The sequence below is a fragment of the Lineus longissimus genome, chromosome 16 (genome assembly GCF_910592395.1).
Source record: "Lineus longissimus chromosome 16, tnLinLong1.2, whole genome shotgun sequence".
NCBI classification, from domain to species: Eukaryota; Metazoa; Nemertea; class Pilidiophora; order Heteronemertea; family Lineidae; genus Lineus; species Lineus longissimus.
Window position 1 is genome coordinate 10,091,767 of NC_088323.1, and position 72,089 is coordinate 10,163,855.

Here is a 72,089-nt window from a genome sequence, read left to right on the forward strand (position 1 = left end):
TGAGAATATGATTCCCTGCCTCCCGCATTTCAAGCAATTCCCTAACTTGGATGGCAACCCTATTATGCCCCAATCCCCAAAATTCCCTATTGATGTCCCTTAGCATTATACATTCATCAGGCAGCTGATCCCTATTCCAGTTGTACTTTTGTAACACCATAGTTAGACTTTTCCCCACTGATGAGACGCTCCCGGCAAATAATAATCCAACTGTAACCTTTACGAGTGTATTTCCTGATTTCCGCAGTCCTTTGATGAATTTTACGAACCTTTTCTCCAATTGAGTTTGAACGCTACAGTCCTTTATAATGGCTGGTAACAGGTCATTATGAGTGCGATATGGCAAACACAAAATCTGACGAATACATTTACGCCATGCAATATACAATTCTTCCATGTATGGTTTTGAACAATCTAGCAACTGGTAACATGGTAATCATGGCTGCCAGCAACTTGTAAGCACGTTTTCTGATGAAAAAAAACCCTGTTTTTGGCCGTATTTCTTCTGTTCGTTACCAAATATCCCTAAATGAAGTAGAACTAGAACAATAGAACAATTGAAAAGTCACGCAGGCCGAACATGGGCACAACATCTTCGCAGAATCCTTGGATCTTTGGGACTTTAGACCTTCGCATGCATAATGTCAGAGCAGCAGCGATCATGAACGATGTTTTGCCAAGGAATTGACCGTCTGGGGGCTGGAGTAACTCGTCAAATTGGAAAAAACTTATCACAAACTCACGATTTAAGTTCGGCGCCGCCATGATTATTCGCTACTCCATTCTCGCGGGCCGTTCGATTGTTCCCCTCACTCGACATGCGCAGAGCACGCATTACCTCATCGGTGACGTCACGCTCGGGCACTCGCACTCTACCCGAGAGTAAGCAATCGAAGTCGGCCTCTGTTCTCGACCGTTCCGGAACGGGCCGAGAACAGGCGGCTGTTATAAAACGCGGATTCCGCGGAAAAATCTAACTTGGCTACAGGGTGGCTACCTGAACCGCAGGTGAGAGTTTTTCATAGTAGTGTGCATTGTTGTGCGCATGAAGTACTCCTGGTGACAAGGTCTTTGGGAATCCCCGTTATATGGCGCGCTGTATGCGCCGTAAATCACAAGCACCTTGTAGTTTGAAATAAACTTATACTCTAGACGGGCCGCGAAGTAAGTTTTTGTGATTGCTTAAAATATACTCCAATGTGCAGTCGCATATGGTTGGTTAGGTTCGGTTGGTTAGGTTGATTGTCCTAAAAAAATTTCGTAGACCAGAATTCAGTTCATCATCGACTTATAATTGAAGGAGGCATATACCGTAACGTACATCAATCCGGGCAACAGTCACACTTGAAAGCAGCCTCGTAATGTGTTCCGTTAGGGAAGGAACCACGGTGGTGTCGAAGATAACATGCAAAGTTTATCAACACCAAGAAAAAAGCAAGAGGGAAGAGTCGGTCGGAAGGGCATGAATGGCGCTCCAGAGGATTAAAATCTGACCGATGAAATGTGCAGATAACTGGTAGTTCTTGCCTCCGATTTATGATTTATGTTGTTATTTGTATAATATAATTATCATTAAATATTATGCGCGTATTTACTGGCGGCTTTGTGATTTTTCCGCGGATTTCCCCGGAATCCGCGTTTTATAACAGCCGGAGAACAGGTGAACAAAGTTCCTGAGTCTCGAATGGTTTAGTACTGTTCAGTCATAGCTACCCTACCGGAACTAGCCTAGGGGAAAACCCCATATGAGGATGCATCCACTAGCAAACAGGGCCTACAACACGACTTCTCCTTACGCATTGAGGGAGTAACTTACACTAACTATGTATGGACTGAAATGGCCTGATGTTGTCAGGATGATGAGGATGAACACATAACATTTTAAGTTTGCTTAATTCTGGTGACCATATGAACATCTTCACGCAGCCTATCAGAATGCGACTAAGGGCCCGACCCACTTAAAGCCAATATTGTAGCCTCCATGTAGGCTGGTGCCCGATCTTAAGACTGATACTCTGTATTGATTATGAGCGCTCCGACAACAAGTTAAAAATCCAAAAATGTGTAATTTTTTACCATTTGTTTTAAGTGAATAATGCATCGAAACAGCAACTCAAGTACTTCATTTTACATCAGTACATTAAGGATATTCATGCGAACACGAAAATGTATAGAAACATGGTATTGATTGGAAAAAGCTGATTTTATTGAGATCATGGAGGTATTATCAAGATACCTCCATGTTGAGATTAATCGTGAGGCCGACCTAATTAGCGCATTTTTATTGCCTCGAATACCCCCTTACTAATTAACAATTTAGAGGAAGTACAATTAACTCTTCTTTTGGAAACTCATAAAGTGACAACTCTGCTATCTATTTCAATCATAAATTTGTCAAAAATAGGTTAAAAAAATATTTTTTAAGGGTGAACTTATAAAAAACAACGTTTTCCACGGACAATTCGGCTGAATAAAGCCATCATGTTGCAAAGATACTTTAGAAAATACAAAATCTGAAATAGGAATATGATCACTAAACTAGATAATGAACTGAAATATTATTGAATTATTTGAAGAATTAAAGGGTGTACACCACTTTGAAATTTAGCCGAAATCTGTTAAAAAATTACCTATTGCTCAGTGTATTTTTTTTCAATTCTCAAACGGTGGAGAAATTAGAAAATCGGCCAAAATGGTCTCTCATTTCATGCTATGGGCTATAACTGAAAAAAAGTTTCAATTAAAAATATTGATATTAAAGGTCCGAACAATAAACAACGAAGTTTTTGGCCTTTTTTTATTCAAGAGGTAATTTTTATCAAAGTACTCATTTGTATTTTTTCTTCAAAAGTGGGCTTAGTAATCCTTACATTTTTTTCCCAGTAAAGCACCAGTACTCTTCCACTATCTATATCTTTGTAAATCTCGTTTTTGGAGAAAAAAAATGTTTCACTCATTGAAACTGGTAAAAAGCAAAAAACAATGGTCCATTATGAGACCCGACAAACTAAATAACTAGGCAAAAAAACCCGGCTTATCTTTTGTTTCCATCGCGAACAGTCAACAACGACTTTTTGATACGTCAATTTTAATGAAACTTATGAGATTGATACAAATTATTGAAAGTAATGCAGATTCCTTAAAATATGAGTAAATTATTTTACTTTTGTGTTGAAGGGTACTATCTCTCTTCAAGTTGATAGGATTTTTTTGGAAAATGTCTTTAATGTTTTTTAATGGCCGGCTGCCATAGAAACCAATAAACAGTGTTATACAGCAAAAACAGTTAATTTGATGCTTTTAAAAAAATTCAGTTGCCTCTATTCACATGATTTTACCCCAGAAGAATGGTGACTGTTGCTATGATGGATCCAAAAATTGTTTCATGTTGTTCTAGTTTTATTTTCTAGACTTATATTGGCATTTATGAACGTTAAATTAGGGGTAAAGTCAGCAGAGTGTTTACAATTTGATATATTCTACAGTACCTTTTGATATATATCGGGTAGAGTAGATCATGCAGAAAGGAATGCTTTTCGTCGCGTTGAGTTAAGACTTATATTGCCGACGTTATTGCAGTTTTGGTAACATAGCCGCAAAACATTACTTTAACTGGGAAAACTAAGTCCCAACAACTATTGTGACGTCATATAGGTGGGGTATTTTTCGAGGAACAGCCGGTGTAGAAGTTTAAAATGTCCTCGGATAGAATGCCCGGGAAACAAAGGATTCTATTATGCGCTTCTATCTCTGAGCTATTGACGGTCATTGTCTCTATAGAACCATATTGCAGAATACAACAGGGCCGGACACTTTTTCCAGGGGGGGGGGGGGGCATTTGTTACTGTTACACCGGGTACGTTCTACCTCAACTGGTTCGGCAGATCGAACTTGAAGGTGCCCCCCCCGTACCAGGGGCTATAGTGCAGCCATTTTGAATTGCTAATCAAGTAGTTCCGGGCTTCCGGGTGAGAGAGGTTGGTATTTCAACTAGACTCCTTGGGCAGGCCATCATAATTGTGTCATCCTAATTTGGTTCCTTGAATGGACTGCCACAATAGCGGGAAGTCGTGCGGCTGGAAGATTAGTCAATCGGTATTGGTGTAACCCTGTCTTTCAAATAAAATTTCTTTGACAGACTCTGATGTAAGGGCATTTTCTGTCACCGAATCAGAATGCTCGATCACTTTTATAGCATACATAAATAGCGTAGCTAATATTTAAACTCTTCATTCCTACACTTCATTTATCCTGTAGTTTAATGAAAATAATAAACAAAACAATTAAATCAAAAATCTTTGTACGATAAAATCTCAGCAGGTACATAACCTATCTTGAAATACGACTGTTCAAAATAATGGTGCTAATTAGCGAAAATTATTGCAATGCAAAACCTCCAGAAAGATCATTCGTCGCAGTGGTTTAGGGTGAGATTCGAGGCCCCGTTCACTGCGTCCGGAGTGTAATTTCAACCTACCCGCATCACGGGTAATGATCATGGCAGGAGGCTGTTCTAAAAATAGCGCCTTTATTACGGAGAGGACTGGTTTTGGCAGGGAGCCAAACAAACATATCTGAGGCGGAGAGGGTGTTTACTCAGAGATGTTCGCACGGCCTGGTATACATTATCGGCCCTTGTAATTTCAAAAGTATTTAAAACATTATAGGGTAAAAAACGATTCGTTTGTGGTCATTTATTTAGGAAAAACACCCGGCGTAAATGTTTCTTACGTCATTATTCCAGGGGAATCCCGTCCTTCCAAAATCTAGGTCATCTCATTAAACCAATCAAGAGCCAGGAACGAGCTCACGTGACCGAGATGTTTGCGAGGTAGTCGCATAGCTGGGTTTGATGAAAGTTGTCGAAATACATGAAATATCGTGATAACAAATCGATTTGTAGATGATATATCGGGCGAGTTGTGACCTCTAAGTTGTGTAAATTCGTGCAACAGGTTCAGTTGAGGCGATCAAACTAAAAACATGTCGAATAATTCGACGCAAAGAGTCCGCAGAAATGCATCGCCGGCTTCATCATCGAAGCAAGGTCCAATGAAAGCAACCTTGCAATTTTCTCTAATGCAGGGAAGCCCCACTCGAACAAATGGCAAAAAAGGGAGCCCTTCTTCTTCGCCAACACCATCAAGAGGGACTGATCGAGTAAAACCAAGACGTTCCCCTGACAGCCGGGCATCTCCAGAGAGGCGTAGTCCAAGTTCACCTGGAATAAAAGGTTAGTTTCTTGGTGAATTTTCATCATTCATCCATGAAAAGGCGGCCATTTTTGTTCCAGACTTCAACCTAAAAAATGGCATACTGGTAATTTACTTCAGAATTCATGATAAACTTGACCATAACTTGGAAAATCCTGAAAGACCCTCTCTGAAAAATGATGTTTTCTACAGGATATTGTGTGCATGTGAAGCTGAAATGCAAAGATTGAGCAACTATAGGATAGGAGATGTTCATCATGGATCTCGGAGTCAACGGTCACTAGTCCTTGTTATCACTGACATCAGTCATCTGTCAATCCTAATTGCCTCGTTGATAGTCAAGAGCAGGTCTTAGAAGTACCTTGCATACAAGTCTTTGCAATCATGATCGCATGCACACAAAAATTGCTCATTTGCTGTCACAAATGGACAATCGAAAAAGTCAACCACTGAACCAGAGTTCAAACAAAACAAATGCACACACTTCAAATATCAGAAGGCCTTTAAAGCTGAACTGCATGCACAAAACCAGATCACCCCATGCGGCAATAGTAAGAAATTCAAACGACCGAAAGGCCCTTCTGAATACGGCCTGAAACATGATAGACCTCCAAAGAGTCCAATGCTTCGATGCGCTTGATTTCACAAACCAGCAAGCCGTGGGACGATGCGGACCTTCGCACTTGCAGGGAATTCTGGAAGGAAAAAAATTAAAAGGTCCTCTCATCGGGACTTAAACTCGAGACTTCTGGTTTTATTTGCCAACACTCTTATCCTCAAGGCCACTGGGCTGCTTGAAATGCCTGTCGTTTTATTACGCTTTTATAGAATGTGCAAACATTTGTGTACAATCTTTGTTCAACATCTTTGAGTTTGAGCGGCTTCCAGTGGGCAACTGCAGGAAGAGTCATTTTTTCTTTGCTATGCGTGATTATGTATGCGGAGTCTGTACGTTTTCTCTTAGCAATGTTCACCATTGTCTTGGTATCTTCTTCTATTACATGTACTTGAGAAAATTTCTGGTTCATCTCTCAAAAATAAAGCATAATCGCCATTCATATAAGATATATTTTCTGGCAGCAGTTCACAAGAAAGCCCCCCCCCTAGCTCAGATGGTTAGAGCTTTCGTATTCTGAGCCCGAGTTCCCGTGTTCGAATCCCTGGAGAAGATTTTGATTTTTTTCTCTTCCATAATTCTCCGAGACTGTCCGCATCGTCCTGTGGCTTGCTGGTTTGTGAAATCAAGCGCATCGAAGCATCGGAGGTCTATCATGTTTCAGGAAGTATTCAGAAGGGTCTTGCGGTCGTTTGAATTTCTTACTATTGCCACATGGGGTGCTCTGGTTTTGCAGACACTGTCTTTAAAAAATCCCAGATGTGCTGGTAAAAGCTCACCTTGAGAATCCTAGGCGTGCTTTTTTTCACCAGGTTTTCTGAGATGATTCTCTCAGGCGTCACGTCTGCTACGTCTGAACTACTTACAGTTGAGTTGCATTAGTCTTATCATTCAAAATGCATGATGTATTGCTAATCCAGTCCTGTCTTAGCTCACATTGTACATGTTGTAGATGTAGCCCACCATTCCTTTCTTTTAGCATGCACTTTGTAGATACACCTTCACTCCTTTCCTATCTTAACCATCTCAACATTTGATTTTTCTCATCAACTAAACATTTGATGTTGTCCATTTTATTTTATTTAGCTTGGTGTTGGTGTTCTGTTCTGTACATGCTTTAGATAGGAATGCCAGTCCCATATATTTGCGCCACAAAATATTGTACCAGTGCACTTTCCCTTTAAATTCTCGTTACACGTGGTTGTTATTTGCGTCGCCGTCCATGACCAAATTTGGCAAGCACTTGCTACGTCATCGCATATCATTTCATGAATAATTAACGAAAATCAATTCAATCTCACCCCCATACACTCTATCAACTTCAAAATGTACATCACGGCATGCAGGAGGAAGACGCGGAAAACCCGGTAAACGAGACTAGATTTAGCGCCTGCGCACCGGGTTCGGCGAGCAGACGAGATTTCTATTCTACTACTACGCAGATCGTCTAAATTTATCATTCAGATTACGGTTTGTTATTGACCTACCTCTGCCACCATTCGTTTACTCCCTTCTACTTTTATCTTGGGAACAATGACGCCTTCGGGCAGCCAATCCCAATTTAAGAACGTCTCTTCTTTGACGGATCTGCCCGGTTCCGCCATTGTTCTAAATCACGCTGCCGAAGTCAGAATGAAAAATTGTACTCCATTGGTCGTTTCCAGTGACGTGTGCACATTTGAACCAATGACAGACCAGGTACCTCAATGCATTGGGGGATGCTTACATCTGTTTACTGTACACATATCCACGTGCGAGCGTGTGGATGACGAAATAACAAGGCGCGCTTTTTCCTTATGTATTTCTATTGGCAGGCGCGCTATTGTTTGCGCGCCTCCGATTGATTTTAGGTGCGCTATGGTGTGCGCGCGCTATAGCGCGCCTTAAAAGGCAGTGTCTGGTTTTGTGCATGCAGTTCAGCTTTAAGCCAACTTCAGTCAATGCAGTAAGCCACTGTGACCCTTTGTGCCAGGTGAAACACATGACTGGTCAGAGCCCAAACAAACTTGTTGAAAGTGTCCGTCATTTGTCTATAGACAGCTTGCGAAAATATATTTCGGCCATTTTGAAAAGGAGTTTTCACAGGCAACATAAGTTTACCATCAGACACAGGGCCGCGTACCTGTACGGAAATCCCGTATTTTGTATGCCAAAAAAACCCATTTTATACGTTGTACGATTTTTGCTTCTCATTCAGTCATTGTACACAATTTTTCCTTTCAAAAATACGCTGAAGTTAATTGTAAAATACGAATAAAAAAGGTCTTAACTTGAATGTTTTCTCTGTGTTTTGTACGTTATTCATTCCCCAATAGAAGAAAAACTATACTATTATACAGCTCCAACCCCGGGGCGCACAATATGTGAAAACGGACCCGACATCCACATTATCTTGCGCACTTTAGATGGCACATATAGTAGTGACATCTCTGGATAGACAGACGAACCATAACTGTTGCAGACGATAGCCTCGCTCTCGCTATAGATCCTATCAATACACTAGTACAATACATTTTACACTGCGATTGAGCGAGACTTCTTCATTCATTGATAGTTTGCCAGTAATTTCCTTATTGTGAATACGGTTAGCACAGAAATTGAATAAAATGTCAAAAAGAAGAGAAATTTAGGCTACTTTTGAAAATTTGTACACATTTTAATGACAATCATACACATATTATTTGGGATTGCAGAAAATTGTACACAAAAATTTGGGGAAATACACATTTTTTTAAAGTTGACCCACTCAAAAAAAAAGTAAGGGTAAGCAGCCAATTCATGTTTTAAATCAAATCATCACCAAAATCATTCAAAGTATCATGAAAGTTGGAAGACATGGACAGCTTCTAGTAAATTGTTCGAATAAGCTTGATTTGTACTTTTAAAACTTCTAATTCAATGTTAATGTTGCCTGTGAAATGTGTCTTTTCAAAATGGTCGACTTTATTTACGCAGGTTGTCTATTGCAACCTGGAGTCAATATCAAACCCAGCAAGTTTTAGTTTTATCTCCACTTGAGACGGCTTTTTGGCTCACCGTAAGGGGAGTCTATACGATAGCGCTGTGTCCGTCGTCGTCGTCGTCGTCGTCGTCGTCGTCGTCGTCGTCGTCGTCGTCGTCGTATCCTAACAGTGGCACGTTTCTTAACTGCTAGGGCTATGAACTTGAAACTTTGTACACAGAATGCCCTAGGTCAGCTGACCTCTGACACTGATTTTCGGTCCGATCTGATTCTCTGTTTGGCCACCAGGGGGCCAAATGTCGATATCTAAAAAGTGTGATATCTCGCTTATTAGTGACTTGTTTTCGATAAAACTTTTGTTGTAGGTACTCATAGCAAATATACATTTTATATTATACGGGTTTTTAATTTGACCTTGTTTTCAAGGTCGCAGAGGTCATATGGCGTAAATTGGCCATTAGAGTGTAAACTATGGCACGTTTCTTAACCACTAAAGCTATGAACTTGAAACTTGGTACATATAACCCCCTATATCACATAGCCTCTGGTGCTGAATTTTGGTTCGATCTGATTCCTAACTTTGCCACCAGGGGGCCAAAAGTGGAAATCTAAAAAGTGTGATATCTCGCTTATAAGTGACTTGTTTTCGATAAAACTTTTGTTGTAGGTACTCATAGCAAATATACATTTTATATTATACGGGTTTTCAATTTGACCTACTTTTCAAGGTCACAGAGGTCATATGGCGTAAATTGGCCATTAGAGTGTAAACTATGGCACGTTTCTTAACCACTAAAGCTATGAACTTGAAACTTGGTACATATAACCCCCTATATCACATAGCCTCTGGCGCTGAATTTTGGTTCGATCTGATTCCTAACTTTGCCACCAGGGGCCAAAAGTGGAAATCTAAAAAGTGTGATATCTCGCTTATAAGTGACTTGTTTTCGATAAAATTCTTATGGTAGGTACTGTTTGGAAGAATACATCACATATTTTACGGGTTTTCAATTTGACCTACTTTTCAAGGTCACAGAAGTCATATGGCGTAAATTGGCTGTTAGAGTGTAAACTATGGCACGTTTCTTAACCAGTAAAGCTATGAACTTGAAACTTGGTGCATATAACCCCCTACATCAGATAACGTCTGATGTCGAATTTTGGCCTGATCTGATTCTTTATTCGGCCACCAGGGGGCCATAACGGAAAAAGGAAGAAGTGCAATATCTTGCCTATTTGAGTGAATTGTTTTCGATAAAATTTTATGGCAGGGACTCCTAGCAAGGATACATCACATTTCCTATGATTTTTAGCTCAGCTGACAAGCTGAGCTATTCATATGAGTAAATGGTAGAATGAATGTCCGTCTGTCTGTCTGTCTGTCTGTCCGTTAAACAGGCACGTTTCAAAACTATGGCGGATAGGCGATAGATTTTCCCTATAAGCCATTTAGACCCTTCAGGACTCCTGAATAGACCAAGTGTGGGTCCGGCAGGATTAACAGTTTGGCCACCAGGGGGCAAAAAGCCTAAATCACAAAACAATTTTTTGGGGCTTTATTCAAGCAGATAGAAGCTTGAAATAAAGTTGAAAAGGACCGCATGCATGTAGGTCTTGAAACTACTAAGAGTAGTTTTGATTGATACTACCAGTTGGCGTTACTGAGCCAAAATCTGTGTTGACCTAGTTTAAGCTTAATTTGAATTTCCCGCTCTTGTATGACTCTGAAGGTTGTGGGTTCCAATCCCACTTCGGGTCAATTTTTTTTTTTTTTAAATTTTTTCTTTTTTCACTTGTAAATACATTTTCTTTACTTTTTTGAATAATTTGGTGGGCGGCCATCTTGGTTTTTTTTTCTATTTTAAAGCCTTTGCTGTATCCAGAGTGACATGAATTTTATGGTTGGTGTACAATAAGTCTCCTTTACATGATATCACATGGGCTTTCTATTTGACCTACTTTTCAAGGTCAGCCTGGCTCAGGCACTTAGATTTGACTAATAAGTGGCATATTTGTCACCATTTAAAAGTCTTTTTACTTTGGTATGTTTGCCTGATATATTGACAAAACTGAGGTTGAAAGAGATCTATCGGGTACTTTCCATGTTCATATATTTCAGCTGAGCGCCAGGCCCTTGGGCCTCTTGTTGGATTTGACCTCCTTTTCTAGGTCACAGAGGTCAAATGGCGTAAATTGACCGTTCGAGTGTAACTATGGCACGTTTCTTAACTGCTAAAGCTATGAACTTGAAAGTTGGTACATGTAACCCCCTACATCAGATAATCTCTGACACGGAATTTTGGCTTGATCTGATTCTTGATTTGGCCACCAGGGGGTCAAAACTGAAAAAGTAGGACGTGCAATATCTCGCTTATTAATGACTTTTTTTCGATGAATTTTTTATTGCAGGGACTCTTAGCAATCACACGATATTGATCTTGTTGATGTCATAGACAATTATTGGTTGGATCATAAACTTATATATACTGCCCTGTCTTATTACTTGACATCAATACACATCTAAAAAAAGTCTTCATGCCTGATTGTGTTCACCATATTCACCTCTAAACTAAGCATTATCCTGCCTACTAAAAGATGTATACGGTGAGCACAATGGCCCCTGGCCGTTTCATTGTTGCACATATTGTCGTGGCCCCATAAAAAAATTGTTAGTTTATCATCCCCACCCGCATTGTTTTTCCACCCGCAATCAAAAATATTTTATTTTTTTATTTCCATTTTCAATCACTAAATTCGCGCCTCCACTCAGCAGGTTAGAATTGTTTCATTATCTATTCAGTTGCATTTCTGATGAAATTCCCTTTCCATCGACACCAAGCATGTCCACTTTGGTTCATTTTATCTGCTGTTATTCACTTTTGAATGAGGAAACTCGCCCCAGCGTAGATGCCGGCCGGCGTCATGCCAAACTGACAACGATTGATTTGGCGCCAAAAATGCTAACTGCTACACTAATCAAATTGCATGCCGAAACACCGTTGACACATCAGATTTTTCAGCGTAACAAACAAACACATGACTCCCTACGTCATATAACGGCTGACACCAAATTTCGGTCTGATCTGATTCTCGACTTGGCCACCAGGGGGCCAAAACTAAAAAAGGTGAAAAGGGCAATATCTCGCTTATTAGTGACTTGTTTTCGATGATATTTTGATGGTAGGTTCTCTTAGCAAGGATTCATCACATCTTATGGATTTTTGATTTGACCTAATTTTCAAGGTCACAAGAGGTCAAATGGTGTAAATTGGCCGTTTGAGTGCAACTATGGCACGTTTCTTAACCCATGTAACCGCTAAAGCTATGAGCTTGAAACTTGGTACACATGACTCCCTATCACATGTTACCTCTGACACCGAATTTTGATCTGATCTGATTCTCCGCTTGGCCACCAAGGTAAAAAATGCAATGTCTCGCTTGTGACTTGTTTTCGATGATTTTTTTATGTTAGGTAATCCAAGCAAGGATGCATCGCATGCCATACCGACTTTGGTTGGACCTATATACTATACATGTAGCATGTTTCTGTGACTCTTTTTGATGAAATTTTATGGTATGTTCTTCTAGCAAGGATACATCACATATCATACACAGGTTTTTGATTTGACCTAATTTTCAAGGTCACAGAGGTCAAATGGCGTAAATTGGCTGTTTGAGTGTAACTATCATTTTTATAGCACGTTTCTGAACCGCTAAAGCTGTGAACATGAAAGTTGGGACACATGACTCCCTACGTCTTATATCCGTTGACACCGAATTTCGATATATGAATGATTCTCGACTTGGCCATCAGGAAACCAAAACTAAAAAAGGTAAAAAGTGCAATATCTCGCTTATTAGTGACTTGTTTTCAATGTTATATTTTATGGTAGAGTCATAGCAAGGATACATCGCATGTCATACCGACTTTGGTTTGACCTACCATACATGAAGCATGTTTCTTAACCCTTTGGCTCCCGAGGCCAATGTAACACGATGTACTGAGATTTTTTACCAGTTCTATGCAAACTTAAAAATATTATCAGGTCCTTCATTATGCATCCTTGATTATGATAAAAACCATACATTTTTGTAAAGCTGATTACCTTGGCTATCAATTGGCGTTGTTTCTTGGTATCGATTGGGTAAGAGGTAATCAATAATCAATAGTAATCAATATTTTTTGATTGATTGATTGATCGAATTATACAATATTAATTCATATGCTAATCAGTTCGTGTACTGTGACGCTGCATCAAACTGCAGCGCCCTCTGCAAACTATGAATGAAACTAAATAAATTCTCCTGCAGATCACCAGGGACACGAATACACCGTACAATAGTGTCCAACGTGTACGGCGAGTTCTATACTAATGCATTAGTATAAGGTATAGGTACAAGGTATACCCGAGACAAAATATAGCCCTAGGATGATATATCGTCCCCTCCAGGGAGGCAAGGGGTTAACCAGATGGAATTCCTAACCACCAAATATCGTCGTTTCATTTTTTATGGTGTAGAGAACACTGGTCTGTATGCAAGTAGGTTTTGTTGGAATAGTTTTGATTGAGACTAGCATTTGGTGTTACTGAGCAAAAATCTGTGTTGACCTGGTATTCATTTGTATTCATCTGGTATTCATAGTATTCATAATAGGCGATGACCATCTTGGATATCATATTTTGTCATTTTAAAGTCTTTGCCTTTGGCTGTAGCTAGAGTGACTAAATGGTTGGTGTATCTATTGAGTCTCCATTATACAGCCAGTTGGCCCCAACGTCATTTTCAATCAATTCTCTCACCACAATGACGTCACTGCATATCATTAAGAGACAAGACCACAATTGATTTTTTAAGCCTTTTAGCAGTTAAATTGTCAATGTTTGACCGCGACGCATCAAAGAATGCATCAAGTAGTGAAACTGAAATTCGGATATGATATACGGGTTAGTCTTGCGAGTAACTGGTGCGATTTAAATTGGTGATTGACCACGGAAAGTTTTTTTTAAATTGACAAGTTTGACACAAGTGGACATTTTTACCCATATCGGCCATTTTCACTCCAAATTTGAACCACCCCCCTATGGCCAGGTTGTCGAAATTCAAAATTATTTTTTTACCAAACAATTTATTTATATCTGTAGACTTGCCACAGCAAATATTTTTTCAATACCTCTCCAAATATGTACTTGAGAGTAAAAAACATGCACTCGTCTAATTGATAGGCCTCGACCCTCCAACCTATGAATATTCATAAGTGGTCTTGTCTCAATGAAGGTACATTTCAGGGGTTAACATTTTGAGAATTTTTTCAAACTAATGTACATGACATCCCACAACTCTCCAACAAAGGAAAGTCATATCTGGACATTTTTGGAGAAATGAGAGACATTTCAAAGAGTGGTACACTATGCCAAAAGCGACGAAAGAGGACAAAATCGACAAAAAGTCATGATTTTGCTGCAAAATCATAAGACCAGCCCTGGCAAGAATAAGCAAGCTATGGAGCTGAAACTTTAGGATGGGATTTAGGAATATCTTTGCTGCTTAGGGCACAACTTTCAGAAACAAGGCCTAAGTAGTTTCAAAGAAATTACAAAATGAATGGCAACACAACAAGACTTGTAAAAATGAAACCGAACTTAGACCGGGGGTAGGTTGACTCATATTTGGGTCAAATTAAGTTTTTTTCCCATTATTTTAGCTTGTTTTGACCTTAAATCATCAGCAATACAATATTCGAAATGAATTAGAGTGATTTGAGCACATTCAAATTTTTCACTAAATTGACCCAAAATGTAGTGTAAATGGAGACAAGACCACAATTGATTTTTGGCTCACCGTAGGGGAGTCTATACAATACCGCAGTGTCCGTCGTCCGTCGTCGTCCGTCGTCGTCGTCGTCGTCGTCGTCGTCGTCGTCGTCGTCCGTCGTATCCTAGTTCAAAAACAGTGGCACGTTTCTTAACCGCTAGGCCTATGAACTTAAAACTTTGTACACATGACCCCCTAGGTCAGATGACCCGTGACACTAAATTTTTGTCCGATCTGATTCTCTACTTGGCCACCAGGGGGCCAAATGTGGATATCTAAAAAGTGTGATATCTCGCTTATTAGTGACTTGTTTTCGATGAAACTTTTGTTGTAGGTACTCATAGCAAATATACATCTTATATCATACAGGTTTTTAATTTGACCTACTTTTCAAGGTCACAGAGGTCATATGGCGTAAATTGGCCGTTAGAGTGTAAACTATGGCACGTTTCTTAATCACTAAAGCTATGAACTTGAAACTTGGTACATATAACCCCCTATATCACATAGCCTCTGGTGCTGAATTTCAGTTTGATCTGATTCTCAACTTTGCCACCAGGGGGCCAAAAGTGGAAATCTAAAAAGTGTGATATCTCGCTTATTAGTGACTTGTTTTCGATAAAATTTTTATGGTGGGTACCCTAAGGAAGAATACATCACATATCTTACGGGTTTTCAATTTGACCTACTTTTCAAGGTCACAGAGGTCATATGGCGTAAATTGGCCGTTAGAGTGTAAACTATGGCACGTTTCTTAACCACTAAAGCTATGAACTTGAAACTTGGTACATATAACCCCCTATATCACATAGCCTCTGGTGCTGAATTTTGGTTTGATCTGATTCTCAACTTTGCCACCAGGGGGCCAAAAGTGGAAATCTAAAAAGTGTGATATCTCGCTTATAAGTGACTTGTTTTCGATAAAATTTTTATGGTAGGTACCCTTAGGAAGAATACATCACATATCTTACGGGTTTTCAATTTGACCTACTTTTCAAGGTCACAGAGGTCATATGGCGTAAATTGGCCGTTAGAGTGTAAACTATGGCACGTTTCTTAACCAGTAAAGCTATGAACTTGAAACTTGGTGCATATAACCCCCTACATCAGATAACCTCTGATGCCAAATTTTGGCTCGATCTGATTCTTTATTCGGCCACCAGGGGGCCATAATGGAAAAAGTAAGAAGTGCAATATCTTGCTTATTTTTAGTGATTCGTTTTCAATAACATTTTTATGGTAGGTTCTCCTAGCAAGGATACATCACATATCATATGAGTTTTTGATCTGACCTGCTTTTCAAGGTCACAGAGGTCAAATGGCGTAAATTTGTCGTTTGATTGTAACTATGGCACGTTTCTTAACCACTAAAGCTTTGAACTTGAAATTTGATACACATGACTCCCTACGTCATGTAACCTTGGACACCGAATTTCGATCTGATCTGGTACTCAACTCGGCCACCAGGAGGCCAAAACTAAAATAGGTAAAAAGTGCAATATCTCGTTTATTATTGACTTGTTTTTGATGATATTCTTATGGTACTTACTCCAAGCAACGATACATCACATGTCATACCGACTTTGGTTTGACCTATATACTATACATGTACAATGTTTCTTAATCTGGATGAATTACAAAGCACCAAATATCTATACGGTGAGCACAATGGCCCCTGGCCGTTTCATTTAAGCCTTTTAGCAGTTAAATTGTCAATGTTTGACCGCGACGCATCAAAGAATGTGTCAAGTAGTGAAACTGAAATTCGGATATGATATACGGGTTAGTCTTGCGAGTAACTGGTGCGATTTATATTGGTGATTGACCACGGAAATTTTTTTTTAAATTGACAAGTTTGACACAAGTGGACATTTTTACCCATATCGGCCATTTTCACTCCAAATTTGAACCACCCCCCTATGGCCAGGTTGTCGAAATTCAAAATTATTTTTTTTACCAAACAATTTATTTATATCTGTAGACTTGCCACAGCAAATATTTTTTCAATACCTCTCCAAATATGTACTTGAGAGTAAAAAACATGCACTCGTCTAATTGATAGGCCTCGACCCTCCAACCCATGAATATTCATTAGTGGTCTTGTCTCTTAAGACCTCATTATCGCGAACATATTGCCGTAGATAGAAAAAACAAAGTTGGAAGTCACTCTGCAGTGGCCAAAATCACTTTAATCTGCATATAAACAGAACAAATACTCAGAAATAAGACATTTATCAGTAGTTTTGTGAGAAAAAAATGTGTAAAAAATCTTTAGGTTTGCTGTTGTGAAGACTTTGAACAGCGACTATCACTGAAAAATCCGCAATTTTTTCACAATTTTTTGGGGAATAAACGCATTCTCATCGAAATCATTACGATTCTTTGGAAATGAAGGCTGATAATCATTTGATTAATATCTTGTATTGAGTTTGGTGATCAAAAATGGGATCATCTCCTTCTCATGGCTGGAAAATACTTTTTAGGTGGCAATTTTTCATGTTTCGCTGAATCAATGGCACCTAGCGTCAAGATGGGCTCACAAGAACTCATATTGATGAATCTACAACGTTTCAACCTAACCGAACAGTTATAGATGTGAATGAAGGAACTGGTACAGTAGCTAGTTGAGCAGGCTCCGAAATGTGAAACAGGGCTTTAGATTATGGGCGTATATACGCCCGTGGAAAAGAGCAATACGCCAGGTTTTCTGGGCCAAAAACGTATTGTGACACCCCCTAAATGAACATCTGATATCAGCGTACGCTTTCTAATATATCTGAAGGTGTATTCTGAGTCCCAGTGTGTTTGGCGTCAAACTTAAAACTTTCACCGCCCGCCCGCCCGCCTCACACTCCTCAGCACGGCCGGCTCTTGATAGACAGTCTGTCACAATTAGTTCCAAAACCCCCCGCTGGCACTACTCTACCTTGCCCAAGTCCTGTTAATCATGCGGCTGGCCAATGAACGATGTTGCATGTACAGCTTTATGAATGAAAATGTTTTACTACGATAGTAGCTGACCATATTTGGCAGCCGGTGAAGTCATCCTAGTGGCACGTGCCTTGAGTGAGAGCTGTGATTGGTTACTGAATCTCAAGGTTACTAGTATTGAGAATATCTAATTACGAATTCTGCCCGGCAGTGCCACTAACGAGGAACTCGAGTACCAATCTGTCATGCTTTGGCTCCATTGTTTAGGGGCTTTCATTTTGGAATTCAGGGGTTCCCGTCGGCTTTCCAGCTGTTGAAATGGAGCATGAATAATGAAGCCTGGAACAGCCATTATCAGCTAAGACGATGAGGTGGCGAAATAGGACAAGCTCTACACATACTCTGTGGTTCGAGATGCAAGGGAACTTTGGATCACAACATGCATTGCATAACATAACATGCATTGCATAACATGAGTTTATACTTCCAACCTTAGGAAATTGGAAGTATCTGTACGCCCAGCCTGGGATAATACTGACAAGTTGGGAGTATTTGCAATGCCAATTAAAACTCCAAACTCCCAAAATGGTGCATCAATGATGTTAAGGAAGTACTTGACTTCCTGACCAAAAAAGTTATCTAAAGCTCTGGTGAAATGCAGCATTGTTAAATCCTGTCACTTAAAACAGAGCTTCTGCACTTGATGGCAATTGGATGTGGATGAGGGGATGAACACACTACACACACTGCAGTGCGAGCACAGTTTGCAGTGGTTTCTTGTAATATAGCCAACCATCAGTGGGGTGATACTGTCAGTAGTGACAGTACTTTATAATTATTGCCCACCACGGAGTGTAACATGCCGAATGTCGCCTAGCCAGGAGACATGGCAAAATGTCGTCCGGCTGGAGCGGGCAACATTGTGAATACCACACGGTCACGTGACGTGTATCAGCCAATCATATTCACAGAATCTCACTTGAGGTATGTGATTACTAAATGTCCACACTCTCCTGGGGCATCTGTGGGCATGGCAGTCACCCATTGTCTTGGCAGAATCATTACCACCAAAGGGAATGCTGTCACAACCAGGGAAGCAGACTAATGACAAGGCCGTCCTTGACAACCACACAGATTTCAAGTACAATAAAGGGCAAAGGCCAAATTATTTTTTTATTTCATCTTTTATTTTTGTTAATTTTATATATTGTACCCTCCATGCAAAGCAAAACTTGAGGATAGTGATGGGAAAATTTATTCCAGAAATTGTCAGCCGGAAATGTCAGCACTCCAGTCCAAACCAGAGTGAAAACAGTGCACAATAATATTCAATATGTTCACAATATTCCATTCATTTAAAAAGGTTGAACCATTTTGAACAGTCCTCTTGCACCTTCTTTATCTGACATGTCTTCCTATCTGAGGTTGCTATCACTGCATTGACTGTCATGACTGTACATACACTCTTTCTATGCTTCAAGAAAGACTTGAGTAAAAGAAAAAAACCTTTAAACACCTGAAATTAGTGAAAAGATAAAGTTAGTGGTATACCATAGGCCATATAATTCTAGCTTCATCACAAATGTCGGGTGTCACTGCATAAGAGTAAGTTCAAGGCTATTGACCATAACTTGAACAACTCAATATTAAGAATAAGGAGGACAGACCACGAATATTCACGAAAATAACTCAAATATCGTACTCATTCTGACTTCTACCCCATCTTTTTTGGGACACCCTGTTTAGGAAACCATTGTGAAACGCACGTGAATTGCCGCAAACGGCTTGATTGACATCACGTGATCAAAACGTCATCAAAAATTAATGAGATTTCTAAGAAATATCACCAAATTTTAAAATACCAAAAAGAGAAATTTAGGAAACCGGGTGCCCCGATGTTTACTGAATTTATTACAGATGGGTCAATCACTGAAGATATCAATTCATGAACTGTCTCCTCAGGGCAGGATATTTTTGTATTCAGCAAAAATTGCGAACAAAATATCATCTCCCGAAAAATCGATCAAACTCATTGATTTTGCTTGGATTTGATGAAATAAACACCAATTTTTTAATTCAAAAACTTACAATTTCACCATTTTCACCAAAATCTCTCTGATAAGTCTCAAATACTACAGAGGTTTTAACATCTGCTCCATGGCGGGAGTTGGTGTCAAGTTTTGATCAATAGATGACAGGACCTGTGCTCGGATGAGAAAAATGCTTTCGGAGCGCTGCGAACGGAGCTGCGCCGAGGAATGACTGGCAGCCATTTTGGTTGAAAATCTGAATGATCACTCAGAGTCAGAACCTGTGTAGGTCACTAGGTGATTATGCCCCCGCTCAACGAAGTTGAGATGGGGGCATAATGTTCTTGGCTGGTTTCCGCGTCCGCACTCTATTCCGCTCTATAACTCAGGAACCGCTTGTCCGGTAGACTTGAAATTTTTATGGTGTGAAGGCCTAGGGTCTCGAAGGTTCCCTATTGATTTTGGGCCAAAGCCCAAATCCAAGATGGCCGCTAGGCCACCATATTCAGCCTTCTCCACGGGCCATTCAATCGGGGCGCCCCGCCCCGATTGAATCTGAAATATACGAAGTCCGCCCCGATCAAATTTTGCCGCCCCAATCAAAAAGTACGCCGCCCCGATTTATAACCTGCATCGCAATTTTGTCTCCCCCAGAAAAAAAACGAAATTAGAAGCCCGGAGATGCATCTGATAAACGAATAAAACCTGTATGCCACCCTTTATACTGTGCAGTTGTGTCGGGACGGACGGATTTCCTTCCCGCCGGCCTAAACTTGCGCATCGCGAACCCACTCCTGACAGAAAATCAATAATTTATGGCGCAGAAAACCTCGGACGGAACACGGCGACCAATGAAATAATTGCGCGGCAAACCTTATTAGCAACCTTGGAAGTGGCACACTCACTGTCTTTCTCCAGCGTAACTTGTTCTATATAATTCCCTCCTAGTCCTCGAGGTCTCCGGCAGTCACGTTAATCGCTATTAGGCGACGTGGTTATCGTCAAAATTTACCAGCACTTCACTTTGAATACAGCTCAACGTGCTAAATTTCGCACCACGCATGCACGGAAAAACCGAACCCTGACGATAATTCCCGAGACAAATATGGTCATCGTACGCTGCTGACCAATCACCTCGAGGAGCGGGAGTATACATGTCATTGACGACGGGCTCCACGCTCCACAACCAGATCGAACAGTGCGCCGTGAATGCAAGCCGCTGACCTCGGCGGCGGAGAGTCAGTAGCCTTCTCTTTGATCTGGCACCGCATCCACTAAATTATTTATTTCTAACTGAGCGGCGGCGAATAAGCTGTCCTAATTTCACGTCAATCATCGACACACGCGATGCTTGGATGGGGCTACGCACAACGAAATCAGCGGCTCTAGTGTTGAGATCGGAATAGGTCTTAAATGCTGGTGACGACGGAGGAAATTGCGCGCGAATTCATTGATTCGTTTGCATGGGTCTGCCGATTTGTGAGCATGGATACTTGTCAGCTGAGCAGGGTCAATCGTCACTGATTATCAAATAGATATTAAAGGCCTACGCAGTCCTTTTCTCTCGTTGTGTCTGCTTGTAAGCGGTGCAATGTAAGTCTAGCTAAGCGATTTTTTCAGCTTACTTCAGTCTTAGTTGATTGAGGTTGCCGATCAACATGCTACCAGCTTTGTTATCTCCAAATTTTTGAAGCTCTACGTATTTTATTTATAGTGAGATGATTAAAGATGATATTTTACAACCGAAAAACGGCATTATTCAAGCCTAAACTGCCGCACGCATCGCCAGGAAATCTGCGCTCCAGATGCCGGGAAATCACGTCTAAGCCATTCTAGAATTCAAAATTTTCTGGGGGAGGTCCCCCAGACCCCCGCTCGGGAGCGCGCCTGCGGCGCGCATCACCGACTTCGTCGGCGAAAGTATCAGTGATCGGGGCTAAACCGCCCTGATTAAATTAAGACCTGTGGAGAAGGCTGCATATTGGTTTTTTGCATTCCGCCGCCTAACTATAGAACTGAGTGAGTGATAAACCTGAAACTTCAGTGGTGTGATGCTCTAGTGTAGGGGAGGTGCCCATTCCATCTCCATTGCATACTGTGATCGGCGGAGATTTCAACTACAACCCACTCGAAGAACGTCTTCAAGTGCCAGAACACCCCCTCCATTTATTTCAACAACTCATCAAGGAACCTACAACACTCAACTGCACACTGTTAGATCACATCTATATCAAGTCGCATCCTGATGAAATACATGCAGGAGTGTGCAGAACATACTAAAGCTACCACAACCCAGTCTACTATACGTTCAATCAGTAATAGAGTGGCCACTCGGCATCCCTTGGAAGCAACTCCTCCACTTCGACCACTGCCTCCACAGCTGCTACCAGAACACCAGCTACAATACCCATCCAATTGATGTTCCTCAGCTCCCACCTCAGCCCAACACACCAACCCACAAATTCGGCTTCTTCCAAATAAAGCAATGGCGGACGAATGCCCAAGAGCTGTAACAAGCAAACCGTTTCCACTGTGACGACTGCCTTGATCCACAGCTGCTCTCCGAACACCGATTACGATGCCAATCACCGCTTTAAGGCTGATTACTCCACCAAGGACACTTCTTTCCACTGTAACCACCTCCAGAGCTGCTCTCAGAACACCAGTTACAGTGCTCATAATCAGTCCTTTCATGGCTGATTACTGCAACAAGGACACGGTTTTCACCATGACCACTGTCTCCAAAGGTACTCTCCAAACCCAACTTACGATGCCCATCATCAGTCCTTTCATGACTGGTTGATGAAAACTTGTCACACTACATACCGTATTTATGCGCATTTTAGCACATGCGCTTATAAACAAAAATCGCTTGTTTTAGGGTATATATTCAGCCTTCACTTTGCCCGATTATAAACGCATGTGCTAATATTTTTCGGAGATGTCATCGTCACTGCATCGAAGGGAGGCTGCATGACTTCTAATAACATGCTGGAAGAATACGTGAACAAACTGTCACAGTCCCGTGCTGCATGCTTCCATGTTTAACCCCGCTAGTACTCTAGCATGTTAACTCTGAATACCGCGCACTGCCACATGAAAGGCGAAGAGAAAGACACTTTTAAGCAGCAAAACACACAACTGCTGTTCATTCCAGGTGGAATGACCCCCCTCCTGCCACCAATCAACACGCACATCAAGAACATTTTTGTTCAATTATTAGCGCACTGCGCTTAAACTGCGCTTAAACTGCGCTTAAACTGCGCTTATAATTGAATTTAACTGCACCCTCAGTAAGCGCGTGCAGTGCGCTAAAATGCGCATACAGTAAGCAGTAAGCAGATTACTACCAGTATAAGCACTTAAATTCATTTCCTTCAACCTACCCAACATTAAAAATATGCCCACTCAGCGGGGGCATACATTGCGATTCACACGAATCGCGTTATGTCTAGTTGATTTCCTGTTGTCACTTTTCGAGTGTACTTGGTCCTAGCCACTGTTGGTACTGAAATGAGTGCTTGTTTACTTTTGCATTTAATTCTGGAACATTTTGATGGCACACTTCAATTGGTGAAAGTTCTGATATCCTGGGGTTTGCCACCAGACACATGACGTTTACTCCTTATCTTACGACGCTAGTTTGCACTTTCTCTTTTTAGTTGAAAGACCAAAAGCTATTCGATCAAGTCCATCGCCGGCCATCCGACGGACTGGTTCCTTGGATGCTATTGCTGGTCCTTACTTAACAGGACAATGGCCACGAGAAAGTATGTTCAGCCAACCTGGAATGACCGACAAGTCCACACAGGTAAGCATGGTTCGATCAAGCAGGCACTACCCTCTGTGTATCATGTTCGTATGATCTTCCCACAACACTCTTTGACCTGTTTTTCTATCGGGTGGATGAAAAAATGCACCAGTATTTTAAGGGTTGATAACTGGTAGAGGTAAGATATCCAATTCTATGGCAATTAAATTTGGTGAATGATAAGTCCTGATTATTCATTAGATCAGTCTAAATTTTGCTTGATGATATAAGATGTATGGCAAAATTAAAATCATGCAAATCCTGATAAAATTTCATGTATTTACCATACAAATTTACAAACCCACATTTTTCCACAGTCGGTGCTGATTTTATTGTGTTCAAGTTATGACCCCCCCCCCCCCCCCAAAGAAATGCCAGTCAAAATGTCAGAATCTTTGCTTGGGAGTCCTACATATCCCTTGGCGAAAACCAGTTATCCACTGAGCCACCATTCTGCTGCCCTACTGCCCTGAGGAGCTTATAAACGTCTTGTGACCATTTTGGACTGTTTTTGACAAGTTGTTTTTCAATTGGGTGTCTAACACCAAATTTTCAGAATGAGCATAGAAATACATGAGCTACTTATAAATCAAATTTAACTACTGTCGAGTATGGATTCAACGATTTCTAATCTACATCTACTCATTACACTCTGAAGTTCGGCAATTTTTTTGTCCACCTGATACAATACAGTATTCCAGTTGGCTGTCTGGTTAACCCTATAACACCTGGAGGCGCCCGATGACGTCCGCCGCCGATCTCACTGGAGGCGCCCGATGACGTCCTAACACCCATATTCGAATTTCGCGCGCTAAGCTACCGATCTCCTTCAGAGCGCTGCCTAATATTAATCTATGAAACTAAAGCTTTCAAATGCCCGGATGAACAATGGTTGTTGCTGTAGAAGTTTTTGAGATATTTGACGATTAAGTTTTTCTTTCTCTTAAAGCCAGTAAATGCAGGTTGGACATTTGAATTGCTAAAATGGATCGTTTGTTTGATTCCGATTTGGATGTACCCTATCTAATAGGAAATTTCATCTTCTTTCAAATAAACGGGACTTGTAATACATTATTTGGAAGTTCACCTATGTCATTTTGTGAAAAACTGGACCCACCGCAAAAAATGTGATTTCCAGGTAAAATCGTCGGGGCCTAGGGGAATAAGTACTTGTGCTGGCAGTGGCTCTAGGTGTTATAGGGTTAATATGAAAATTCTGAAAAACAAAATGCTGTCTATGGCAAGTATATCTGTGGCTTGGACTCGAAGCCAGAGGTCGAGAGGTCCCTGGTTTGAGACTTGAGGCATTTTGGTTAGAGGATAGGTTACAGGATGTGTAAAGTTTTGATAACCATGCGCAGTTTTTATAACCCTATCCGGCCTATGTGCACTGATCGGCAGACATCGGTAAAAAAAAAAAAAAAAACCACAAAAAATTAATTTGAACTTCACCAAAATCAAGGACAGTGTACAAAAGACCTACTTTTATGAGATTCACAGTACTTGCCTTGACCTTTTATAACCTTGAAGAGTGTATTTTGAGAAAGATTGCGAACGATGCACGAAAGAAATATCGACACTTTCATTGTTGCTATTTCTGACGTCATAAATTTATTCCTCGCGTCGAGGACTTTTGGGTGGTTGCGACGTCATCACATTGCCGCCAACTAAAAAATGACGTCTCTTCACGTCACAGAGGTTTTTTTGGTAAAAAAATGACAAAAAATAACCTTTTAATCGTCATTTCTTCGATATTTCTTATAAACCCCAACTTGTTGTTGCAGACGCCCGAGGAGTGGGATGAAGCAGACAAGGACAAAAAGAAGAAACATAAGCGATCTGCATCAGTTGGCAATGGTGATCAACAACTGGCAGCAGTAAGTCAATAGGTTTTGAAATGGAAATGTTTTGAAAGTCGAGCAAAAGAAGAGTCACTTGGCATGTGTGCTCTTGCATAGGAAGGACCATCTTTCTTGGAGCAAACCCTAATGAGGTTAAAACGCCTTGAGGTGGTGAATTAACAGTTTACTCTCTTTACCTGAAAATGTGTGCGAGGTAATGATTCACAAAGGTCATCCCAAGTGGGGAATAAATGCATTCTCCTGAACACCTCTGGCTCTGTTCACAGCCATGTCACATGTGCAACCAAGACCACCATACAGTCTGCAATCTAGGTCATATTATATCCTTCGCCATACTATTGTATTGCCATAGTATTGTTATGCTCCTTTGTTTTATGTATATATGTTTCTTTGTAATCAGTAATTGGGCTGGCGCAATCCCTGTTTGTTTGTCCTGCGGTCAGATCAGTTTACGACCAGGAGTTCAACTGTGTACAAGCCGTGTGAGAGCTGTGTGTTGACAATAATATTATACGTGTGTTTATCTCCGGAGTTTGTGTTTCGTCTCTTACCCATACTGGCGTGGTGGCACCTTTCATTCGAACCGGAATATCGCCTCTAACGTTAATAAAGGAGCAGAAAAGGAAAACGTCCTACGCAAACCCAAGGAAGGAAAAAAACAGTACGTATAAACTTTTGAACAATGCAACGTGCACCGAAACAATGGTGCCTCTTAAAGACTGAGACAATAAACTCCTTTGAGAACTGGCGTCAAAACCCCCTATACACCCTTTCCCTAGACGGAAACTTTGCTCCATTTCTGGCCGATGGAGTCACCTGGGGAAAGAAAACTCGAGCCGCGCCCCTGCGAGGATTCGAGGATGATCCGAACACCGTACCCGAAGCCAAACGCCTCACAGGGCAACAAAAAGTAAATTATCTCGAACTGATGCTAGGACAAATTGCCAATTATTGCCCCATCATATCACGTAATACGATAGTTAAGAGTTTGGTGTCAATAGACAGTATTTGGCAAACCATCAGACTTCACTTCAGTTTTCAAACAACCGGAGCACATTTTATTGACTTCTCGGACATTCACCTTGAACCAGACGAACGCCCAGAGGATTTGTACCAACGCCTCATGGCGTTCACGGAGGATAACCTGCTGAAGGCAAACGGCCTTTCACATCACGATGAACAACTCGGAGACAACGAAGAACTGTCGCCATCTCTGGAAAACGTCATCACTCTCACGTGGCTCCGTCTCATTCACGTCGACCTTCCTAAACTGGTAAAGCAACGGTACGGAACCGAACTCCGTACACGAACACTAGCATCCATCAAGCCGGAGATATCGCAAGCTCTCGCATCTCTGCTTGATGAAATTTACACCAATGAAGGAGCCAAGGTCATGCGCACCGCAGCCTACCAACACTCAAGAACGAAACCCGTTTCCAAGCGATCAGGATTCAAAACAACACGACGTAAAAAGCAGTGTCCTTTGTGCAAGGAAGCGAACCGCCCAGGTCAGAGTCATTTTCTCAGTGAATGTGTGTACCTGCCCGACTCTGATCGCAAATTCATGCTCAAATCTCGCCAAATAACCGGTATACATGACGATGGTTCAGAAAGTGACAGTGACAGTGACAATATCGAAATCAATCACACTGGCGCTGAAAGTTGCATCCCAGCAGTAAGCCGTGTTCAAGTTCGTCAATCTCCATACATTGACACATTTGTCCATCATCATGCGACACGCATCGTCGTCGACAGTGGAGCTACAGGCAACATGATTAGACTCTCAACAGCCAAACGCCTTGGCGCGGACATTCGTAAAAGTTCTCAGTCGGCTCATCAAGCCGATGGTTCCTCACCTTTAACAATTGCAGGTGAGACAACGCTGACTTTTGTGCGCGATAAACACGAACTATATTTTGAAGGACTAGTTGTAGAGAACCTTGATGTAGAAGTGCTCGCGGGAACTCCTTTCATGAAATACAATGATATAACAATCCGTCCCGCAAAACATGAAGTCATACTCAGTGACGGTACCACGTTCGTTTATGGCCCTCTAAGTAGGTCATCTAGTCGACACGCAGTACGCCAGCCCAAATTATCCGCGCGCCACCCACAGCAACCACCGTTTGACATCCCAGAAAGCATTCCTAAAGATTCTGAATACGCACTTGAACCGCACGGACGGGCAACCGATTTGCAAGGGGAGATTTGGCCGCCCCCTCGCATCATAACTAGCGTCCCTCGAAAGATGCGCATTCCAAACCTAACCGCAGAACCACAAGTGGTCAAGCGTAACGAACACTTTTGTCAAATCCGCCCCGTAATTGTCTCGGAAGTCGACCCAAAATATCACAATCTCAAGACTAACCACCCACAACCTGTACAAACTGAAAAACACAGTGCTAATGTACAGCTTGACCCAGACAACGTACTCTCCTCAGACATCAGGTCAAAATTCCGCGCCGCCTTGGACGAGTATGACGATGTTTTCAACCCAATGTTTACTGGCTATAACGGCGCCTCTGGCCCATTCGAAGCCAAGGTAAACATGGGTCCTGTCCAACCTCCCCAGCGCAAAGGCAGACTTCCTCAGTATTCCCGCGATAGGCTCACCGAACTCCAAAATAAATTCGACGAACTGGAAAACCAGGGGGTATTTAAACCACCAGAGGACATTGGTGTTTCCGTAGAATACTTGAACCCATCCTTCCTTGTGAAGAAATCTAACGGCAACTTTCGCTTAGTAACCGCATTCGCTGATGTTGGACGCTATAGCAAACCCCAACCCTCCCTCATGCCAGACATTGACTCCACACTTCGACAGATCGCTCAATGGAAGTATATCATAACCACTGACTTGACCAGCGCTTTCTATCAGATACCAGTCAAAGCATAAAACTTGTATCCTCACCGATAGCAAGCCTTGTGCCCAAGCGTTCGAAAAGTTGTGCAGGGGAGAATTCTCAGCCAGTCCAAGGGTAGCCACCTTCTTGTCCACCGCCAGCAGGTATCAGGTCACCATACGTCACGTATCAGGCTCGTCCATCCTTCAGTCAGACTTCGCCAGCCGCAACGCCGCTAAATGCAAAGATCCGACTTGTCAAATATGCACGTTCATCAACAAAACGAAGTGTCAGTCGTCCGACAAATTAACATACAGGACATCATCTCGGGACGCTCAAAGCTTCCTTTCACTACCAGATCCCAAGGCACAAGACCGTCCAAGAAGTTGACAAATGTCAAAGACGTCAAACGCTATCTCAACAGCGTCACCATAGCTAACGATGGACTACTAGTCATTCCACAACACGAACCACTTGCCCCAGCACGTGAACGAATCGTGGTACCTAGACAAGTACTTGATGGCCTCCTCACTGCACTACACATTCACCTATTCCATCCTTCCATGTACCAGATGAGACAAGTTGTCAATCGCTATCTCTTTGCCTTAGAGATGGACAAAGCCATCGAACGTACAACAGATAGTTGCCACGTCTGCGCGTCTCTTCTCAACACCCCACATACCGTGATTGAGCAGACCACTACAGAACCACCAGACACCATCGGCTCATCATTCGCCAGCGATATCATCAGGTCATCCTAGTTCTGAGAGAATGCATCACATCATTCACCAAAGCTTCACTCATCGATAACGAACGTCATGACAGCATCAGAGACGCCCTTATTTGCCAGACATGCGACATTCGTCCCCTCGACGGCCCTCCTACAGTAATACGCACGGATCCAGGCCCGGGATACAGAGCATTAGTTGACGACAAGTTACTCGCGAAACATAGACTATCCAACGAGGTTGGCCGCCCGAAAAACCTCAACAAAAATCCATTCGCAGAAAAAGCAATCCAGGAACTGGAAAGGGAACTCCTAAAATTCGACCCAATGGGTGGCACCATGTCTAAAAAAACGCTTACACTGGCCTTAGCTAATCTTAACAGCCGCATTCGTTCACGCGGCTTATCTTCACGCAAGATGTGGTCACAACGCGACCCATTCTCTAATAAGCTAATAAACTTGTCTGATCACAATCTCATTATGAAACAGCATAGTGAGCGTGTATCAAACCATGTCTACAGCGAAAAGGCCAAAGCACCTTCAGGAAGAAGTCCTAAATGTGAGTCAATCGAAATCGGTGACCTCGTCTACCTCTTCATTGACCGCAATAAGAACTCTACTCGCGACCGCTACTTAGTCACCGAGACAGACGCAAATTGGTGTAACATACGCAAATTAGTCGGCTCACAGCTACGAAACGCTTCATATCGCGTCAAGAAATGTGAATGTTACAGGGTGCCCAATCTAGAAAACAGCGGTCTTCGCCAAGACACGTGTCCCCGCGATGACTCGGACGACGAAACTGAGGAAGAAATGCCAAAAGCCCAACCATGCGTTCAGCAACTACGCGAAATTGATCAGCCGCCGCCGCAAATCCCCCAAGAAATTATACCGCACATTGCAGATCACGCGCCTGTAAACGAACCAAATACCGACAGTACAATAACTCCATGTGAGAATACACTATGCCGAACAACCCGAGTAAGCCGTCCGCCAGATTTTTACGGCGATCGTGTCACCAATCCTTAAGTTTTGAACTCTACTGACTTGTGATCTTGGTATAAGGCACTTAGCTATGGACTATCGTTTGTATCATGGCCAAGAGTAGGCCTATATTCTCGAGAAAGAAAGAAAATCGCGCCATACTATTGTATTGCCATAGTATTGTTATGCTCCTTTGTTGTATGTATTGTAATCAGTAATTGCGCTGGCGCAATCCCTGTTTGTTTGTCCCGCGGTCAGATCAGTTTACGACCAGGAGTTCAACTGTGTACAAGCCGTGTGAGAGCTGTGTGTTGACAATAATATTATACGTGTGTTTATCTCCGGAGTTTGTGTTTCGTCTCTTACCCATACTGGCGCTTATTATGCTAAAACTCAGCCTCCTTGCTGAAACTGAGCCTCGTTTTGGTGCCAATTCATAATAGTGCATTGGCACTGCAATGTACTACCTGTCTGATAAGGGTAGCCAAAGGATTATGTGCCACTAAAAGTGTCCCCTGTGACAGTCCCCTGAGGTTTCAGGATAGATAGGTCGGATGACTGACACCTCTTCCTCAGTTGATATCAGACTAAAAACTTTGTAACATTCATTTCTGACTGGATCTGCCTCTGGTTTATGCAGATGGTCTTTATATCTGTTAATACCAATTGATTTCTTGGCATATGACAGGCAGTTATGAGGACAGGAAATGATGTGCTCAAATTAGCCCAAGTTGAGGCCAGTGTTGAGAATAGAAACCGGACAATGCAACTTAAGGCCTGTGATACCTAGCCACATCTTATGATGTCGTCATGTCTAAGATCGATCATTAGATGTTAAAATTAACGGTCAGTTCTGTTCATTTCAGTTAACCGTATATCGCCAGATGCTGCAGCGAAAGAAAGATGGCAGCAAGCAGTGTGTGACGTCCAGCCAACGACAGAGTCCCATACAGGGTAACCACTCGGCGATCCACCCGACACCACCTCTACACACCATATCGAAAGCAATAGTAATTCCTGGGACACACATTCCAAAGGTGGTCATACCACGTATTAGGGGAAGCTATGAAGGATTAAATGAAGAAATTGAAAAATTAGTTCTGCGAAACCACCCTGGTCCAGAGGGTGAAGAACGGGTAGGTTACGATTTCTGTGGTAGTCAGATAATGTTGGTACGGCAGTTCCTTTATGCAGCCATTAATTATTGAGTCTAGAAAGTTGAAACTTTGTGTGTGGATGTCTTATGACAAGATGACAACCTGACTTGACAGTCATCACCATTTGACCTACTTTTTGGGCTCCAGGTAGCCATCTTTGAAAATCTTATTTTGTCGATATCTTATGAACGCTGATAGCTAGAGTCATGGAATTTTTACTGTCGGTACTTCTGATTCATGAGACTTCTTGACATAATACCCAGGTTTTTGATTTGACCTACTTTTGAAGATCACCGAGGTCACAAACTCTAAAATTTCACCTGTCTAGTTCTTTGCTACGACTATTGTATTGTAAAAAAAACATGTACATTTAATTTCACCAGACAAGTGAACTCGGGGTAGTCAGATTATACAATACAATTAGAGCATTGTACATTGTGCCATAATTGAAGGATCTACTACCAGGTGAATTCTTTGGCAAGAAATCTTTTGTCACACATATTATATAATAATGATAATAATAATAGTGAGTTCTTATAAAGTGCTTACATGTTTCCCTGTTCAAAACACTTTTGGGCCATCATATTATTACTCCGCTCTCCACAGAAATCAATCCTGGGTTAAAAGGAGCAACCAGAAGGCGCTCACTTCAAGTTGAACTCAACCAGTTTTCATGTTTGATGGTCGCTGTGTTCTATTTGTCCAAATGTCCTTTTCAGCAAGTACAAGAGCCTACCCCTGATGGGCACCGTGCGCCAGTATTAGAGCTAATCCGAGGCAGCAGCACACGCAGTGTCGACACTCAGACCCCATCAGGTTACATTGAACATGACAGCGGCAACAGCAGCAGGTAACTGTTAGCGGCTCACAACCCGATGCATGCCCTCAGATATATAAACTTTCTGTCAATACCAAGGTTCTAAAGTTTGTCGTTTGGTAGGAGAGCATTCATGTTATAACAGCTCCTGTGATGTTGGACTAGTCTGAATCAAAATTCTTCGCAAGACTGACACTCTGAAATTCTGAAATGGGCTCAAGACAGTTGTCCAGGAGAATTTTAGCTCAGCTGACGAAAGGCAGCACAAATTTTGGCGTTTAGTTAATCAGAATCGATAGACCAGAACTGTAGATAAAGCTATTATAAGATGGCACACTTGCATCAAAACTATAGGTGTGACTGAATAGGTGTGTTGTATTGTTGGAATGACAAACCATTTTGTTGTCTACTGTCCATGTTGTTTACATTGACCCCAGAATCTCAGCGGAGGGCCAGGCACTTGGGCCTCTTCAATCAATATGTAGGAGGTGCTTTTGAAAAAGTCTGAAGTGGAAATGGTGCCTAAAGGTGTCACTTTACTTACAGGTCACAGTCCATCAGTCCAACGTTCCCAATCATTCCAGCGGGTTCGATGGACACATCACGGCCATCAAGTCGCTCAGAGTCATCAGATAGCACAAGTAGGGAGTCAGAAACTCAGGGAGAGCTGAAAATTGTGAAGTCACGTAAGGAGGCAGAATTAGAGGGTATGTGCAGAATGTCACCATTGTAGTAGAGGAACCAAGTGAAACATGTACACTTGATCAGCACGTTTAAACAAGTAACAACAATGAACCAAATACCAACAACTTTGTGTATTGATGTGTGCTCGGATGACACATAGTCAGGTGCATCCCTCAAAAGTGTACATGTAGTTTTCATTCACCAAATTTTTGCCTGGTTTAAAATTTTTTTTTCCCCATCTCAATTTGGAAAACAACCACTTCTTATTCTAGGAAGTGTGCGAGTACAGGTTATGACTTGTACTATGTCGTGGATGAACTGTCATTATTGGTTGCAACTGTTCACTTCTTTATAAAATGCATTTCGAAGAAATGTTGTTAAAAGCTCCAAAAAATAACCGAGACATGCTAAAAATGGTCAACTTGATCAATGTGTGTTAGGGATCACTTCCACAGTCCGCAAGCGATATTCGCCGGCGAAATTCACCCTACAGTATTTCGTCTGCAAAATCTGTCCGAAAATGTGTGGCGATTATATGAAATCACCGATATGTCAGATGCGAAATTCGCCCACAATTGCGCCTATTCTTCAATATCGCCCCAAAAATCGCTCCAGGTGATAATGGAGAGATTTTATGAAATTGGTGGCTCTTGCATGCTTGTCCGATATAACGATTTTGCAACAACTTTCGCCTTGTTTTATCGGCGGAAAAGTGCAGTCGCGTGACGTAAACAAATCGGGTCATACTAAACAGCGTCCACCAGGTTTAAAAGCATATTTATAGTCATCAAAGTAAAATCTAATGGTCATAAACGAAATAAGCAGGACATTTCCTGATCATTTCAAGACATTTGTGTGCTAGATTAGCGTGTTGTTGTCTAAAATGTACCAGCGTCCATCACCCAGTCGGCAGCCATGTTGGATTTGACTTGGAGGAAATGATGGGGCTCCCAATACAACAGGAGCCCTGTGATTTTAGACAGCATCTCCCTAATTTTCAGGAAATGTGTTTTTTATGGTGTACTTATTACGTTTATGGCCACCAAATTTTATTTTGATGACTTTATACCCGATTTTAAACCTGGTGGACGCTGTTTAGGATAACCGGATACTACAACGATCTTGATTGGTTGGCTGTGACTCAGAAACATAAGCCAAATATGATTAGCTGTATGATTCAGTTCATTCCGCCACAATCCTTCGGAATGCATACCATGATATCAACAACCTCAAACCTCTGTGCCAAATAGTGTGGCTACTCGTGGATAGATGCGATGTATTTGATTACTGGAGGAATTCCAGTTTGTGTTTTTGTTTGGTCTGCTATCGGCTGATGTGGGAATTCGCATACTACAACACATGTAATATTCACTCCGTTCCGATGGTTGGTGAGAGCGAATTAGGCGCGATTATTGATAGATTTTTTACCTGCAATCCTCATTCAGTTTGAATTTACGCCTGATCATAATAGAATCGAAGCAGGCAGCGATTTGGAGGCGAATGGGTGTGGCGATATTCGACCAGGTGTATTTTCGCCCCGATTCGTGCAGCAAATATTCGCATGCGAACTTTGGGCGTGATCCCTTATCGTTCGCTTCTTCTCATCATGGAAATAACACTTGAAGACACTTCTTTCCTAGAGGACTGTATATTTTAGACTAAAAGTTAGCATTGCCATTTACAAATAGACGGATTAGAAGCATTGCATCATATTAAGTTATAAAAAGGTTACAACCATTAACCATTATGTGGAGTAAAAGCCTGTGGCCTAACTATGAGACCATTTCACGCCCAAACAGCATGTTTCGTAACCAGAATGAATTCCTGACTACCAAATATCTACACGTTGAGCACAATGGCCCTTGGCCATTTCATTTCAAGATGCAGCTTCACGGTGCGCCTTGGAAAAAAAAATCTTTGATCCCTGCATTGGCTGCTGAACGTCACAATTTTGTGACCATGTATTAATTTGATTGACGAGTGCGATGCCGCCAACCAGTTGGAGCACGAGACCGCACTTTGTTAGAATGAATACTGTATGTTGCATTGTTTGAGTTTGGTCAGGTTTTGAAGGAACCGTTATTCCCATTCCAAGATTTTCAAACTCCGTGACTTCAAACCATATGTACTCTAGACTCACCAAACTAACACCGGTTCATTATCTCTGGGCATGACCGCCCCCAGCGCATTGCGCATTGAACAGGCCAAGGCTCCTTCAAACCCGTTTGGCTCAGGGCCTATGTGCCTGTCATTGTGACCCCTTGCCTTGCTCTGAAATCGACACCAAAAACACCAGGGGCAGGACATGATGTCATGAACAGCAGAAATGTTAGATAACTTGGTGTCGCCCCCTATTGGCTATCTTGATTGAACAATGTTGAATGGCATCAAACAACAAAAGGCATTATATCTATGGGGACTTGGCTTGCATAGTCCAAAACGGTCTTATATCGGTGAGTCTAGAGTATATATATATATATATGTATCAATGTTAAATAGATTCCTGTTAATGTAATATTCTACATTTGAAAATAGAAATTTGGAGAAAATTAGGATCACTTCGGTTGATAGTTTCTCCACAAGCAGTGGTTACCCAAATAAGCAGCTCTCTTTGACAAGAATCTGTCCACTTCTCCAATTTTGCATTCATCAAATACCAAGAACTAAATCAATGAGCATGTTCTTTAGGTTAATAGTTGTCAACGGGCCACGCAGGTAAGAAAGGTGGAGTCGCCTTGAAATTGTCTGGCCATGGGCAAGCGGCAACTTGGAATTAATGGAAAATCCACACTTCTTGCACCGACAGCTGGGGCATGCATTGCAAACCGGCTGGTTGCCGTTTTCTAGTAGTTAATTTTTTGTAGGATCTATTGCTGATGTGTTTTTGCTCATTTCAGCATCAGCATGTTCTGTTCCACAAGAAGAAGAAGAAACGGAATCACCTGAACCGCAGACTCTACCAAAAAATACCATTAGTCCTCGCCCAAATAAATCATATTCGTTTGTGAGAGAGCCTCCAGATGGATGTGAGAAAGTTAACATTATCAGTGAGCCAAAGTAAGCCATTTGAAAATATTATGTATTTCATAGCCCTGACCTCTAGGAGGAGGCGTTGTGTTTCAGGTTACAGTATAAATACAATTCATTCATGCTTCAAGCGTATAATGTCAGACAAAATATGACCAAAAATACTCCAAACTACATCCGCCACTACAGCTGGGCTAATGTCTTAGATAATTACTGATCAGTTCATAGTGTATTCCGCTTTATAAACTTATCTGTGATATAAACTAGTCTGTGAGTGAGGTGACCACAATTGTCCCACTGACCATTTCTTTTATCAGCCAGTTTGCAGTAACCATGCATGTGACCAAAGTTGTTTTCAAAACCAGGTTTTGCATGTTATTAACAGGCAGTGCACGGTTGGTCATGTGCCATGGTTACTGAAAACTGGCTCATTTGGGCAGCCTTTCGATGTTTAAGCCTACTATAAGATTTGTTCTTGTCTCCATGCTGATATTTTGTGTTTGTTTCAGAAGAGCTCCTCCAGTGCTTAAGGAGCCACTTCTCTCCTGTCCTCAGCAAAGTGAATTCGTGCTAAAACCAAGTGCGCAGTCTGCGTTCTACCCATTCTACACTAAGTTATATGGACAAGAGATTGCAATGAAGGCGCCTGTCACACCGGCAGCATTGCCAAGCATAGAGAGTCAGTGACATGAGGATTATAGTATGTGAGGAGATTCTGGCTGGCCTTAATGTTTTGATTAGTGTCATTCTATCAGAAACTGACAGTAGAACCAGCGTCTGTGATGTCTTTTCAGACTTGCGAATGGTTGGTCGGGTAGCAATCGCAGTCGAGCTGGAGACAGCAGACGTTATTGCGTCTTGTCTTATAAGATGAAGTCATCTATCTCCTTGATATATTGTATTGTGATAACATTTAATATCTGGCTGGAGTTGTTAGTGACCCTAGAGTAGCTGCTGGTCTATGGCTACCTGACTTTTCACTTGACAGTGCCACGTGTATTAGGTCACTTACTGTGTGCATCATCTGTAGATATTTTTATGCAACATTCTTGTAAAAACTGTATAGTATCCGCACAAGGAGTCATACAAATCGTTGAGTCTTTCATAGGATTTTCCCTCCTGCCATCATAAAAAATCATTGGTTGTCCTGGCCCAACCTTTCTGACATGATTTATTGTGTGTTGTTATGACATCGTTAGTAATAATTAGTTCATAACATGGACTCACTCTTTTACTAAAAATTTAATTGTTTGTCCCATCACTTTATTAACAAGCCTATTTGTGTACAGATAAAAACCTTTGGTGCTGTGATGTCTGTCATTTTGATCAATATGTTTCTGTCAGTTGGTGTTGAGGGTGACATTAATAATTATAGCTGCTTAGCAAAGAAAGCTTCAGAAAATACTGTACGTGGTTGAGTAGGCCCCCTTAATTGTTTTTGGCCTTATAGCAGTGTGGCCAGTCATTGTAGTGTTGTGATATGTAGCCAGGATAATTTAAGGAAGTCTGCCTTCTCGTGGTGTGCTGAACGTCATTTATCTGTCCGTGGGTTTCCAGTTACATGCCCACAGAACAAGTGTCCTGGTGCCACACTTTTTGTGGCGAGGTAGGCAGGTATTGAGCTTACAGTTAATAATACCTCTGGGTACATGTAGTTATTCTGCGGGTTGCATTGTTAGCATGCATAATCTGGAAACCTATTCTGTCCTTACAATCCTGTTGACCCAAACTGTCTCCAAGGTAGTTGGAAGCATCCATCTACAACCAAATGAACAAGGAGAGTTCCCTTTTCTAAAGCCTTGGTATTTGATCCAGGTGTGGGCGTGGCTTAAAGGGGTACACCGTTTGTAATTACTGGTGGTCCAGGAAAATAGAAACACATTTATACACAATGCTGAAGTGAAGTTATCATGCATAGGAATTGCTGAAACTCTGTACTTACAGTAGTTGTGAATCTGTCTGCAGTATTGTTGAAATTTATACCAAGTACGTATTCACATTTTCAAATTCAATACCAAGATTTTAAATATTCAGCGATTGTACTGTGTCAGAAATGTGCACTACTTGTCCTCAGTTTATTTGTAGGGCACAACAGCATTCCCAAAAGCAGACATAATATTCACACATATTCTCTCTGCCACTATTAGCTGCCATTTTGGAAAAGTACAGCACATTATACATTGCGAACGCCCAGTGTAATTAGACTAAAAATGGCTGCGGCTGACAGATTCGTACTCACTTTTGACTTTGGGGGTAAAATGACAGAAACTTATATTGTTTAGAATAAATCTTTTTGCAACCAAAATGTTCTAATATATATCTTTAACCATGTCACAAACTTTAACGACTAGCGGCCCCGTAAAGTCTCATAATAATTGAATGGCCTCATCCAGGCCATTTGGAGGCAATGCAAGCAGGGACAGAACGACCTCAGTTATGATAGAGTTTCTGTTGTGCGCTAGGATAGCAGAACAGAGGGGGATTCCGAAACAAATTTTATGAATTTCGTGGACGAGTGATCAGGCAGTATATTATAACACACTTTATGGCTGGTACAGAAAAAACCTAGGGAATGGTATGTTTGACGTTGTCAACATAGGTTATTTAAGGTTATATCAGCCAACATAATCTTTTTGCATTTTGGTGAGCACTTCTGTATCGGCGAGCCTTTTTAAAGGTTACAGTTATTTTCTAAAAATGTCCGTTTACTTTTGAATCGCCTTCAGGTCTTCTGAGGGCTGATGGTAAATCTTGGAATCCGCTCTTGTGATTTATGCATGTGATAGTTTCAAATGTGATGAATTCTGTTTGGCAGCACCCATGCTGATGATGTTGATGCACCAGTGCAATTGCAGCCTGATCACCATCAGTCAAAATGGGACTTCCTGCAAGCTAATATAGTAACCCTGCTGCTGGCTTTATCATCAAAAGTAGATGACCGGGAACTTGGCAGTTTTATGATGGGGTATCATCAATCTTGAACTTACTCACTGCCGTTGCTACAAAAAAAAGAGACTGGGAACTTAAGTTCTGGTTGAGTAGTTTGTTTTAAATGTTCTCATGGTTTCCGACTCTAAGAACCCATTTAGTATTTTGTTCCAGATTGGTATTGGTCTAGGAATGCAGGAGTTCTTGATGGTGTTCATATTCACACGTTTTTGGTTATATTTGGCATTGTTTGTAGCTCATGTTCAAGTTGGTGACTTCAATAAATCGATTGAGTCTGCCAGCACAGCCACCATCCCATTGCTGATCTTGAATAGAAGAGTCGAGCGCTGCTCTTCCCTCCTTGATTGAAGGCTCCACCATCCTAGGTCATTTGTAAGTTACAAATCTTGCCACCCTTTCTTTGGACCATCTCTACTTTTATGATGTCTTTATCAAGGTATGGATCCCATATTGCAGCTCCAGTACTGAACGGACCATGGCAAGGTACAGAGTTTCCTTGGCTTTTGCTGGTGATCCACTCCGGTTCCCTCTGATTAACCCTAAAACACAATTTGCCTTCTTTGTTGTGCAGCAATATGAGAGTCCCATGTCAAGACAGTGTTAGGCCGAGGTATTTGGCTGTGTGTACTTCATGGAGAATGTGCCCTGATAGAGCGTAGAAACGTTCAAGTTTCTGTTTTTCTTCGAAATGCGCATGATATTGCATTTAGATGCATTGAACGACATGCCCCAATCTTTCCTGCATTGTACTGTTTTAAGGCGATGCAGATGTCCACCGACTTGATGATTCTGTAAAGCAGGCAGTCATCTGCAAAGAGTCTTACTTGGGATTGTACAGCTTTAAGTAAATCATTGATGTGTAATAGAAAGATGAGCGTCCCCAGCACTGTCCGTTGGGGGTACTCCGGAATCAACAGGAACAGGTAGCTATGATTCCCCTCCAACTACTACCATTTTTTTCCTGTTGGTCAGGAATTTTTTAATCCATTCAGTGATGGGACCTTGGTTGCCATAATGATGGAGCTTATGCATGACTCGTCGTTGGGGGTGTGTATTAAATGCCTTGGAAAAGTCAAGGATAGCTATGTCTATCTGGTTGTTATCGTCTTATTCAAAAAATTAAGGGATTTTTGGAGCTTTTTTTCTCCAGCCAGGTGCTCCATAAGCTGATTAGGTAAAGATGAACAAATGGTTGTAACTAATAACCAATTAACTAAACTTTCTAATTAGAAAAATATGCAAATTAGGTCACATGACTGTGACTATTTCAAGTGATGTTTCAAACAGAACCTCAAATGGAGCAATTACCATTAGGTTAGTGGTGAAAAACATGTGAAACCAACATCCTTCTCGTTTGGTTGATCTTTAAACAGCCGGACAACAGGATTCGTCAATATGCTTCTTTATTGGATCAGTCTTGTTGTACATAGATTATTGTGGACCTCGTCTACTCTGGTCTATCCTGACCTCTGATCTCTGTCTGTTAGAACTAGGAATCAAGCTAGAATTTATATCATTTTGTGTTTTGTTTTAGGTTACTAATGACATGAATGACCAAAATAAGGAACTCAATTCAGAGAATTGAGTGGGCGAATACGCCAAACATTCTGTAGTCAGGGGGTTGTTTCTAAGAGAGACTAGCTTTAAGTCCTAGCAATCATCAACATTCTGTTAGTCATATGTATCGAACCACAACATACACCTACAACTTCTAGGAACTTGACCAGTGACGCACGGGTAAAGCGAAGTCCAGCCGGAAGTTTGGCAAGACTTTGGTCACCCATGTTGTGGTAACAACGTGGTTATATCGACGATCCCCATACGTAATACCAACATGGAATGCCTAATCCAGTTCCTTGTTGTAGAAATACAAGCCTAGCAGTGGTTCTAACATAGGGCTAACAACACAATTAATAATGACAATTTAACTAAATTAAATACAACCAAATATACCCTTGGTATCACTCCTCCCCCCTACGGATAATTTCAACTCCAGTTGAAAATAACGATCTGGAATTGCAATGATATCAAGCTGGAGTCCAATCCAGTTAGAACTTTCCAAACAAAAAATAAAATAGAAATCTAATTATGGGGACAACCAACTTCTCCTTTTAAATGACCTTAAAATCATTACAATAGGCTGCTCATCCTGATGTCAACAGTGGTTCTGGCAACTGCTAAACCTGCTTGGAACAATACAACTTAGACCATTGTTAAATGAAATACCGTTGACCTCTTTTGAGTTTACCGTCATACATTTCTCCGAATGTATCTAAAATATCAAAATGTTGCAACTCCAAACTGCATAGGCAGATAGACAATATATGTTCAAAATAAGACACTCAATATTTATACCGATATTAACGGTACCAATCACATTACACTCCCTCCCCCCAACAAACCATTGACAACACCCTAAGTGTTGAATGAAGGGTCATCATAGTGGCGAATCAATTGAAAAGAATGTTCACAACTGCAAGAAAATTGTTCATATATTCGAAGATGAGACACAGGCGAGTTTGTTGAAAATAGTTCATCAAGAAACATGAGTGTTCTATTATTTCATATATATGGCAATATTCGATAATCCAAAGGTGAAGATCCTTGGAGGCATCCTTCTACGTTGTGACTGCTATGCTGACATCTGCCGCATGGCTGTCGTAACCTTAACGTTTTAACGGAATTTGGATGGACATCTGCTGCTTGGCGTATGAACCTCTGCTGCTTGGCGGATAACCCGTTTTCTTAAAGCTGTGGTAAAACCACCGTATTTGAAGATATCGGTGCTTACGTTGCAGAGTTAGGCATTCTGCAACTGACCCAACGTATAGAAATATAACTGCTACGCCATGTCTCGGAGGACATGACCATGTCTTGGATGACATGACGTGGAATTGCCGTTTCATTCAGCGACTAGCGTATCCATAGATAAAATGTGATAAAAGAGACAATGTTTATGACGAATGATAAGAGGCGACGATAATTAACGTTCTTACGGGGGTACCAGCAATGACCAAGAAGGGTTGATGATAGTGAGACTTTAATTATAGCAGTAGTAGTTGTAGAGACCAGTCACATTCCACGATCCGTTCGTATACAGCCGATAATAAAAATAATGTTCTGCAGACAGACTGCCAATCGTCAAAGACCAAGTACCGTTTGTACTTGGTTCCATCGTGTCCATAGTAATCCGTGGATTGCATACGTACATTTGACTATCAACCGGATGTAAAGCTCAGCCCAAACAACGCAATGCCTTTGATTTTATCTTGTTTTTTTTTTTTAAATATTGTTTTTGGTGTGCCCTCCGCCAGGGTGAAGAAGGGTCTTAGTCGGTATTTTGGTGTGCCCTCCGCCAGGGTGAAGAAGGGTCTTAGTTACCGACTAAAGTTATTAAATTCATATGAATATAAAAAACACCATATTGATTCCCAAGAACTACTCGCCTATTCACTATATCATTATATGCAATATGTATATATATATATTATTTTTAAACCTAAATCCACGCTAATCATATGAGTATATTATATTATTGGTGCCACTTGTCCAAATCAATTGAGATATGACTTCCTCGAACCTAACTAATCTTTACCAATACCTGAATATAAATATAGGCCTAATCCCATATACAAGAAGTGTACCAATTCCTTTACAACCTAAGTTTTGTTACGACTTCTTCCTGAACCGGAAACGGAGTCAGAAGTCCCTCATGACCTAAGTAGAGGAGTGCTGTGTATGGAGTATTAAGCAAGACTCTCAAGCGCTTCACCTTTAACAACGGTGCCCTAATGGCACGTGGCAAGTCTATCAGATTTTGCCTTTCATCATGTAATATGCTAACATTTGGCCAGTCAATTCCAACCATTGGCCAGGGAAAGCGACGATGCAAATACATCCTCAGTATCTGAGGTGCAGCGGTCAATTTGAAATTATCAGGAGAACCTGGCAAGGTCTTCACTAGCAGATCCATGCAGTCAACTCCATTTGATAACTGGAGAACAACCGATGTGGTTGCCGTAGTAAAGGGCGTCCTAAGCAGATGAACTATACACTGGAAGTCCTTGAGCAAATAATGAATAGCAATAAACCCAACGAGTACTAGAACACAAACCAAAAGAACTAGATCCGTAGACATGGAAGATCTGATCACTTGGGCCGTCTGTATTAATGAACCTTGGAAGGAGACTGGTAAGGGTACATGAACCGATCCATTTGTGGCAATAACAAGGGCTCTTGCTACTGGTAAGCTACCTGCAGCGGGGAGTAGAGAAACCATACAACAGTGAGTCCTAATAAATACATAACCGCTTAGAAGTATAGCCAAAACACTCAATAAGCCTGTCAGAGAAAAGACATTACTTGGTGCAAAATCAAAGGTTGACTCGTCCACTGGAGTCAATTCTGAACTGACAGCAGCCATTTTGGAGGCATATAATTTACGCTTTGCTTGGGCCCGAGTAACTAACTTTTTAAAATCTATGGAGAAATCCTTTTCCTGAGTACTGACCGATTCCCATTTGTCCTTAATCAAAGTTAGATTAGGTAGCATCAATTGAGGTGGTTTTTGATACATCTTCTTTCCCGGAATATACACATGATTATTGGGATGCAGTGTATAATAAACAGCTAGATTTAAGGGATGCAGAAATGTTGGTGTGACCGCTTTAGAAATACAACCTGTCAGTTTGGGCGCAACCTTGAAACTATCACTAGACAAGGAACAACGACATGGAATTTCAAGAAGACAATAATTGCAATGAGGAATAGTTTGAGAGGGCCGATCCATACAAGTCAATTTCCATATACCTTGTTTACCAGATGCCAAATACAAATCATCAGCGAGAGCGATGGCTCCCTCAAACAACCCATTTTCTTGATAATGAATAGCACAATGCTTAATTATCTCATTTGGTACATCGAAGTATAAGGCGCTAGCACAAGTAAATGTAGTACTGGCCTTCATAGACTTAGTACCCATACAAATCTTTAACTCCTTCCCTTGACAAGCCGAGAGGAAATCGTGATTGAACTCTATGAAATAATCCTCATCCTGAGTAACCCCTATATACTCAGTTTTTGGATCGATTAGGGTTGTATGGTCACTAGAACCATTGAGTGGAACAGGTATGGTGATAATGTTGAATATTTCAAAATACGTCAACATTGACCGCAAGGGAATTTTAATTGAGATATACAGGAATTTGTCAGACTGGGAGTACAGAATGTCTTGTACCTGATAATGGTATGAGGGATCCAAATAAGCCAGTCGGAACTGAGGGTATTGTACTGGAAGCATTTCCCGTACTTCCTTCAGTACAGCCCTTACCTGTTCTGGCGCCACCAAAGAGATGGGGAGATACCCACCAAGAAGAGTCTGAGAAGCCGCTATGAAAGCCTGTGACTCCTGTTCCATAGCCATCAGATTACTTAAATCCGACATAACCACCTGGACAACAGTTGACAAAAAATTAAGACGATTTAACAGATCTTCCTCGAGGTCATAACCTTTACTATAAGTATCCTCAAAGTCAGCAATATTTTCCTGCAATTGAACAATGTTAGCGTTGTTTTCCTCTAGGCCTGTCATAGCATTTTTAATACGGTTCCCTGTGGAAGTCATATAACTACTTAGTAGATCATCATGTTGCTTAATTTGGTCATTTTCCAGCCCGGTCTGTTTTTCCAATTTTAGAATATGCTTAGACAAAAGTTCGACATCAGCAGTACTTGCTGTACCAAAAATTGATTTTGAAATTTGCCCGATAAATGAAAGTGGGGCAGATCTACGATCCCTTACGGTTGGTTTAGACAGAGGCCCAGGCCTTGGAGATGAAGCGTTAATGAGACTACGGAACGTCTCGGTATTATTATTTATCCTATGTGCCAAATCTTGGCGTTGAGCTGAGAGTTGAGTCAAAAACTTTTTAATACTTGTACAGTCATCTGAATCCTCCCTACAATCTGGCATAGTGATCTGTTTGTAATCAGGGTTAATCCAAGGAATAGCGAATGTGTGCATCCACAAGGAGGCACCATTATCAATGGCTCCGACATGATACATTGCTGTGCCATAATTTTGACGAAGGATAGGCGTTCTCTTTGCTCCTGCGATATCGTACAGTGCCCAGCTGATGGTGACGAGGAACAGCAACCGACTCATCTTGGTTCCCTGCAAAGAGTGAGGGATTAATTAGATCCCGTGGACCCTTCAAATTCCTCGAGCTTGGTCTTGTCGAGAATTTGTCTTGGGGACAACCAACTACAACGACTCATTGGGTACCCTACCTACTTGACCTTGTATTGTACATCGTCACCCTTTTTTGTCTTGCGCTTGGCCACTATGCGCTCAATGGCAAACACGCGTTGCTTCCGAACCTTGTTCACCTGTGATGGTGGTGGGGTGTCCGACACCACACCCTTGTCTGGCAAGTGAGGTGGCTCATTGACAGGGTCGGGAATACTGTCGTCAGCATCAGGGGGTGGATCATCCTGAGCGACAGGTACTGCACAACCAATAGGCCTACCAGCTGAGTCTGTGTAAGGTTTCAGCCTACTAGCATGGACAGGTGCTAATATCTTATTGCCCTGTAATGATTTGAGACGGAATGTACCCTGTGTCTGAGGAACCTGTTGATGAATAATATATGGGCCCTTCCAGAGATGCTGAAGTTTCCTGGTCAAGTGCTTTTTATGTGCGGGTACATATAACCAGACCTTGTCACCCACCTGAAACCGGTGCGACCGTAACCGTTTGTCATGTTGGACCTTCATTTTTGTCTGAGCAGCTAAGAGATTGTTGACACTTTTTGGTTGAATGATTTTGAGTTTTTCAACAATCTGCTCAAGATGTTGCTGTGGTTCGAGACCCGTGTCCCATTGAGCTAACAAGGCTACATCAATAGGTAATTTAGGCTGTCTCCCATAGAGTAACATAAATGGACTATAGCCAGTGCTGTCACATGGCGTTGATCGATAGGAAAACAACACAGGTTCCACAAACTCGTCCCAGGTCAACTGGTTACTGTCGACGTACATTGAAATACCCTGAATCAATGTCCCGTTGAATTTTTCACAAAGCCCATTGCATTGTGGGTGATAACTACTCGTCTTATGATGTTCCGTGTCAATCAATTTGCATAAGGCCTCAACCAACTTTGACAGGAAGTTTGTACCACGATCTGATAAGAGTACCTTTACCGCACCATGTCTACAAATTATTTGCTTGAATAACAGATCTGCGATGACAGGCGCTGTAATTGAGCTTACTGCGAAAGCTTCTGGCCACCGTGTTGCAAAGTCTGTAAAAACAACCAAATACTTGTTTCCCTTGAGACTAGTGTGAATGGGTCCCACACAGTCTACAGCTAATCTCTCAAATGGAGCAGCCACTGGTTCTAGCGGTTGCATAGGAGCCCGCCTATTAGCCTTGGGTGTTTTCCTAGTGTTACAAGAGGCGCAGCTCTTAACCCAATGCTCAATGTCAGCAAACATTCCGGACCAATAGTAACGTACCTTCACCTTGTTATAAGTTTTCTGTTGGCCGTAATGAGCTGAAAGCACGTGATCATGAGCAGCAGCAATCACCTCTGATTGTAAACATTTTGGAATCACCAAGCGCCGTAGCTCATCCTCAGCATCCCCTGCCTGAGATTTTTGTAATAATTTGTACAATAGTTGATTTTGATCTAAGGTATAGGAATCTGACTGCAAAAGAATACGGCGTGCTAATTTGTCATCATTTGGGAGTTCCTTGTTGGCTAAGTAACCTATAATTGGTGCTAACTCAGGGTCAGTTTGTTGTTGTCTAGCTAAGTCGACAGTGTTATCAGAGATGGCCAAGACTGTCGTATCCCAATCTCGTCGACTGAGTCCATCTGCATTTGTATGGATTTTACCTGGCCTATGTTCAATTTCAAAGTCAAACTGTTGGAGGTACAGAATCCACCTGGCCAATCTACCTGTGGGATTTTTCATTCCCATGATGTAACGAACAGCACTATGGTCTGTGATAATTTTGAACTTTTTTGGACCAACCAAGTAGGATTTCCACTTTTTGAGAGCACATATGACACTAAGTGCCTCTTTCTCTGTGGTAGAATATGACATTTCTGCCTTATTGAGGGCCCTGCCATCATAGGCGATAGCACATTCCTTTCCATTTCTGACTTGGGCCAAGACTATACCTAAACCTGTATTGCTACAATCACAACAAACAATGAACTGTTCATTGAAGTCCGGAAATACCAGGATGGGTGGACTGATTAATTTGGCCTTCAGGGTTTCAAAAGCCTCCTGTTGCTCCGTTCCCCAATCAAAGCTCACACCCTTGCGTAACAACAGATTCAGAGGGTGTGCAATCTTTGCAAAATCCTTCACAAATTTCCTATAAAAATTGGCCAAACCAAGAAATGACTTCAACTTTGTGACACTAGTAGGAACTGGGAAATCACTAATTGCCTTAGTTTTTCCATCATCGACCATTATGCCCTTTTCACTAACCTTGTAACCTAAGAACTTTAGTTCCTTCATGAAGAAGAAACACTTGGAGGGTTTTAAGGTCAAGTTAGCATCGCCTAATGCCTTGAAAACTAACTCTAGGTGCTCAAGATGTTGCTCATAACTGTTTGAAAATATTATGACATCATCCAAATAGCAGAGACAGATTTTCCAGTTCAACCCTCTTAGCACAGTTTCCATGAGACGCTGAAATGTACTTGGAGCTGATTTTAAGCCAAAGGGCATGACATTGAAATGATATAACCCAGAATAAGTAATAAAGCTCGCCCTGTCTCGTGAATCTTGTCCATCTAACTCTACCTGCCAATAGCCGGAACGGAGATCTAGAGTACTAAAGTACTTAGGTTGATTCATGCCTAAGGAGTCCAAAGTATCATCAATGCGTGGCAATGCAGTATAATCAACGGTGCGAGAAATTTTGTTAATTTCTCTAAAATCAACACAAAATCTATGACTACCGTCTGGCTTCTTAACAAGTACAACTGGGGAAGCCCATTCACTATTGGCCTGGGAGACAATTCCTCTCTTTACCATTTCTTGAATCTGTTCATCAGTGATATCTCTCTGGACTGGACCTACTCTATAAGGACGAGACCTGATAGGGGGATGATCACCTGTATCAATGCGATGTTTTATCAGAGAAGTTCGACCTAACTCACTGTCATTGTTGGCAAAGGCATGTCGATATTTCATTAGAAGTTCCCTAAATTCTGTCTTTTGTGACTCTGTAAGGTGTGCACCATCTAAGTTCACATTAGGAGGATCGGTTTTGGGCTCACTAGTAGTGCCCTCTGTTTTTAAGGAAGTGGACTGCACATAATCCCTTGGTTCAATATCCTGTGTTGGTAAGCTGAGATTAGCAACTACATCGACTGGGGTCAAATCTATGTGACCCAAATTAGTACACCTGTACAGTTTAATAGGCCTTGTTGTGGGATTGTAAATTTGGAAAGGAACCAAGTTGCCTTCCACTGTGGCAATACAATGTGCCCCCATTAGGTGACTTCTACCGACTAATCTTGGGTTTGGGGTTATTACTCCCTCCGCAGGTCCCGGCACACAACTATTTTCATTCTGTAGTTCGGCCCAAATTAGCTGCTGCTTCCCTGGTTGAAGCACAACTGTAGCACTTGCCCTAAGCTTAACTGCATCATTTAGATAGTGAATTTTCTGAATTTCTATTGGTTCACTGCCAGCTAGGGTTAAGGTACCATCACCAAAATCTATATGGGCCTTGTGTTCATTCAAGAAATCTAAGCCTAATACAAGATCATGGGATAGGTCCTTTGCAACATAGACTTCCTGCTCTAAATCAAAATGACCAAGTTTAAAAGGTAATATAACTGTACCCAGTAAGGGGAGGGCGGCGCCACTAGCAGTGACGGCCCTCTTCCCCCTTGTATAATCAATGGTGAGGGAAGCCAGATTAGATTGAGAATCAAGAAGCTGTTGCTTTATCAGAGAGATTGTCGCACCACTGTCAAGCAATGCTTCAACCCTCTTCTTTCCCACTAGTGCTGGTAGTGAATTTGAAACTTTGGTCAAAACTCGAGGGTCATCGCCGTTGAAATATACTTCATTAGTATCACCCGAAAGTGGCAAAGGATCATTGGTAGTGTCAAATGTTGCTTGAACATCTGGTTGGGTAACAGTGGGCGTTCTTTCAGTTTCCAACCCTGGTGGGGCGCACCAGCGTGGATTGCGGCCAAGCAACCATGACCTGAATGACCAGGATACGCAAGGATAATGGATCTCACTTAAGGATTTTATCCAATTCATTAAGCGTATAATTCCCCGCCACACCGATTCATGGACTAATACACCCACTGCGACCAATATTGCCAATCCTACACCCATAGCGAAAACCACACAACCAACTCTACATACAATATCCCTGACTATAAACATTATATAACCTAATCCACCAAGCAAAAACATAGTCCATACTATGCATATAATCTGTACATAATCACTGGGAGGTACTATACTTGTGCTAGTATTGACCATTTCATTCTGCCCACTGGCATTCACATTTCCTAATTCATCATGGGTGCCTCTGTGCACGTCTGCACAAGGTGTTCCCATGTTTTTATCACAGGCCCCACTGGCTTCACTAACTACAGTTTCAACAATCTCATCATTGGATACTATGGATTCTATACCGTTGGAATCCTTACTCTCAATATTTGTCTCAACAATATCTGGCAGAACAGCTGATTCTGCTATACTCAAGGTTTGTTCGTTTGGACTTTGTACCGTAAGTCCACATACATTCTCAGTGCTTGGTTTTTGTGACCAGTTGTCATAGGGATTATTTGGTTGCTGGATGGCTACATATGGTGGCTTGGCAATAGTTACACTACAATGATTTTTAGGGTTTTCTCTGCTCACTTTCGCCCCCTCAAAATGAGCAGACCTTAGTTTGACCCCTGATTTTGACCTCCTAAGTTTGCTGTACAATTTGCAGCCCTATGTCCAAAGTTGGAGCACCTATAACACTGCATATTTGCATCATTGGGCCTGTTCTGACCTCTGTAGTTACCACCAGAATTGTAACTGTTGTAGGTAGGCCTACCACCATCATTTGCATAATTGTTGGGCCTAAACTCATTTGCCTGATTGGGCCCTGAATAAGGTCCATTGCCTGAAGGGTAATCATTAGGCCTATAACCTTGGGCGTGGCGCCCTTCCCTTGGAAGCGGTTCAAGAGCAGTACAGTACGTGGCTGTATGTCCCACCCGCAGACAACGTCCACAAATAGGGTCACCATTTGTAGTTCGTGAATTCCTAAAGTTGGTTTTAGGCCTAGCCCCCTTGTCATCGTTATTACTACCACCCTTTGAAGCTTGTTGTTTGACCAAATCTGATACCGCACAGACCAAATCGTCTACTTTCCTCTCTAATCGGCCCCTCCCACTATCTGCATCAACTGACATGACTTGGGTTTTACCCTCTGGATAGAGAGAATCCCCAAGCCTAGCGCTAGCCATCGCTTGCTCGACCGATGCCACATTCTGACTGAGGACAAAGTTTTTTAAAGCTGGCCTAAGGCCGTGAATGAACCCAACAAAGTGGTCCTCTGGCTGTTTCCCAGCCCTGGCGCACATGCGCAACACCGTCTCAATATAATTTTCCAAAGGTTCATGAGGAACTTGGATTTTTGTGTGGAGCTCTTGGCTCTTGACAAACTTTAAAGTGTTGGGATTAAATTTCTCCCTCATTCGTATACACAACCGATCATAATCAGTCCTTAACTCTTCAGGCAAGCTATGAAAGAAATCAAATGCAACTGAAGACAAAAAATTAGGCATGGCTTTACATTTGCTCTGAGCTTCCCAACCGTTGAAATCAGCGTATGAGTCAAAATGTTTGAGAAAGTCTTCTAGATCTTCCGTGATCCTCCCTGAATACGATGCGGGCTTGTTTACGGACCCTCCAACTTTATTGTTACGGCCCCCTGTGCCCAAGGCAGCAATGGCCTCGGTTAATCTTTGAATGTCTGACATTGTAGTGTGGACGAGGTGTTCCCTATTAAACTGGTGAATGGTCTCTATAAAATGATTTCGTCTAGCAAGATTTGGAGATTGTGCAGACGCCGCCGGTGTTCTAAACTCAAATTCGGGACTGTTTGCGCGACCTGAGGGTAATGTACTGGTTATGACGTCTGAATCATTGAGAGTCCGATTTTCTGCTAATATATCGAACTCCTGCTCACTAACATCATCAACCCCTACTTTAACGGTGGTCATAATAAAAGCTGGTACCTACCCGGGTCCTGTCCACCAGTGAAACCAACATCCTTCTCGTTTGGTTGATCTTTAAACAGCCGGACAACAGGATTCGTCAATATGCTTCTTTATTGGATCAGTCTTGTTGTACATAGATTATTGTGGACCTCGTCTACTCTGGTCTATCCTGACCTCTGATCTCTGTCTGTTAGAACTAGGAATCAAGCTAGAATTTATATCATTTTGTGTTTTGTTTTAGGTTACTAAAACAACGTGGTTATATCGACGATCCCCATACGTAATACCAACATGGAATGCCTAATCCAGTTCCTTGTTGTAGAAATACAAGCCTAGCAGTGGTTCTAACATAGGGCTAACAACACAATTAATAATGACAATTTAACTAAATTAAATACAACCAAATATACCCTTGGTATCACATGCATGATGTTGATTGCCATGGTTGTTGTGCATATTTCAGAACGGAAAAAATTTATTTCATCTAGATTTGGCAGATGGATAGAGTTGACTTACAGGCGATCATTACCTCTCCACCTCCAGTGGTGCGGCAGTTTCTGATGTCTCCCGCATACCCAGGTGGCAAGAACTCAGAGAGATATAGAAGGTTTGTGATCTCGGCTTTCTTCCCTTTGCAGCTGTTTGAGTTTATAACTAAGAATCTTATAGGTGGTCCTTGTTCTTAAGTGGCGGGTCGTGGTTGGTGGAGCTAGTAGTAGTTTTGCTACTCCTGTTGCTACCTCTGTGACCTGAGCTGTTTGCGTTTGAGTGGCCTTTGATCGTAGTGGGCTGCTGTGACCCAATGGTGAGGGGCCTGGGGTCGAGACTGAAAAAACTGTATCCTCGAGTTTCTCCTAGGATCGAGTATTGATTATGTGTGAGCAAGTAAAATGAGTGGAAGAATGTGTCTGTATGGTTTGGAGCTTGGCATTTGTTACATATCCAGACAATGCTAGACTGACCTAGTTCTTCTTCTGTTCTCATGCTCAAGCATGTCTGGTTAAACCAGGTTCTGCGCACATTGTATTATAGGCGCCAGTCACCGATCTAAAGGTTGACCGCGCTCAACGTTGCTTATCTTCCACTCTGGGGCCAACGCGCCAACCACTGGGCCATAAAGGAATTCCTCCATACCGGGTGGGTTAAGCCGTGCCATATACCTAGGGTCACTATACACTCATCACATCCGATTGAACCCCTTCTTCCACTCAAATTAACTGCTTCCTCGCAGTATCCACATGGGTAGATACTATTACCTTTACAAGTAGTTTGTTGACTAATGGAGGGGCCTGGATTAGTTTGAATGTCACCACACAGTAACGGTAGTAGTGTGTACACTACAAGGCTGGATTTTTTTCTCAGTTCGGTACCTGATCTTCCAGAGACTCTAACCAGTTATGTCTGCTGAGGACTTAATGGCTAAAGTGCTTTTGAAATTGGGCCTTGGAATCATACCTAGTAGTGACCTTTTCACAACGAGGTCTACATTGACACAGGAAACGGCTGGAAAACTCGGGTTAAAATCAAGACAACGATCCTGCTGCAACTCCATTCTGCTGCAGGTCCGGTTAACGACAGTCGTATTGCAAGGGATGCAAGGATGTTCATGATTGGCTTGATCGTCGCTGTGTGAAAAATGCCAAGATGGCGGCGTAAACAACGGGGCTGGCGGCCAGCCGGCAAAGAATGGTTTAAAACTCCTTGGATCTGGTGATGAATGCTATAAAATTCACTTATACGAAAACTATGGAATATCCGCTGCTATTGGTAGGTGGAAGATGAAATAGTTTGGAGTATATTGTTCGGATAGGTGGTTAATCGAAGCCCAGTGCAAAAGTCGATCTGAAATCCTGTGCATGCGCAGCTTAACTCGTGCTGAACTTTTAAGATGAATCTCCCCAGTCACAACTGTTGATTCAGACTTAGCAGATATATATTTATCTGTGAAAGGGTGAAACTTGGTCAAAGTAGCTTAAACCATTAACGGCATTACAGATCAGTGCTAAGATCCAATTATTTTTCTTTACTCGGTAATGATGAGTGTTGTTCTATTTGTTGTTTTTGGCTTAGTTATGTTTTACTTAGATGTGTTGAGACAATGTTAGATCTGGAATCGTGGCAGAGTAGAATCATTTCGATTCTGTCATTTGTTTGTTGTGGTCAATCACAGAGAATAATAAACAATTCCCAAAATGTGGAATGTCACAAATATTTTATAGTAGATGACAGACAGCAACCCACTTTTACATTTTGCCAAGGAATAGATTGGAATTTTGTTTACTTGTGTTTTAGCATTGTGCTGTATATTTCTAGAACATTAGGTCGCACCAATTTACTTAAGTAACACCTTGGATAGTGGGTGAGGAGGAACTTTTCTTTGTTAGAAGAAGGGGAAAAAACATCTCGCAAGACGTCACAAAGTTCTTATTATGGTATGTAGGTTGCACCACAGATGATTTGTAGCGATCAGTTGTAATGAGACAATTGAAACTCAACCAAGACAACATACTGAACTTCTAGCGCTATTGCCTCTGTAGCCTCCGCCCATACCACTGAAGAAATACGTGCCATCTTACAGCATATCGCCCGCCTCACTTTGCGGTGCAATATGCAATGTGCAATGTACACTATCTGTATACGGTATATAGAGCAGCTTATGGGGAACCCGTTTTTCGATCACCAATACCTCACCCTCCCATGATCCGCTGCTGATATGAACTGGATTTATCTTCTCTGGACTCTGCGTGAGTTTCAATGCAAAGTATAAACCGCTGATCGAGCAATAGCGATGGACAGTGGCATCCCAGTAACTTATGTTACCATTGTGTGTACAGCAATGCCATTTATGAGGGAGTAATAGCCGATTAACTTCATTTGGAATAGATTGCATTCAATATACAAATGCCACACTTTGGGTTGTTCTTTTGTTAATTTTAGTTCCGATCTGATTCTTGACTTGGCCACCAGGGAGCCAAAACTAAAAACAAGAAAAGTGCCATAAATCTTGAACTAATGGCCATATCATTGCCAAAAATGTTATCACAGGTTCTTCTTCTGAGAATGCACAACATAAACCCTGGGTTTCAATTTGACCTACCTTTCAAAAACGTAGAGGTCAAGCCGCGTAAATTGTCGGTTGGGGTGTAACTAGGGTACGTTTCATAACTGCCAATGCTATGGACTTGTGTATACATGACCGCCTGGGTCAGCTGACCTCTGACACCAAATTGCATTACTATCTGATTCACGACTTAGCCAACTAGGGGACAAAACAAAAAACACAATCTCCTGAACTAATGACTATATCACATCTCACTTTTTACCAGAGGTACTTCGAATTTAAAAGGATATATGATATACTCCCCTGGTTATTCATTTGACCTTCTTTTCAAGGTCACTGAGATCAAATTGCACAAATTGGCCTGTGTCTGTTAATCATTCACAAACTTCTCCAATAACTCCCTCAGAAACTGGCATATTTTTGTATCATCAAAACGTTTTAAAATCCATTCCTAATTTAGTAGTTATAAACCTTGGCATAGATGAATTTCCATAAAATGACCTGAGGAGTGATCCTGATCAGTGGAAACTGTGTTCCCCAGGAGTAAGACAGGCTTAATTTCTGTATAGTTTTATTTTTGTTATGTCTGTTTATTTCATGTGTAGTTTGTTATGGGGGGGATAAGTGTTTATCGAATGACACTGTGATGTGAGAGGCTTGAAATTCAGGCATCATATGTCTAGAACATGCTCATCTTTTATGGGCCAAACTATTTTTGCAAGATGTGAGAAAGGTATTAATTCTTACCAGTGTGAATGCGGGTGTACCACATTCAGGTCCCCTTTTAGGAGGTTGTATCCTTGTGGAGGAAACCATGAAGATAAGAGGCAGGTTGGTGTAGGGGGGCAAAAAAACAAAAAAAAACAGTCTCATGATCAGGAGATAGGGGGTTTTGTAGAATTTCAGCCTGGTCACTGCTCTTTTTCTCAGGTTGTTCGTTTACCCCCAAGACATTTTGAGGAGACCAAGCAAATAGATATTCCTGATTTCATTTATTTTCTTGGTTCTAAAAATTGCCAGTTATCTTTTCATACTTCACCAAATCACAGTGTGGGGGAGTGCTATATTCTGAACCAACAAACATTTTCTGGTGTTATATTTTCATAGATTTTGCAAATCACCAATATCGGCGAAAGTGAGATTTGCCAAAAAATATTGGGATGCAAAAATCAACAAAAAATTCATAATCGACCCCCAAACAAATCATAGAAATGTTTTGATATTATCTTTTGCGATTTGCAATACATGCTGGGAGTCCATGGATCACATTCAGTATCAAAGGTGTGAATCCAATGGAACGCACCCGCTCTTATTACGAACAATCTTTAAAATTGAACGTGTAGTTGTGAAATTTTGAAAAAATCTTTGAAATTGATGATGATTGTGGAGTGTGAAGTGCTATCCTAGAGCCGCCCTAAAAACACAACATTGTCAATACCATTTTGGCATGATTTTTTTTATTGTTTTTACATGGACAGCATTAAATCCTTAATACGAAAAAACATAGAATGCTGACATTAGGCAGTTGTTTCTGTATTATGTATTGCCACTGTTCACAATACAGTTGTTAGGTTTGAGAATTATTTGAATAAGTTTTAAAAATTTCAGTCAAAGTAAAAGGTCTGACAAGTTTGATTTTCAGTTGCTGACTTCTTTGATAGGTTTAAGTGTTTTGAATACCAGTCTAAGCATGGACTATCATCCAGTTTCGCAATGATGAAGATAGCTTAGTGGATCTCAAATTATTTTGTAAGTGATGTCATGTCTAAAGCATGGTGCAATGTGGCCATCGCCTCTGTGTTGTTGGACCGACATATCGACATTACCTCACAAAGTAATGGGCTGTTGTACTTTATTGTTTTATGCTGGTCCATTTCTTTTGAGTGCATTGTCAAAAGCCGATATCAAAGGAAATTATTTTCAAATGTAAATACTGTACATAGACATCAATGTTTTAGAAAAAGGTTACACGAATGTTGATATAGCAGATCATTAAGATGCAAGATGATGTGTCTTCTCTTTTGTTTGTTCAGAGATAAATTTGTCGTGAGTATTTGAATTCATGTAAACTGTGAAATTTCCACAGAGCTTACAATTGCTGCATTATTGTTTAAATTTTCACGCTTTTTAAGTTAGTTTTTGACCGTGTATTGGCAGAAATAAAACTCACGAAAATGTCACGGTTTAAAGTGTGAAGGTGTATTTTGCATTATGACCATTACCCATTACAATACTCAAATCAGTTGACTGGGAGGATGTTTGAATTGTATTTTGATATGATGAGTTTCGTTTGAAAATGGAACCATTGACATTGGTAGAACAGTACTCTATGATGCTTATGGAGGTAATCCCCACGTGTCGCGTGTTCTATATGTCCCAAAATCAAAAGGGTTCTACTTGATGTGTCTTGAGTTCTTTGTGACCCAAATTGTAGAGGAAGGTTGGTTTTGGGGTGAGGGTTGTTAAGGGCGTAAGGCTTTTGCAAGTAGCCAAGGAAAATCTTAATGTCAGGAATTAGCCAACCTTCCCACACTAGGACACATAGAATCCCTTTGGTCTGGGAATAGAAAGAGCCCAGGATGCATAGGGAGCATCCATTAAGTACGCACGTACGAAAACGCTGATTTCTAGAAGCCCCCCCTCTCCCTGTATGCACCTTGTACGCATTGCGTCAAACCCCCCTCCCCCTGCTTGTATGAGTGTATGCCTAGAGACCACTTTAATACTCGATGAATTGCCTATTTTCCTTCCTGCGGCACCACAGTTGGATCGGCAGGTGGACTGCGCATTAACGCTTACAAGGCACACATGCGGGAAAAAGGCGCAGGAAACAGCTTCAGATAGTGTAGTGGGGTGTCATCAGAACCCAGTCAAGTTTATTGCTTGTAAGTTGCGATACCAGTATGATTCCCTTGGTTATCTCAGTAATTTATCATTTAAGCATTTTCTAATTGTTCAGAAAATGGTTCTTGGGTTGCATACGTACACAAGACTATATACCCCCCCCCCCCCCCCCCGTACACATAGTGTGCGGTTTTTCATAGAACCCCTCCCCCCTCAGTGAGTACATACTTAATGGATGCACCCATAGAACCCACCCCATACTCCTGATAAGCGAAACCCTTGCATTCTAATGGTTCCATTCTGATGGTACCATGTCCATGGTGTACAAACAACCAAGCTTTACTATCAATGGTAGTGCTGTAGTCCAAGTCCACAAAAGAGAATTAAACACTTCTATCGCCGAAAATAATAGAAAACCAAAGGTGTACCCGCATATCAGCCCATATTTAAGTGAGTGGACATCTGTTGTTAAAGTTTTGCCAGTTTCAGCAACAGCGGGTGTCTATCACTCTGTGTTGCCTATCATAATTAGTCTGACATATAAAGCCACCTCAAAATGTTTTGAACCAGCTTTAGCCCAGAATAAAGACATAAATGAAAATAGAAATCTTGTTGTTGAACACACAATTGATTTTCATTGATTACGGTGATGACAGTGGTAATCCATACCAGGAACCAACATGGCCATGAGGGAGATCACTCCATTTCTGTTTAACTTTCTTAGTACAAAAGCATTCCACCAATTTTTTTCATCAATCACGTTTTGGATATTTTAAAATACATATACATGTGTGTGAAAATGTGTTTTGGGACATGTGGACAATGTGCTACCTCCCATCATCCTTTTAACATGTCAAACCAAAAAATCAGCTAGGTATCAAGTGTTACTGAATATTACTCTGTTCATACAGGGTGTCTTTAAAAGGAATTCTAAAATACCTTGGTACCGTAAAGTCAACTTTTAAATGGAAAATGCATAAGCCTCGTTCTGAGAGCGGAGTGTTTTGGACACGCAACCAAGATGCTCTACCAAAGTTCCCTCGGGTTGCACTAAAATGTGGAAACCATGTACACGTCGCGTCAATGGAATTTCAGCTCACTTCAGAAGTTTGAGGCTCTCAAAACACTGCTTCAAACACAAATCAGCCAAGGAAGCATCAACCACCCTAAGTTTTTTAGCTCAGCTGACAAAGTCAGCGGAGCTAGTCAAATAGCTATTCGATTGGTGTCCGTCCTTCCTGCCATCCTTCCATCATGCCATCTGTAGACAAAGTTGGGCATTTTGTAATCATACAACCGAGGCACTTCAAATCCAGTCTTGCTTATAAACACCGCAGAAAATGTTGCTTGCGGAAAAAAATTTGGGCGATTCGACTCAAATTCAGCTCCCCAGGGGGCAAAATGCGTAAATGAAAAAACAATTTTTTGACGCTCTATTCCAGCAGATAAAAGCTTGAAATAAAGTTGAAAAGGTCTTCATGATACAGAAGTTTTGATATAAAATAGATTAGTGTCGATTTATATCACCAGTTGGCGGTAGTGAGCAATGTTGCTTACGGAAAAAAATTTGGGCGATTCGACTCAAATTCAGCTCCCCAGGGGGCAAAATGCGTAAATGAAAAAAAAATGTTTTGACGCTCTATTCCAGCAGATAAAAGCTTGAAATAAAGTTGAAAAGGTCTTCATGATACAGAAGTTTTGATATAAAATAGATTAGTGTCGATTTATATCACCAGTTGGCGGTAGTGAGCAAAACTGTTGTTTGACCCCGGATGACCCCGCTTTAAATTTCCCGCCGAGGTTACCTGGAGTACTATCGTCAAGAAAATGGCGGTGACATTTTTATTTCTACCGTAGCGATGATTTTGTAAGTGAGGAATTTTCTTTTTTAAGCCTTTACGGAAACGTATTTTGGTACGAAACTTCACACGTTTATAGAAAAGATCAACGAGAATGTGTTCAAATGCCCTCATAACGATGAGTTCAACAGAATTTGGTCAAAACGACCTTCGAATGGAGTCAACTTTCTTTGCGAAATTGAAGCGACGACCTCATTATTTATCGTAATTTATGCAGATCTGAGTCCAGCTGATGGGTGATGTTCTGATTTGTGTTCAAACTATTGGAAACTTCGGAAATTAGTTCTATTAGTTCTACTATTCTGCAGGAGTATATTATAGCCATTGATGTTGACAGCTAAAAGCACGAAAACTTTGTTCAGGTTTCTCGTCCAATCACGTGACCTCTCTCCAACACCGATAATGCACTCTTCGTCCACGTTTTTTTAGGGCAATCTTCGGCCTGAACATGAAATCTAATAAGCGCAGTACTTAAATCAGATGTTTCTCTCGCCTTGAAAACATTCTTGGGTAAAATCCATTGAGATTAGCCGAGTTGATCCACTTTTTCCGTGCCTAAAATCTCTGCCGCTGAATTCTATAAATAGAAACTATTAACATCGCGGCAGTGTGGTTCCCATTGTGCGCCCTCCCACTTCACACCATGTCAGGAACTTTTACGGAGAGAGAGGGCGTGCGGTAAGAAGAATGGCCAAAATGACGTCACGTTTTCCTGGCAATGTCTCTTGCCAGACCAGTCAAGCATTGGGAAAGCATCTTTACAGACAACGTTAGAACTAGAAAACGAATATGTTAATTTGCAAAATTAAAAGCAGATTTCACCACTAACCAGCCAAATCGGAATACGACGGCGCAAAATGTTCTCGCTTTCCTCCTGCTAAAAAACCTTGTTCCCGCACTCCTATTTTAATTTATGCCAAGGAATATGATATGATCTGTTTTCACTTTTTTGTAATTAAATGGTATTCATATAATGAGATCAATAGTAGTGTCCGTGTCAGATCCCATCATGGAGGTATAAATAATTATTTATACCTCCATGATCACATCGTTCAACTAGTCTTCTCTCCCCAGGTGCCTCACACGGACCTTCACGTCCCCATACTCAAGACCAACTCTTACAATATCGCCCTCAAAACAACCCTGGAGTCATGAATTCACAGGTGCTCCTGTGAAATCTCAGTTCTAGTTTATTTATCAAACTTTATCGAGGGTTATCGAATCGAATGGATGTGTCGATCGTCGGGGCGGATTGATATGTGGTTAGGTTGTGCGTCCAAGGCGATTAGGTCATTCAGTTCGTTTGAGAAAGATCATGATCATGAAGATGCGTGTTGTGTTATCATAACTGGAAAATAAGTTGAAGTTATTATTATTACTACGATTCTTACATGAGTAAAAAGTAGACGTTTTAAGCAACACAATGATGTTACTCCCATAAAAAAACTGTCAATTCTCCTTACCACTCACAGAAGCCAAGCCATTGCTGTTAAGTTATGCAGGGACTTAATCAATTACTTGCACTCCATGTGGGGTGAATAACATTACCTTTTGAACGGCTGGCTGTAGGGGGATGATTGGAACAGCCGGTATACCTGCTGACCTGCTGAACCGAGGTTAATGTTATTTTCAATCCACGATTGCAGGTCACCTGATTTTCGAGATTTCGCGGGAAATGAAATTGTAAACAAACGCATGTGTGCAGTTCAAATGTAAACAAAAATGTATTTTGGTACTTTTGGTTGCTGGACTTGGGTTTTCCCGCAGTCAGGAGCTGGATCAAATTGGTGGTCTATTGTGCTGTTTTAGTCAGAGGTAGCCCTTGATTATGAAGGGATTTTCAAATTAAGGTGACCATAGTCTTTTATGTGCTCAGCTCACCACAGCTTTCAATACTTGATGTATCTGAAGAGGCGCGCGGAACCTGACATGGCCTTACCAAGGAGCTGCTAACTTTGCCTTTTTGGCTGAGACATTGCTTCATGTAGGACTAGGAGGAGCACGCATACATCGTGCCATTTCAGGGTCCGAGTCTGTGGACAATTGGTTTGATTAATTTGTCTCTTCGATATTGCTCCTTTATTGCATTAGATTTTCATCGCAATTCGATCTATTCAAGATATAGCCAATTTGAACCTGTCTGCGCCAAGGATAGATTGGTTCCAGATCGACTCACTATGACTAGGAATACGCAGTAGAGCACAATGTCATGAAAAACGACCCTTTGTATTGTAAATTCCAATCACCTGCAGAACAGGTCAATTTCTCTCAATAAAATTAATTTTGTTGACTCCTGTAATCTCTACCTTATTAAAAAAAAAAGAAAGTGGTGCTAGTCCCAAACTGGTAATTTCTATTTATTTTGACCTCTGTTAAATCATGATACCTCTCAATTACAGACAGCATTTTGTATCCTTGTGCTGTACAACCCAGCCTGGACATACCACAGTTGTCCATGGAGAAGTCTCATCCTCTCTGACACTTTTTTAGCTCACCTCTTAGCAGAGGTGAGCTTATCCCATACCGTGGCGTCCGTCGTCCGTCGTCGTCGTCGTCGTCCGTCGTCCGTTAGCAGGGCACGTTTCGTAACTGTTAGAGCTATTGAGTTGAAACTTGGTACACATGTACCCTTATGTAATGACACCTGGGAGACTAAGTTTCGGTCCGATTCGTTTCATGGTTTGGCCACCAGGGGGCCAAACGTTAAAAGTGAAAATATGCAATATCTCCCTTAATAGTAGTCGGGAAATTTTGAAAAAAATATGGTAGGTACTTCTAGCAAAGGTGCATCATATATCCTCCGGGTTTTTGATTTGACCTCCTTTTCAAGGTCACAGAGGTCAAATGGTGTAAATTAGCCGTTAGGATGTAACGATGGCACGTTTCTAAACTGCAATGACTATTGATACCAAATTTGGTACACATTTACCCCTTAGTCAGGTGATCTCAGGGACCAAAGTTTGGTCCAATATGATTCACCACTTGACCACCAGGGGGCAAAATCCAAAAACCTTAAAAATGTGATTATTCCTTAACTTCTTGCCCGATTGCCACCAATTTGATATCATGGGTACATCTAACCACCATACAGTATATGTCACACAGGTTTTTAATTTGACCTTCTTGTCAAGGTCACAGAGGTCAAGTGGCGTAAATTCGCCGTCAGGCCGTAACTATGGCACGTTTCTTAACTACAATGACTATTGATCACAAATTAAGTACACATGTACCCCTTGGTCAGGTGATCTCAGGTACCGAAGTTTGGTGCGATCTGATTTGCCGTTTGGGAGCGGGCCAAATCCTAAATTCTTCAAAATGCCATTATTCCTAGTAATGACTTGCCCGATTGGCACCAATTTTATATCATAGGTACATCTAATTCTAACAACCATTCAATGTGTCACCCGGGTCTTCTTTGATTTGACCTACTTTTCAAGTTCACAGAGGTCGAATGTACTGTAAATTGGCCATTTTGGGGAAATTGTAATTGCTTGGACCTACATCAAACCTAACACTACATGACACAAGACCATGCTCTTTATCCATCTTTCCTCCACATGAGGTGAGCACAATGGCCCTGGCCATTTCATTTCTGTAAAGCTACTGATACAACATGCTGAACTAGGGATATCTTCCGTTGCCTCCTCTAATATTTACATACCATGGCTGATTAGTTCAATCATATTTCATCCAGCTGGCAGCTCTGCATTGGAAATTTTAGTGGTATAACGTGTTCTCTTGACCTTCAAACAGTAGTATAAAGCCGATATTTACTACTTTATACCCTCAGTCCTATGTTATTAGGTCATCCAGCTGAGCGCCAGGCCCTTGGGCCTCTTGTTAATGAGCACTACACAATATTTGCCGAGAAAAACGCTCCAAATAGCCCATTTGCGCGGATTTTAGCATCACTTGAGCGAGCCGATGCGGACTTCCTATGCGCGCTGTACAAAATGTACATGTCTCATTTTCTGTAACGTTGCCGTAACATAATGTAAACAACGGCGCTCCGGTCCGGCGATGGATGGAATTTGCCAAATTCGCATATATTCAAGTTATTTTCGTGGCCTATCTTTTTAAGTTTGAGGTATTTTAGAATAGAAATTGAACCCTCGGCTTCGGACCTTGGTTGAGTTACCAAGACATTCTCGGGTGGAGCTAAAATTTCGTCCAAACCCTCGCCTGTCGGCTCGGGTTTGGACTGTATTTTAGCTCCACCCTCGAGTGTCTTGGTAACTCAACCAAGGTAATCCATATACTGGTGCAATACAATGAAAAGACTCAGTTATTTGATGTTAATCCATAAGTGCGCACCAACGGCCTAGGTAGCTTGCTTGGTAAAGACTGAATGTGCGTACCTACCAGGAATTCTATATGGTGGGAAACCCTTGATTAGAGATAGCAGAAATCCCTGAACAACATCCAGGGGTTTCTAACTGGCTGGAAAGTGAGGTTGTTGGACGGTACGAATGATTTTTATACTAATATGCAAGTATCTACTAGGGGGTCCTCCCCTGAACATTTTGAAAGTTAGTTGCGCATTGATGCGTTCTGAGGCATTTTTCAACGTCATACGAGCTTTCAGAATTACCTGATAAATCGTCCATGTGGTCATTTTCGTAGTCCAAAGGAGGCTTTTGGTACTGAACTATAACCAGGCCTCTCACTGAAGAGCGAGAACACAAATTATGCATATTACTGAAAAGAGGGGCACCCAGATTAGCGGGCTATGATGTGATTGGCTATCGCCTAAGGCAGCTTTCCAAATGACATCACGCTACTACAAACACTGTATTTGGAAAGCAGGCCGCACTTTGTTATGCTCGAGCCACCTTGTCATTCTGTGATGCGACAGGATTATTACGTTTATTGCTGAATACTCCAGGAACATGACACAATGTTCTTTGAGCAGCGGAATATCTTTTTTTCTGGAATAGTTTGGCTATCAAAATGTGTAAAAATAGCATCGCAAAGTGAGCATAACCCCTCAACCCACACATTGTGAAGGTGGCATGATAGTAAAGCTGAATTAATGAACTACGCGCATCATTGGCTCACCGTAGGGGAGTCTATACAACAATGCAGTGTACGTCATCATCGTGGTATCCTATTTCAAAAACAGTGGCACGTTTCTTAACCGCTAAAGCTATGAAATTGAAACTTTGTACACAGGACACCCCAGATCAGGTGACCTCTGACAATGCAATGAATTTCAGTCCGATCTGATTCTTGACTTAGCCACCGGGGTTGAGAGGTGGAAACCTAAAAAGTGTGATATCTCTCTTATAAGTGACTTGTTTTCGATAACATTTTTAGGGTAGGTTCTCCGAGCAAGGATACATCACATATCTTACAGGTTTTTGACTTTACCTAATTTTCAAGGTGACAGGTAAAATGGCATAAATTGTCCGTTTGAGTATAACTATGGCTCGTTCTTTTCCTGCTTAAGTTATGAACTTGAAATTTCATGTACATGACTCCCTGCGTCATATAACCCCCGACACCTAGGGCGTATTCGAATCATTCGTTCGTGTCAACCCGGGTGTGAGATATGGGGTTGGTCGTTCCGAACAAGGAAGTGCGCGTTCGGGTGTTGACATCAGTGGCAAGATGGCGGCGAATGTAAACTTCGATGCGCTGGTGGCCTATGAAATGATGGATTCCGACGAAGAAGATGATGAAAATGATGATATATGTATTATAGCCATTGTTCTGGCAAGAGAGAAGAGGGCAAGGATGCGAAATTTCGCCGAGGAGGTGGTGCCTTCCATGTCTTGGAAGGAATTCAGCAGCCATTTCAGGTGGGCTCTTCTGCAAAATCATCGTCCTGCCTCATGCATGCCTGCACAGAACATGATCATGTACATACATGTACACCACTGCACTGCATTGCCTTGGTTTCATTGCATTGCAGCATATGCACCAATTCTGGTTCTGGTTCTGGTTCACGACATGCAATGCAATGATGCATAGCACTTAGGCCTATTCACACACATAGTAGGCATATCATTATTATAAGGCGCTTTTAAAAAATAGTCAATGCCCCAAGCACTTCAAACATGGTCAACAGGCGGCAGGCCACACTGACACACACACCAGACACTGCCTTTTTTGCCGTTCTGACCTACCACTCTAAGCCTATACCAGGGATGAGAAAGAAGACGATCGATTAGGGTAGGGGGAAGGGTGCCAGGGGGAAGGCACCCTCCTCCCTAACCAGTCTAGACTATGCCATCTCTGAAAGCAGAGAAAACGATATGGCTGCCAAGTGGGATTTATAGTTGGCCCAACTTCAAGAAGTCCTACTCCCATGAAAAAAAGTACTACTCGGACAAATTTTTTATTTTCCCCACTACATTGACATAATTCTATCCTTTCTGACTGGTTTTACAAACAGTTCTCCTGTATGATGGCGCCATCCCCTGGCTGATGTTCTAAACTGATCCTCAATGAGACAATGGCCAGTAGTCGGATCACGATACATGATGATTGATGAGGTCTACATTCGACTTCCAAAGACATGAGTGAAACAAATTGGATGACATTATACTGTTCCTGTGGATCATTCGTGCACTATTCTGTTTTACTTGTATTTGACACTTTCCATTTATTTCATTTTCAGGATATCACCAAGGACATTTGACTTCATTCAGTCAGTTGTTGAAATGGACCTACTTCCGAAAGCACCCGGTGGCCCTTTAGATGCGATCCTGCCAACGAAACAAATTATGGTCTTCCTTTGGTACCTAGCGAACCAGGAGGTGATGCGCAGCGTTGCTGTCAAGTTCGGTGTTTCTGAGAGCACAGTCCACAAGATTGTCCGGAACGTGGCAGAAGCACTCATCAGAAGGAAGAAGCAATTCATCAGGTGGCCAACACCAGAACGGAGACGTGAAATCTCTGCATCATTTCAGGTAGGGTTACTTTCCATTTAAGGGTCAACCTATAGGCACAGCCAGGTGAAAGTGTACCAAGTGCATTTTAGTTTGTATTTTCATGTGCTTGCGTCACGCTGCAAGCACAGTGAAAGGATGCAATATCTGTTGAAGAATCTGATAATCGAAAGTGTTTATTTAGAGAGGAAGAATGAAGTTGGTACACAGTTTGCAGGCTGTGCCTAGTGTTTTCACATGACAACAAATACAAATTAGTGTTTCTTCCAGATAAATAATTCCAGTCCAGACAAACTGTTCAGAACAATCTGTGACTTAGTAAGGGAAGTTGTCAGTTGAAGTCCGATATCATACTACATAACTCTAGAATTAAAGAAAAATAGAAATATTCATTCTGACACCAGTCCACCCTTTTTTTTGTTAATATCCGAAAGCCCTGTTCTTCTATTTGCACCACCTTCTCAAGGGGGACAGTATTCACTTCTACACTTGCATAAACAATTGGCAGTGCCGGCTCAAAATTTACTTTATCTTACCCAGGAATGAGTCTTTCTAATTCTTTCAACCTGTCAAGATATCTAACTAGTATGCTCTATCTTTACAGGAATCCAGTGGTCTTGTCGGTGTTGTAGGTGCCGTTGATGGCTCTCATATTCGCATAATGAACCTGCCAGGTGGTGAAAGTGATTATTATAACAGGAAAAAGTTTCCATCTTTGCAACTACAGCTTGTTGCCGATGACAGGCTCCTGATCATCAATACCAATGTTGGTTGGCCAGGTTAGTAAAGATTACTGAGTATGTGTAGTTAGTAGCATGTAGTAGACTAGTACTAGCATAGAATATTGGTGCAAAGTTCGTTTCATTGTTTTTCTGAGCGGTAGAAAAAATTGCTTGCAAAAATTTAATTTGGATCAAAACCATGCAGCAAATTCAAGTCAAAGAGGTGTGAGTCCTACAGTCAAATCTGGAAATTGTCTTTACTCTGTCATAAGAAATCATACTGGATTTTCCTTGAGCAAGTGCCAGTTTAGTAGTCAATTTTGTCCTATGATGACTAAATAACATTTCTGTTCTATTGCAGGTTGTGCTCATGATGGCAGAGTTTTCCGAAATAGCCAGTTGGCAGCTGATGCCGATGCCGGGAAACTTTTTTCGCAGGATGAATTCCTGATAGGAGATTCTGCGTACCCGCTCCGTACATACCTGATGGCTGTGATGAAAGAGAATCGTCTTCTCTCAAGGGAGGAGAGAGTGCTGAACAAAAAACTTAGTTCATGTCGGCAGGTTGTTGAGCGGGCAATTGGGTTGATGAAGGGACGCTTTCGCAGACTGCGTGAACTCTACTCTAGAAAAGTGAAAGACATGTGTAAATTGATCACTTGTGCAGCCATCTTACACAACATGTGTATCTTAACAGATGATGAGGTGGAGGTCTACGTTGAAGAAGAGGAGGTGAACAATTTCGACAATGTATATCACTGCCCTGCCCCAGCAATTGCACTGCGAAGGAGGCTGCTGCAATATTGCTAGGCTGCATCAGTCGTCAGGTGTTCAGGATATTCACAGATCAATGGGGGGGGGGGGGGTCACTGTGCTATTTCCTCCCCAGAGAGAACTGGATGATTTTTATCTTGTTAAATGTTACTAGCAGTTGACCCGTTTGATGCCGGTTGGCTGGCACTGATGAATCTTGTAAAATGTAAACAAATTACCATTGTGTTGCCATATGGCAATGATTTCACGACGCACCGCAACCACAGTTACCATGATTCCCATTGTTTCCTTCCTCGTGACGCAATTATTTCATGACGTCATGAGCCATTGACCATTCACGCAAGTAGATTTATTCACACAGCGGCGCCACTGTCCTGAAGTGCGGGTGTGGGACATCATGTATCTAAAAATCGTCTGCTAGAACATACAGGACAACAACGTCGGCGGAGACAGTTGTGACATTTCATTGCAGACGAAGTAAACGTCCTCTTCTTCTCGATTTACGTACTTTACTTCAAAAAAGTCAGTTTTAACACTACTGCACAAATATAGAGTGGTCATAATGTTCCATTTGGATAGAGATTTGACGGACTGATTTGGAAATTCATTCCAACCATGCAACTGTTTCAGAAATGAGAATGAAACGGCCAGGGGCCATTGTGCTCACCGTATACATCTTTTAGTAGGCAGGATCATGCTTAGTTTAGAGGTGAATATGGTGAACACAATCAGGCATGAAGACTTTTTTTAGATGTGTATTGATGTCAAGTAATAAGACAGGGCAGTATATATAAGTTTATGATCCAACCAATAATTGTCTATGACATCAACAAGATCAATATCGTGTGATTGCTAAGAGTCCCTGCAATAAAAAATTCATCGAAAAAAAGTCATTAATAAGCAAGATATTGCATGTCCTACTTTTTCAGTTTTGACCCCCTGGTGGCCAAATCAAGAATCAGATGAGGCCAAAATTCGGTGTCAGAGATTATCTGATGTAGGGGGTTACATGTACCAACTTTCAAGTTCATAGCTTCAGCAGTTAAGAAACGTGCCATAGTTACACTCTAATGGCCAATTTACGCCATTTGACCTCTGTGACCTAGAAAAGGAGGTCAAATCCAAAAATCGTAGGACGTGGTGTATCCTTGCTAGAAGTCCCTGCCATAAAAATTTTATCGAAAACAATTCACTCAAATAAGCAAGATATTGCACTTCTTCCTTTTTCCATTATGGCCCCCTGGTGGCCGAATAAAGAATCAGATCAGGCCAAAATTCGGCATCAAAGGTTATCTGATGTAGGGGGTTATATGCACCAAGTTTCAAGTTCATAGCTTTACTGGTTAAGAAACGTGCCATAGTTTACACTCCAACGGCCAATTTACGCCATATGACCTCTGTGACCTTGAAAAGTAGGTCAAATTGAAAACCCGTAAGACATGTGATGTATTCTTCCTAAGAGTACCTACCATAAAAATTTTATCGAAAACAAGTCACTTATAAGCGATATATCACACTTTTTAGATATCCACTTTTGGCCCCCTGGTGGCAAAGTTGAGAATCAGATCAAACTGAAATTCAGCACCAGAGGCTATGTGATATAGGGGGTTATATGTACCAAGTTTCAAGTTCATAGCTTTAGTGGTTAAGAAACGTGCTATAGTTTACACTCTAACGGCCAATTTACGCCATATGACCTCTGTGAACTTGAAAAGTAGGTCAAATTAAAAACCCGTATGATATAAGATGTATATTTGCTATGAGTACCTACAACACAAGTTTCATCGAAAACAAGTCACTAATAAGCGAGATATCACACTTTTTAGATATCGACATTTGGCCCCCTGGTGGCCAAGTTGAGAATCAGATCAGACCGAAATTTAGTGTCAGAGGTCACCTGACCTAGGGGGTGCTGTGTACAAAGTTTTAAGTTCATAGCCCTAGCGGTTAAGAAACGTGCCACTGTTTTTTAAATAGGATACGACGACGGACGACGGACACTGCGGTATTACATAAGACTCCCCTACGGTGAGCCAAAAATCAAGAAAATGTAAGATACAAGTCAGAAAAGACAAAAGGGAAAAGATAAAAAATAATAAAATAAAAAAATATTTTTGGCCGTCCTGACCGGGGTTTGAACTCACGACCTTTGGATTGCCACAACACGAAAAACACAAAACATGCAATTTCGGCCATATCTGTGTCTGCGTTGTGACCTCTGTGACCTCGACAAGTACGTCAAATTAAAAACCCATATGATATATGATGTATCCTTGCTATGAGTACCTACCACAAAAGTTTTATCGAAAACAAGTCATCAATAAGCGAGATATCACACTTTTTAGATATCCACATTCGACCCCCTGGTGGCCAAATTGAGAATCAGATCGGACCGATATTCAGCACAAGAGGTTATCTGATATAGGGGGTTATATGTACCAAGTTTCAAGTTCATAGCTGTGGCGGTTGAGAAACGTGCCATAGTTACACTGAAACAGCCAATTTACGCCATTTGACCTCTGTGACCTTGAAAAGTAGGTCAAATTAAAAACCCGTATGATATATGATGTATCCTTGCTATGAGTACCTACCACAAAAATTTCATTCCAAACAAGTCATTAATAAGCGAGATATCACACTTTTTAGATATCTACATTCGGCCCCCTGGTGGCCAAATTAAGAATCAGATCGGATCGAAATTTAGTGTCACAGGTCATCTGACCAAGGGAGTCCTGTGTACAAAGTTACAAGTTCATAGGCTTAGCGGTTAAGAAACGTGCCACTGTTTTTGAAACAGGATACGACGACGACGACGACGACGGACGACGACGACGACAGACGACGACGGACGACGGACACTGCGGTATTGTAAAGACTCCCCTACGGTGAGCCAAAAAGCTCCTGGGTGTCATGACATGCACGATGTGTCTTGCCTCTGCATTTTTGTACTCAGGCATGTCAGAGGGTTTTCAATTTTCATATCATTGAAGAAATAATTCAGTCCAATCTACAAGTATATCAATCACATCATTTATTTAAAAATCGTCTGCTAGGACACACAGGACAACGTCGGTGGAGACAGTTGTGACATTTCAATTTTCATTGCATAGAGATTTGACGGACTGATTTGGAAATTCATTCCAACCATGCAACTGTTTCAGAAATGAGAATGAAACGGCCAGGGGCCATTGTGCTCACCGTATACATCTTTTAGTAGGCAGGATCATGCTTAGTTTAGAGGTGAATATGGTGAACACAATCAGGCATGAAGACTTTTTTTAGATGTGTATTGATGTCAAGTAATAAGACAGGGCAGTATATATAAGTTTATGATCCAACCAATAATTGTCTATGACATCAACAAGATCAATATCGTGTGATTGCTAAGAGTCCCTGCAATAAAAAATTCATCGAAAAAAAGTCATTAATAAGCAAGATATTGCATGTCCTACTTTTTCAGTTTTGACCCCCTGGTGGCCAAATCAAGAATCAGATGAGGCCAAAATTCGGTGTCAGAGATTATCTGATGTAGGGGGTTACATGTACCAACTTTCAAGTTCATAGCTTCAGCAGTTAAGAAACGTGCCATAGTTACACTCTAATGGCCAATTTACGCCATTTGACCTCTGTGACCTAGAAAAGGAGGTCAAATCCAAAAATCGTAGGACGTGGTGTATCCTTGCTAGAAGTCCCTGCCATAAAAATTTTATCGAAAACAATTCACTCAAATAAGCAAGATATTGCACTTCTTCCTTTTTCCATTATGGCCCCCTGGTGGCCGAATAAAGAATCAGATCAGGCCAAAATTCGGCATCAAAGGTTATCTGATGTAGGGGGTTATATGCACCAAGTTTCAAGTTCATAGCTTTACTGGTTAAGAAACGTGCCATAGTTTACACTCCAACGGCCAATTTACGCCATATGACCTCTGTGACCTTGAAAAGTAGGTCAAATTGAAAACCCGTAAGACATGTGATGTATTCTTCCTAAGAGTACCTACCATAAAAATTTTATCGAAAACAAGTCACTTATAAGCGATATATCACACTTTTTAGATATCCACTTTTGGCCCCCTGGTGGCAAAGTTGAGAATCAGATCAAACTGAAATTCAGCACCAGAGGCTATGTGATATAGGGGGTTATATGTACCAAGTTTCAAGTTCATAGCTTTAGTGGTTAAGAAACGTGCTATAGTTTACACTCTAACGGCCAATTTACGCCATATGACCTCTGTGAACTTGAAAAGTAGGTCAAATTAAAAACCCGTATGATATAAGATGTATATTTGCTATGAGTACCTACAACACAAGTTTCATCGAAAACAAGTCACTAATAAGCGAGATATCACACTTTTTAGATATCGACATTTGGCCCCCTGGTGGCCAAGTTGAGAATCAGATCAGACCGAAATTTAGTGTCAGAGGTCACCTGACCTAGGGGGTGCTGTGTACAAAGTTTTAAGTTCATAGCCCTAGCGGTTAAGAAACGTGCCACTGTTTTTTAAATAGGATACGACGACGGACGACGGACACTGCGGTATTACATAAGACTCCCCTACGGTGAGCCAAAAATCAAGAAAATGTAAGATACAAGTCAGAAAAGACAAAAGGGAAAAGATAAAAAATAATAAAATAAAAAAATATTTTTGGCCGTCCTGACCGGGGTTTGAACTCACGACCTTTGGATTGCCACAACACGAAAAACACAAAACATGCAATTTCGGCCATATCTGTGTCTGCGTTGTGACCTCTGTGACCTCGACAAGTACGTCAAATTAAAAACCCATATGATATATGATGTATCCTTGCTTTGAGTACCTACCACAAAAGTTTTATCGAAAACAAGTCATCAATAAGCGAGATATCACACTTTTTAGATATCCACATTCGACCCCCTGGTGGCCAAATTGAGAATCAGATCGGACCGATATTCAGCACAAGAGGTTATCTGATATAGGGGGTTATATGTACCAAGTTTCAAGTTCATAGCTGTGGCGGTTGAGAAACGTGCCATAGTTACACTGAAACAGCCAATTTACGCCATTTGACCTCTGTGACCTTGAAAAGTAGGTCAAATTAAAAACCCGTATGATATATGATGTATCCTTGCTATGAGTACCTACCACAAAAATTTCATTCCAAACAAGTCATTAATAAGCGAGATATCACACTTTTTAGATACCTACATTCGGCCCCCTGGTGGCCAAATTAAGAATCAGATCGGATCGAAATTTAGTGTCACAG

General features: G+C 41.5%; 2 protein-coding genes across 3 annotated transcripts; both read left to right on the plus strand.

Annotated features, from left to right (window-relative positions):
* The first annotated feature begins 4,838 nt into the window (after nt 1–4,838).
* Nucleotides 4,839–39,970, plus strand: LOC135500194 (protein FAM117B-like). Of its 2 annotated transcripts, none has more exons than XM_064791448.1 (8): nt 4,839–5,233; nt 23,229–23,377; nt 25,162–25,254; nt 30,660–30,929; nt 31,670–31,800; nt 32,314–32,474; nt 35,349–35,508; nt 35,988–39,970. In XM_064791448.1, exons 1-8 carry the CDS (start codon nt 4,984–4,986, stop codon nt 36,163–36,165), a joined length of 1,392 nt encoding a protein of 463 aa, XP_064647518.1. In that variant the 5' UTR covers nt 4,839–4,983; the 3' UTR covers nt 36,166–39,970. The 2 variants fall into 2 exon arrangements, with proteins under 2 accessions (XP_064647518.1, XP_064647519.1); XM_064791449.1 differs by having other exon boundaries at nt 35,991–39,970.
* A 24,000-nt stretch (nt 39,971–63,970) lies between these two features.
* On the plus strand, nt 63,971–66,882 carry LOC135500138 (uncharacterized). The gene is made up of 4 exons (XM_064791386.1): nt 63,971–64,258; nt 65,080–65,371; nt 65,955–66,129; nt 66,434–66,882. Exons 1-4 carry the CDS (start codon nt 64,068–64,070, stop codon nt 66,880–66,882), a joined length of 1,107 nt encoding a protein of 368 aa, XP_064647456.1. The 5' UTR covers nt 63,971–64,067.
* Nucleotides 66,883–72,089: the final 5,207 nt, after the last annotated feature.

Bases quoted from the DNA above. Each gene is read 5' to 3' on its own strand.
- LOC135500138 (XM_064791386.1), top strand. From the start codon at position 64,068: ATGGCGGCGAATGTAAACTTCGATGCGCTGGTGGCCTATGAAATGATG. The intron at 64,259-65,079 runs GTGGGCTCTTCT...TTTCATTTTCAG, and splicing joins GAATTCAGCAGCCATTTCAG to GATATCACCAAGGACATTTG. The intron at 66,130-66,433 runs GTTAGTAAAGAT...GTTCTATTGCAG, and splicing joins TACCAATGTTGGTTGGCCAG to GTTGTGCTCATGATGGCAGA.
- LOC135500194 (XM_064791448.1), top strand. From the start codon at position 4,984: ATGTCGAATAATTCGACGCAAAGAGTCCGCAGAAATGCATCGCCGGCT. The intron at 5,234-23,228 runs GTTAGTTTCTTG...TTCTCTTTTTAG, and splicing joins AAGTTCACCTGGAATAAAAG to TTGAAAGACCAAAAGCTATT. The intron at 35,509-35,987 runs GTAAGCCATTTG...TGTTTGTTTCAG, and splicing joins AACATTATCAGTGAGCCAAA to AAGAGCTCCTCCAGTGCTTA.